We start from the raw sequence: 71,868 nt of genomic DNA on the forward strand, positions 1-71,868 counted from the left end.
CATATTTTGCCTTGTTAGTAAGTTTCTGATAGGTTAATGCATAATTTCTTATGCACCCCAAGAAGTCTGGTTCATCCCAGGGTACAATCCCAGATTCCTGAAGGTGCCACTTTCATCAGTTCAAACATATGCAAGTATCCAGAGTTTGGTAATGTTCAATGATGTTCCAGTTAGGAAAGACACGTGGATCTGTGTCCCAAAGATGGACATATTTTGGTGAAAAAAATTTCAATCAACTACAGAACAAAAGGAAAAGACCTTGGGATGATGCTGGCTGAAGCTGATAAGAAAAAGCATAAACACACAGGTTCTGTACCTTCATGGGAGCAGCATCATGTTCTGGTGGTGTTGCAGTATGAGGGACTGGTGCATTTCACAAAACAAATAAGATCATAGGGAAAAGAACATCATGAGCGAATGTTGAAGCAACATATCAAGACATTAGCCGGGGCTCTAAACGATTCAAAACCTGTCACTACAACCACAAGAGTCTGTTTCTTGGTCAGATGTGTTCAAGTTGGGAGTGCCAAATGAAGCAGATGCCGTGGTCTGAAAAAACATGGAGAATATAATCCTCTTAATGGTATTTTTCTGGGTACTACTTCAGGCAAAATCTGAGAAGTATAACAAATGGATTTTTAGAAGACATCTTAAAAGTTGCATACGGTGTGTGTTTATTAGTTTGTTTAACCCACCGCATTCTAAAAAACAATGTATACCTGGCTATGGGAAGGAATTTGGATCAAGCTTGCAGCTGACAGCTGGTAGCTGTGTCAGATCGAACTGTTCTTGGTATGGTTGTTTTGGTCTGCACCCTAGTGAGATTGCTGTGTTCACATCTACAAAAATGAGCTACACTTATTACCTTCTGAAATCTTCAGAAGAGACTTACTAACTTTGCAGTGTTGCTTTCAATTCTTCTTGTGTGTATAGTATTAGTAATTCTCCTCTAGTGTTCCTCTGAGGGGTTCCTATATGTTGAAGCACAGCTTCAAGTCCAAGCTGCATCTTGCCTTAAAAAGCATTCCTTAGTACTCTTCACATTCTCTCAGTCACCTATAAGCAGGCGGTATAATGAATGAGTTTCTAAAGTTTCACCTTGCAGAGGGAGTATTTTCTCCTCATGACTGCAGACCACATCAGAATTTATTGTTGAAGCTCATGCAACCAAAAGCAATCAGCAGAACATAACTATGGACTGCGGTTATAGTAGATAAGATATTTGCATCTTCTTTTCATTTCAAGGGTTAGAGATTTTTTGTGGTGATATTAAGATATTGTTCCCCGAGACCGCAACCCCACTCTCATTTTTCTTCACAACATGTAGTTCTGCATTAACATAATTAGAGGGGAAGTGCATTCAAACAGAAAAAAAAGAGGGGAGTTTAAACTTCAGACCTCAAAGCATTCTTGTGGTTCAGCTCAGAAAAAAAACTAAGAGCTGGTGAAAACGTCTCGTCTGGCTTCTGTTTGTCCTGCAGCACTCGCATTTAAAGATGCATAAGAAACAGCACTACGAGTCTTTATTTTTCCATGTGAGTGTATGTTGCAAGCAAAAATGTCTTTGCAAGTTTTATGGACATGTTGGGTGTTCTTGAGAAACGTTTTGTCCTGTTTTGATGGAGCTAGACATGAGCTTCAGTCTGGACTTTGACTGGGCCATTCTGACACATCTGCATGCTTTGATCTAAACAGCTACATAGTAGCTCTAGCTGCACGTTTAGGGTCAATGTCATCCCATCAACTCAGACCAGTATCCCAACAACTGGAGCTCATGGCTGTAATGTGACTAAATGTGGAAAGAAAATCAAGGTGTATAAATATATTTTTAAGGCACTGCACAGGAGAACAAATAGTCAAACTAATTATAACTGTGGTAGACCATCTGACCACCCTAGCACAACTTTTGGTTACTCTATAAATGCTTCACTTCACAGGTGTCAAAATTTCATCTTAACTTCAATTCATCAGGCAAAACTCAATATGCAATGATTTTGCACGGATATACCAACTGAATGTGGTCATAGATTGCTTTTTTGTAAACATTCATACTCCGTTTTGTTATTTATTCTGTGGCAGGGGTCTTCTTTGTACAACTATTTAAATCTGTGAAAGTATGGCAATAGTTTAACAGAAAATCCAGATGAAGGGTTAAAACAACTTAGTTTAACAAGTGAACCTGTGATTGTCGGACTGAATAGCATCATTTTTTCTTCCAATTTTAATTAGTATGGTGGAGTATTTTGCAAAAAGGGGAATGATAGAAATGTTGATGAAAAGCAACATCTCAAGTGTTTTTGTACTTACACGGCAAAATATGATTAACTGTCTCTGGGGGTGAGCGGATGTCGCTGGTTGTGACAGGAGCTAAATGTCAAACCACACTAATACATACACTCACTCACACATACACTGCCAGGACCACCTGACAGGACATGTAAACAGACGCTACACACACACAGCTCTCCCACACTCGCTTTCAACACATGCCCATCCCTCAGCCCTCATTCCACAACGACACAGGAAGTCACAGGGTGACCCATTTCCAGTGTAGCCTTTATTTTGCTTGGTCTTTGTACAGATGTCACTGAGAACAGCGGAAACATGCTACGTGTGCAGAAAGGAGGAGTGTCAACATATATATAACTGACCTCAGTGACTTACTAAAAATGACCAGTTGGTTACAGAATCTGCTCCACCTGCCGACCTAAATGTAATGATATGAGAAAGGAACATGCACGGGGCAAACCACTTGATTTTCTCTTAACAGCAGATCATATTGAACGACACCCACTTTGATGCTGAAATGCTTCCTGAAGCAGATGTGTAGATAGCGCAAGTGATAAGACATCCCCACTCTGTCATGACTCAACCCTAGATCAACACTGTAGTCATACCAATATTTGCACAATCGATGCACTTTTAAAAGTGACAGATTTCCTAACAGAAAGAACAAATCAGTTTCTTGCCAAGCATGACATTGTTGAGCTGTTTCAGGATAATACAGTAGACCCCAAAGTGAGCACAACTGTACTGTATTGCACCGACTACGCCAAAACAAATTCCTTGTATGTCCAAAAACGTACTTGGCAATAAAGCTTTTCTGATTCTGATTCTGATTCTGAACCCTGTTAAAATGCCAGGATTTGTTAAATTAAAAAAAAGTGAAACCATGATTTGCAAACTTTCCCATCTTTAATTTAACACTAATCCTGCAGCTGGTTAATGATAATTCAAAACACAGGAAAACTGCGACATAGCAAAAAGTGGATCTTTCTCCAATATTGTTTAAAAAAAAGACCGGAGAGAGGCTGGTCTGGGAGCTTGCCATGAGACCAAAGCAACACTGGGGGAGCTGCAGGAGTATTGCTTGTGTTCTACAACTAATCTACCTGGACTAAGGAGTAGTTTTAGGACATAAGCATTTTTCTCAAAAGAAAACAAGCAGACAAGACTAAAATCTCCAAGAACATTTTGGGGTAATATGCTTTGTTCTAATTAAACTAAACCTGAACCTTTGGGCCACAGTTCCAAAAGGTAGGTTTGCTACAAAAACAACAATGAACATTACCAAAAAACACAAAACACAATATCCACAATAAAACATGGTGGTGGCAGCATCATGCTGACCCCTCAGCATGATGCACTTTTCTTCAGACAGAAATTGAAGTTTTCTCTGAATCCAAGTGCCCAAGTGAAATTACGAATAGTTTCAATACCTACCAGCTCTGGCCCCCAAACCTTCAGCAGCTAATAAGCTGAAGATGAGGACAGTTTTTCAGGATCACAGTGAGCCCAAGCTTACATCCAAGCAAACAACAGAATAGAAGCATCTTTCATTTCTATTCCAAAATCTGACATAAATCTCAGATTTATTAAAACTGAAGAGCCCCTTTAAAACATAGTTTGAAAATAAATAAATAAAGCATAGTTTGAGATTTATGAAACGTTGACTTTTTGATTACCTGTGGACTCTCAACCTGTCCAGAGTGTGCCCCACTTCTTGCCAGATGACCGGGCAACCAGGTAGAGACAATAGAGAGATGGAGGGTTTTTTTTGTGAATACTGGGCATCTTTAAAATCTTTTTGACATCAAGACCAACTTTGATTGGTCAAACCTGGACTGATTTGTTTTACACATGGATCTCAAAGTCCACAAACATAGTTAGGAATGTGTAAAATGTTCACTATATTTATGAAAAATAGCAGGTTTCTGGGGTGTTGGCCCAGAAGAAGTGGTTCACAGAGGGCACCATTTATGCAAGAACTGAGTAATTGAAGACTGCAATAGTTGTATATGTCTTTATTGAGGAAAATCATTGATAAATAATGCCAAATCATAGCAGATTATTTAGCATTTAATTGCAGGTGAAGCTAACTCTTATAACAATATAGTACAGTAAAAATTTGCATTGAAGTTAAAGAAGCACATATTCATCAGCATTTCCCCTTCTCACATCTATGCAGCTTCTAGCAGCTCATTTATTAGGTTTCACCATCTTTTCAACTTTTCATATTATTCGAGAAAACAACAGTTTAGATCACCTCATCTGTATGGTATATTTGAAAAAGCAGCCACAGAAAAAGTTGATGTAATACTGAGGCATGTCTCCATCGGGATTTTCTGTCCCCTCTACTGATCTGAGTCTTTAAAATATGTTTGGCAAAACAGTCCCAGTGTGATACTTCATAAAAATCAAAGCCATGTCTAGGAGTTACAATAATGCATTATGTTTCATCTGTATTACATGGTGTACATTAATAATGTGTCCCACTTCTCTCACTTGCAAATGACACCACAGTGTCTAATATTTGCATTTCTAAACAGCTACAGATATTTTGTTCCAACCAAAGTTTCTGCAGGACATTGTTAATATGCTGCTCCAACATGGGTTAGCTTGGTTAAGAAAGCTAACAACATATCATCTAAAATATGCATAGCCTAATCATTTATAAGCTACCTGATTCAAAATGTACAGCTACAGCCTTCAATAAACTTACGTCTTGTTCCTGAAGACCACGTTTTTAATGCAAAAAAGTTAACTGTAGTGCTAGGCTAACATTAGCATGTTGGGTCTCTGTTTTGATATGACAGTGTGGCTTGTAACATATTCCCAAAACATGGCCGCAGGAGCTGAGTTTCATCAGGAATTCTGACACCACGGGATCAGATTGGGACCTCCCAAGTAAAAAGTTTTATGTCACTTGTGTGTTTTTTTGTTTTTTGCTGTGATTAAGAGACCTGACTTGAACCACACAAACTTTACTTCAGCCTTTTTTCTGGTCCAACCAGCTGTCAGCCAGATGGCTTTAAAATGTCTTTGAGAAACACTCTGACTTGTAATTGCAGCCAAGTTCGCTGTTCCCTGGTCTTGGTCAGTTGCTTAGAAAAGTTCTGGTTAAAGCTAGTTCTCAACTCATTATTTCTTCTCTGCTACCAAGACTTTATAAAGATATTAAAGTATAAAGCCTGCTCCCTTACTTTTATCTTTGAATTTTCTTGCAAGGTTGGCTTTTGCCTGTTTTTTCCTTAGAAACACTTCTTAAATTCCTCCAACTTATCAGTTTTAGCTCCTAGTTTTTAGATGGATTTATTGCTGAATGTTATCTGTAGCTCTTTGAGTGTCAGATAACCGGTTTTGAAGGGTTCCACCAGCATAGAAGAGGACCTGCACATGGCACCAGCAACAAGCTGAGCAGCCGAGCTACTGCTGGTATCTGTCTCAGCCGCATCCATTTGGCTTTCAGAGGGCTGTGTCAAAGCAGAAGGATGAGCTGATGGAGAGGAAGGAAGGTGAGAAGAAAGGTGAAGAGGAAGGAAGAGAAGTGGGGAACTCTGATCATTCAGAACTTCCTCCCCTTCTCTGCAAATGACTCTGTGTGTCTCTTTCATTTCATCTTCCTTCATGATGCCAAAACCAGAGTCAGGGCTCTCTGGCTCCCTCTTCAGACTTTCATATTCAGGAAATGAATTAAGAGGATCATAGAGGCAGAATTGGGGGCCGTTGATTTGGGGAAGGTTTTGGAAATTGTCATGATAGGTGAAGTAAGCCGGATTGGGGTTGGTCCTAGCTGAGCCGCTGCAGGAGCTGGATATGAAATAGCCCACATTAGAGAAGCTAGACAGAGAGGAAGAGTTGTAGATGACGCCGCTGTTGTCTGAGCAAGAAATGGAGTTTCTGTGGAAGTGAAGAAAGGTGCTTGTGGAGCTGGAAGTTGGCGAAGGAGAGGGCATCATCTCATTCCAGTCCTCACACACCGCAACTTGCGCAATTTGGTCGCATGAAGGGACCATGAATGATTGGGTCCCTGAAAGGGGATTGAGCCATTCCTGCAGAAAAAAAAAAAACACAGACAGGTTCGGTTTTGGAAATCAGTGAGCTTTACATGAACTGAGGTAAATGGTTAATGGTTTGCACTTGTATAGTGCTTTATCAAGTCACAACACTACAGTAAGTCATCCACCCATTCATACACACATTCACGCACTCAGTAATAGGCTGCATTGTAGAAGTGAGGCTGCCATACAATCGGCGCCAATGAGCCATCTGACCACCATCAGCAGGCAAGGTGTGTGAAGTGTCTTGCCCAAGGACAAACCGGCTGAGACAGACATAGCGGAGGTTTGAACCAGCAACCCAGGATGAACCCCTACCACCACAGCCACCAATGGTGATGGTGGCGTATCAGGTTCAGGGATGAAAATGGCACGTGAATGACTATAAAAAGACAGCCAGCCAGTCAGTCATTTTCTACCGCTTATTCCATAGTGGGTCACGGGGGAGCTGGTGCCTATCTCCAGCAGTCTATGGGCGAGAGGCGGGGTACACCATGGACAGGTTACCAGTCCATCGCAGGGCAACACACAAACAACCATGCACACACTCATTCATACACCTAAGGTCAATTTAGAGAGACCAATTAACCTTATAAAAAGACAGTTCCCTGAAAAATTACTTTTTAACTTTTTGGTCGTTACAACAACATACCTGCATTTTAGTCAGATTTCATGTGAGCGATAAAAAGTAGTGTATAATTGGTAATTAAAAGGAAATGTATACCTGCTTTTCTAATTAACAAATAAAAATCTGAAAAATGTTGCATTCATTCCCTTTCCGCCCCTTTTACTTCCTTTATAGAAGAGTGGTAAAAAGAAAGGCATTATCTGTTTCAAAGTTTGTCATAAGCCATGTAGAGGACACAGCAAATATTTATTTCCCTGTTATTGACTTACAATCGGCCTGACAACATTTTCTATGCAAAACAGTGTATATATGGGAAATAACCAACACTGCACATCATGCGGAACACACCACTCATGTGTTAAAACACGGTGGTGGTGGCATCATGTTGTGGGGATGCTTTTCTTCTGCAAAGGCAGTAAAGCTGGACAGCATTGATCAGAAGTTAGATAAAGTTAAATACTAGGTGATCCTGGAAGAAAACCTGCTAGGAGTTGAAAAGACTTATTTACCCTTTCTAACTAATTTACATAACTTTGAGTTTGTCAAATAAAATCGGAATAAAAACATTAAGGTTTGTGTTTGTAGCTTTGAATTTTTTTTTAAAAGCCCAAGAGGTATGAAGACGTTCGTAAGCTACACTGAATGGAGACAGTACCATCATAAATTTACAAAAATATAAAAACCTTTGTTACCCAATCTAGTTGTGAAAAGGTAACAGAATGTGAGATTGATGCAACTCTTGCAAGCAAGAGGCCTAACATTACTTCAAGTGATGCATGCTATTCAAAGTGTGTTGAAAGCATGATATTTACTTTCAGATTTCCTTGGTGGACCGAATGGAGAGTTTGGAAGTACTTTGAAGGGTTTGGTAACGGCTTCCCTTTAAGCAGCCTGAAAGAAAACAAACACAGCATTAGCTTGGAGGTGGCATTTGCGAACACAAACTATTGGGATGATTAATTATTTACCCTCGGGCCTTGCAGCTCTTGTAGTAGGCCAGCAAAACAATAACGAGGAGACACAAGCTGAGAAGAAGTAAGATCCACTTCACCGAGTTCTGATCTGGTGACCAGTCTGAAGGACAAGAATAAGCTGGTCAGATGCAGGTATTTTACCAAACCCAAGTTAGAAACTACAGAAAGAAACTTTAAGGTGTGGATGTAGAAAATATGTGGAGGTGAATATCTTTGTAGTGACAAGAGAGGCATTTTGGGGGTTTTGGGGGCAATGAAACAACCTTTCTTATCTGCCAAATCCACCCAGGATGTTGTCGGGCTCCAATCGCTCCAGTGGCTCTTGTCCCTATTAGACGGCTTGACTCGGACTCTGACCTCCAGGTTGCCCTTTAGTTTCCCCACAGGAGATCTCAGCTCTTGCTCTTTTGTGTTAAACTCTTTGGAATCCTAATGAAAGAAATGAGTTTGACAAAGTATCAAAGTCAGAGAGCAGATCTAAAACAAGAATAGCTGAATGAAACTTAATACTACCACTATTCTATCACATGAAACATATACTCAATAATTAAAGCTGGAAGTGGCGTTGGCATTACCCTACAGTGAACTCAGCTGTTGGTAGACCACAAACAATACCATTCTTAAGTAAATCCTGAAATCTCAACTCTAAATGTATATATTTAAATACAGATATTGAGAGCAGGTGTGGAAAATGTGATTCTGTCTTGTTGCTACTTAAATACCTCTTCCATTTGTCCTAAACAACTAAAGACCCATTGGTCTAATACCCAGTTTCAGTAAAGAGTGGAGAGTTTGGTATTGAATTTAATAAGTGAGAATCTTTTAGAACCCACTGGAGTTTTCCTGTATGAGAATGGTATTTCAAAGTAAATTAGAGATCTATGTCAGCAACCACAGATCCACTTGGATCTTGGAACAACACATCTGTATGGTTTATGTTCTTTGATTTCTTAAGTGCTTTTAACAATCAAATTTCTAAATCTTTGTAAAACACAGTTGGATGCCTCACAGAAAGAGCACAGTACGTGAGATTAAAGGAATCTGTCTCTGAGGGCTTGGGAGCACCTCAGGGATGTGTGTTCTGAACCTTTCTCACTACCCTGTGTACCTCACACTTGGAAATACCCAAAGGAGTATGAAAAGACAAACACTGTTTTCTATTCTTAGAGAGGAGGCATAAAGCTCTACTAAGTCTCAGGCCATTGCTTTTAGCTGGAAAAAGGTGGATTGTTTCCTCTGGGTTGGAGTAAGTATTTGCCTCAAGCAAAGAGGGGTCCAGGTATTCTGGTATCTTGTTCACAAGTTATGGGAGGATGGAGTGACATACATCTGTCATAATAAGGGGGGGGTTTGCTTTACTCTGTGGTAGTAAAGAAACGACTGAGCCAGGGCGCAGCAATGGTGGTGTAAGGGTTAAGCACACGGCCATATGCAGAAGCTATAGTCCTCTGGGTTCGAGTCCTGAATCCAGCAACCTTTGCTGAATGTCTCTCCCTCTCTCTGCCCTCTTTTCTGTCTGCCTACTTTTGGAAAATAAAGGCCTCTAGTGCTGAAAAAAATATCTTACCAAAAAAAAAAAGAAACAGCTGAGCCAAAAAGTAAATTTCTCAAATTAAGAATCTGTCTACATTCTGTCTCTCAGCTATGGTGATTAGATATGGATCATGACCAAAAGAGCAAGACTCCAGATACAAATGGGTAAATTGAGCTTCCTCTGTACGGTGGCCAGGCTTTTTCTTAGAGATAGGGTTGGGATCTCTGTCATCTGGGGAGAGCCTGGAGTAGAGCTGCTGCTTCTCTGGATCAAAAGAAGTCAGATGAGTTGGTACGGGTGAAGGTTTTGCTAATGGACCTCTCTTCTTTGCTACCTGATGGATGGATGGATGGATGGATGGATGGATGGAAACGTTAGGGATCAAAACATGTCATCTTATTGACTTACAATCGGCCTGACAATCTTAAAATATGCAAAATCGCAATTGCAAAGGACTGCTTGGATGCAATATTCCTATTCTAAGGGGCAGGAGTTCACACTCAGTAGGCCTAAACCAATAATATCTTCGGCCAGCGGCATGTCATCATAACAACACTCAACAATAGCATCGAAGTTGCATATTTCCCTAATATCTTGCAAGAGGACATTAACAAATAGGACTGGAATAGCAACACGGTGACCAAAGTAAGGTCGGAATAGATACTACTACCCAAGGAAGCTATAAACCTTCATTATTTACAGTAATTTGTTGCGAGCTTTAAATCATTCCGGGGCTCTTTAGGTTTTAAAGACACATGTTCTGCCTGTATGTACGTAGGTGTTCTCCAGGAACTTCTGTGACCTCCCACAGTCCAAAAGCATACATCTTAAGTTAATTAGGCACTCCACGTTGACCTTCTGTGTTAGCGTCATGTGCATGGGTCTTTGTTTTGGCCCTGTGATGGACAAGTTGTACTCTGCCTCTGCTCCTTAACCAGATAGCTTTCTTCTTTCTACTGACGTTTCCCAGATAATCTTTCGTCCAATCAAAGAGAATTTTCACCTGTGGAGGTAGCATCCCAGGATTTACAAAACAACATCAGGATACGACCTTGTAGGCTTGTTACAACAATGATTTACAACAAATGATGTCTCATGGCACTTCACAACGCAAACAGATTCAATTCATGTAAAGAAATATGTGGACAATTCTCTTTGTTTTCTTCTCCTCTTCAGACTTCCCTTAGACCAAAGACAGGTATTTAGAATCCCAAATGATGTGGTAAAACCTTTGAATTCAATCCTTTAAATGTTCACTCTTAGTTACTGTCAGAAGTTGCCTTTAAGAAATTAGATTTAATGTTTTTTATGTTTCTGTTTCTTAGTTTATTTATTGATTCTAATTATGATTAGAACCCATATAACAATTTGTAATTAAAGTGTCAATATTGTGATTATATACACACGGGGACAAAATTGTTGGTACCCCTCGGTTGATGAAAGAAAAACCCATAATGGTCACAGAAAACATGCTTCAACAGAATTATTTTAAAAAATAAGCTCATGAAACAGGCCTGGACAAAAATGATGGTACCCATAGCTTAATATTTTGTTGCACAACTTTTTTAGGCAATCACTGCAATCAAATGATTCCTATAACTGTCAATGAGACTTCTGCACCTCTCAGCAGGTATTTTGGCCCACTCCTCATGAGCAAACTGCTCCAGTTGTCTCAGGTTTGAAGGATGCCTTTTCCAGACGGCATGTTTCAGCTCCTTCCAAAGATGCTCAATAGAATTTAGGTCAGGGGTCATAGAAGGCCACTTCAGAATAGTCCAATGTTTTCCACTTAGCCATTCTTGGGTGTTTTTAGATGTGTGTTTTGGGTCATTATCCCATTGCAAGACCCTTGACCTGTGACTGAGACCAATCTTTCTGACACTGGGCAGCACATTTCTCTCTAGAATACCTTGATAGTCTTGAGATTTCATTATACCTGCACAGATTCAAGACACCCTGTACCAGATGCAGCAAAGCAGCCCCAGAACATAACAGAGCCTCCTCCATGTTTCACAGTAGGGACAATGTTCTTTTCTTCATATGCTTCATTTTTCCGTCTGCGAACATAGAGCTGATGTGGCTTGCCAAAACGTTAAATTTTTGTCTCATCTGTCCATAAGACATTCTCCCAGAAGCTTCGTGGGTTGTCAACATGTAGTTTGGCAAATTCCAGTCTGGCTTTTTTATGATTTGTTTTTAACAATGGTCTTCTTGGTCGTCTCCCATTAAGTCAACATTGCCTCAAACAATGTCAGATGGTGCGATCTGACACTGATGTTCCTTGAACTTGAAGTTCACCTTTAATCTCTTTAGAAGTTTTTCTGGGCTCTTTTGTTACCATCCGTAATAACCGGCTCTTTGTTTTGTCATCAATTTTCCTCCTGCCGCCACGTCCAGGGAGGTTGGCTACAGTCTCATGGATCTTAAATTTCTGGATAATATGTACAACTGTAGTCACAGGAACATGAAGCTTCTTGGAGATGGTCTTATAACCTTTACCTTTAATATGCTTGTCTATAATTTTCTTTCTAATCTCCTGAGACAACTCTTTACTTCGCTTCCTCTGGTCCATGTTGAGTGTGGTACAAACCATGTCACCAAACAGCACAGTGACTACCTGTAGCCCTATATATAGGCCCACTGACGGATTACAAGGATGTAGACACCTGTGATGCTAATTAATGGACACATCTTGATTTAAAATGTCCCTTTGGTCTCATTATTTTCATTATTTTCATCAATAGGTTTTTCCGCTGTTTTTTCTTAATTTTTATTTAAATAAATGAATGTTAAGATGTAAACATGTGTAAACATCTACAAAAATGCTCACCTTCCATTGTTGTTCTCTCTGTTTGACCCGAAGCTCGAAGTTGAAGGAAGCCTCAAAATACATTGAGACAGGACTCCCCAGAGTCCACGATATCAGGGTGAAATTGGCAGTGATGTTGACCTGTGGAGCTCCTGGAGGATGCATTTTAACTGTATGCACATGCACACACACACGCACGCAGACACACACACACACACGCACACACACACAGAAAGGTTTAACGAACCATCATACAAATAACTATACACTAAATATTTGAGGCAAGGAGGGCTAAGAGAGGGGAAGCAACTCACTGTGATCCACTGGCTTGTAGTTTTTAATGTCCTTCACCAGTGTGCCATTACATGTTAAATTGATGAATGGCATCACTTCAGAACCAGAAAAAGCCTGCACAGAAACCATCAAAAGAAGGTTCTAGTCACAAAAAAATTGGAGCTGGTTCAGGCCCGCCGAAAGGTGGGGGAACAAACGTGTCTGTTGCCCTGGGTCCAGAATAAGGGAGGGGCCCACGATGTGTGTGTGTGTATGTGTGTGTGTGTGTGTTGGGGTGAGGGGTGTGTGAAAGCCAGAGTAGAGCAGAGGAAGGCAACGAGGGAGCGCCTGCCAACTCTGTCATCACGCAACCCCCCCCAGACCCCAGTGAGGTGCGATAGACTTCGGAGTTGTCCTGGTCCCCATCAAAGCTGTCACTGGGCTTGGGTTGATTGGATATAAGCAGAAGGAAACAACATTTTGTAATGTTGCAACAACAAACTTTTGTTTGGGATTGTGTTTGATAGACTGAAACAAAGTAGTGCATAAATGTAAAATGGAAATTGGTCTACTTTGTGTTGGTCATAAAATCCAGCAATTAAATTGTAATTAAAGCACTTACTGTCTTTTCAAAGACAAAACTGCAGCCCAGAGAAGAATTTCTGTGTTGTTTCAGTTTGCAGCTTTGGCTGAAAATGAGGACAATATTAAAATTGCAGCTTTACGTTTATTCAGAATTTAAAGAAAATGTTATCACATAAAAAATTGTTCTCTTTTCTATAAAAATGTCTTAATAATAATGTTTCTGCAAATGCAATATGTCATATCTTACTTACGCTATTAATTCAATTGATCTAGATTTCCAATATTTCTTCACTCCCGTAATCCAACAGTTCTCAGCAGAACCAACCCATGATCTGGTCCAACTACAGCTGACATTGTTAACAAAGTCATTTGTGCAGAGGAGTCCTTAAAACAACAGACAAGGAGATTAGAATGGCTTCCGTACATATACATAACCGGACTCCAAGCCAAATACAGAGGTGGACAGTAACTACCAGGCTGGGGAATTAGTTTTAAGAACCAAAAGATAAAATTGATTGTTAGCAGTTCTAGGAGGATATTTATTAGGATAGTTATTATCAAACGCGTTCATACCAGGAGAGCCTGTGTGAGCGTCAGCTGGATCCACTGGAAGCAGAACCAGAAGCATGCACAGGGACCACAGCATCTCCACGGCCGGCGACATGACTGTAGAAAGGCAGAAATCAGGTGAATACAAACTGAACTAAACAAGAAATGTTCACCGTTTCCCTCCGTAGCTTGTTTCTGAAACCTGAAAGTTGAAATTGTGCTTCCCTCCACCAAAATGGCCACAAAGCTGAGCTCTTTTGAGTGAATATTGGATCAGTTGAGAGCAAAAACAGTCATACTGAGAGGGCAACAGTGAACAAGAACTGCTGTATTGTTGAATGAAAACTTTGAATACACAGTCCCAGTAAGAAGTTCGGCATTAGTGTCATATCAGTGTGGGGGCTTTTCATGATGCATATGATCTAGTCTTTTTAAACGGTGGAGCCATTACACAACAAACAACATCAATTAATTTTAAATACAAGAACTTTAATTTATTGGGAATTTTCTGTAATGCACACATGGTTAAAATTATATACCAAAAACTTTAATAAATGTCCCCATTTACCAGTACCACCTCCAGTGCAACGGACCCTCAGCATGATTCTACCAACACCTTGCTTGATAGTTAGTACTATGTTTCCAATTTTGAAATCCTCATCTCATCCGACCATAAAATGTTTTTCAGACAGCATTTGGCTCGTCCATCTTGGCAAGCTGCAAATTTCAGCTGATTTCAGCCTAATCCACTGTGGACATTAATACTGAAGTTCCAGCACTCCAGTTCATGACAGAGTTTTTTTGGTTCTTGAGTTGTACTTAAACCTCCTGATTGATTTCCTTTGACAGGAGATGACAGTTTCTATCAGAGTGAAACTTTGACACAATTAGACAAAGATTAGAAAAACGGTCAAGTCTGAAAAAAATAATTTGTCAATTTATGCTCGCAAAGCCACACCCATGGTGGAAGAACAACACATTAAAACTACCTTTACCATTTCTGACTAGAAGAACGGTCAAATATTACACCAAAAGGCCTTTAAGTGTTACTAAAACATGAAGGGTCAGAACCATATATATATATATATATATATATATATATATTGCATCTGCCTTTGTGCATTAGAGAAACTCTGCATTTAATTTAAAGTTGTACAACCAGTTCTTACCTTTAAATATCATTGAATCTGTAATCGTTAGGCCCTGGACAAAGAGCGGTTCAAATCTAGCAAAAAAATATTTATTCATGTTTAATTAATGCCGACAGTGAGTGTATGTAAACCTTTGACCAGAACTGTTAACACCTTGTATTAGAGAAAGAGCTTCAACTTGACTCTAATATTAACAATAGAAATGACAATTTATGTTTTATTACTACTATAAATGAACTAACATGATGCTTCATAAAAAAAAGACTACATTTAGTGCTGAGTTTGTCTTTAAAGATGAGACAAACTATGCATGAAACATCTACATGTAGGCCAACACTTTAATTCAAGCATACTGAGTAGAGTTATCTCACCAGTTTGACACACAACCACATCATGAAAAGGCTAAAAAGGTTATTAAGTATTTTATGTGTATTTATTTAGAATTTTGTTCATAAAATGTGCTCCTTTTTTATTTATGCATTTTTGTTATTTTTCTGAGCAGAGTAGAGAAAATTACCTTATGTATCCTGACAGCAGGTGGTCAGTAAGAGGACTGACATCCTCACGTCCTCCTGCTCTGGCCTGATGATTAGATTTCCTTTATTTCTCTCTCTGTCCTCTTTCTCTCTACTAAAACACAATTGACTTTCGCCTCAGCTCTGCCCCTCCCTCTCACCTCATTCTCGCCCCTTTTCTGTCATCTTCTAAGTGCCCAGTGACATTTTCCACTTGAAACCACAGCTCGCAGGTCTTACAGGAAGCTTCAACAGCGGTGAGTGATAGTGAAAGGGGACGGGCCGGGTAGGTGGAGGTGCTGCTGAGCATCGCTGGTGGGGCTATCTTGCTTGCAGAGTGCCTCCTACTCCTCAGCAGAAGCCAGTCACCTTACCTGGGCCCCATCACATGCTTTAAGATCAGAATAATTGTACTGAAAGCAAGAAAGGCAAAGCAACACCACATCCTGTTTCAATTGCAACGTTAAACAAGGGGTTATATGCAGAGAAACTTGATGTTCTATGAAGTGGTTTGTATGAGCAAAACCTGGCTTAAAAAAGCAGATTCAAAGGAGTGGAGAGACTAAACCTACCAGATTTAGAATCATGGGGTGTATATAAAAATAAGATCCCTCTCTCTCTCTCTGAAACACACAAACCTGTAAAGACTTAAAACCGCTGCTATTATAGCCACAACCACTGCAGATGCACAGAAACAACTCTGGTTGTCTCTGATAGAAAAAATAGACCGACAGTTAAGGAAGTAGTCTTTTTGTCAACGAGAGGTCACCAAACATTTTAATGCAGCAACAGGCCTTAAGATGTTTCCACTGGATGGAGTATGAACATATGTCATGCCTGACTATGAGAGAGAAATAAATAAAAAAGTGAAAATTTACAGTTTGGGTTTTGCAAAATCAAGGCGCCTTGCAAAAGTACAGAGTATTAATTAGAGAAGCAGCCAAGAGGCCAACAATATCTTTGGAGGTGACATCAAGATCAGGAGAGGTGTTCCCCATGAGTCCCCAGCAGTGAAACATGGTGGTGGCAGTGTCATGCTGTGGGGATTCTTTTCCTCAACAGGGACAGGAATTATGGTCAGAGTTGATGGGAAGATGGATGGGGCCAAATACAGAGCAACTGTGAAACATATACTTCTTGTGCTCCACTTCACAATTCTGCACTACTTTGTTTTGGTCGTTCGTATCTAATTCCAACACAACAGTTTGGGTTTTATAATGTGATAATGTACAGTATGATGTTAGGTGCATGAAAAGTTTTAAAAGGCACCTAAAAATGTTATGGACTTACTTTCTCTGCTTTTTTCATGTCAGGATCTATCTGGGTATATGTGAAAAAAAAACTTCATAAGGGGAAAAATACAAGCTTAACATCTCTGGCTTATCATGGATGAGCTTATCATCTCAAAATGTCATGAGAATGTAGAGGCTCTAACACAGAAATGGTTAGATAAGATTGTAGTGTTTCTCTGACAGAATGTTCAAAGAAAGGCCATTGTGAAACACATCTTCCAATGCCTTATTGTATAGACAGGTACACCACAAGGCATGCATGTAAACAACGTAGAACCTGTTGCAACACTCGCATGTTGCATGTCTGATCTCTGCTGTGAGCAGCTTACTAGTTTGTCTCAGTAGGAGTACAGGGCCAGAGGCTGGTGTGATGCACGAGCCACCAGTTCCTGCAGCTACTTAACTGTCGCGAAGGTTGCTAATTTAAGGTTTGTGAGTGTGTGTGTGTGGGGGGGGGGGGGGTGGCCCAAAACAGAGGAGCTGCAGAAAGGCAGAAAGAAGAAGAATAGCATACAGCACTTCCCGAAAGGTCAGAGTCCGCTGTGCCTAAAGCGGAAAGCCGCTAAGACGACCACAGTGATAAATGTCTGTGTGGGTGGGTGCACAGTGGGCAGAGGTGAGAACAATAACAAGGGAGAGGATGCTCATACTGCATGTCCTGTAGGTCTATGCAAAAACAAGATTCTACTTTCGAATAAACACAATGAATATTTCCAATACACAGTGTAATGAGAAAAGGGTGCTAAACATGTTGCCTCTCTCATACATCATTCAATGACTCATCAAATAGACAGGTAAACTGTAAAATATGTTCAATTCCTGTAAGTGGGACCTTGGGTGACTAAGCTCAATACCCCGTGATGCAGAAGACTGCACATTAAAGGGTCCGTTCTAACATTTGACGCCTGCTAGGTCATGACTTAAAAGAAAACAAAAGCAACCGAATTAGCCTGCAAGCTAGCAGTTGTGCTACAGACACAAGCTTTAAGTGATAGCATATGGAAAAATGTAACTACAAAAAAGCTTTTTTCAGATGATTTCACTTCTTCAGGGAAAAACAGCTATCCAGGGGTGCATGGTGGAGCAGTTGTTAGCACTGTTGCCTTGCAACAAGAAGGCCATGGAGTTTAAATGTTCTTCCCGTGTATGCAGGGGTTCTCTCAGGGTACTCCAGCTTCCTCCCACAAGTCCAAAATCAGGACTGTTAGGTTAATCTAACTTGCCCTTTGGAGTGAGCATTTGTGTGATTGGTTGTATGTTTGTCTTTGTGTGGTCCTGTGATGGATAAGCACCTGCCTCCCCAACCCGATGATGCCTATTCGGAATAAGTGGGTCTAGACAATGGATGGATGGAATAAAAAGCTGTCTAAACCAAATTTGCTCCCCTTGGCAGCAAGAACCAGCATCAAATGTTGGGATTACTCTCAGAGAGTCTTTCACATCACTATGGAGAAATTTTGGCCCTCTTTTCCTTGCTGATTAAATACAGTCACATTTTGGTTTTTCAAAAACACGAACTTTTTTAGGCCATGCCAGAGCATCACAATCAGATTTAGGTGTGGAATACAAAACTTTAATTTTGTTTGGATTTTTAAGTCATCTAGAAGCTGACTGGCTGCTGTCCTTACAACCACGTCCTGCTGGATAACCTAAGTGAGTTTGGGATTCAGCTTGGTGGATGGACATTTTCCTTCAGGATTTTCTGCTACAGAGCAGAATTCATGCTTCCATCATTTACTGCAGTCCAACCAGGTCCTGATACAGCAAAACAACCCCACTGCCACCACAATGTCTGACTGTGGGATGTTTTTCTTAAATGGTGCTTTAGTTTTATGTCAAATGTAATGGAATTTGAAGGGGTGGAAAAAAAATATGGGACAAGTGATTTTGTTAAAACAGTTATTTTTATTTTTTCCCCAACTCAAGAAATTTAGACAAATAAAAATTTGGATAAAAAAAATAAATTGGTGGGATATCCTGCTACTGCAAAGATACATTTAATTTAAGGCTTTAAACATATTTACCAGGAGTGACCAGAATTTTGGATGATGTGTGAAACACAATTTATAACTTTAGTATATGAGCTGATAAGTAAGCGCTCCTGAACTGTTATTGAATAAAGAGGAGCACATCAGCTGTAGCTGATTTTGGCAGTTTGTGCAAGATGGGGAACATAACTTCAAACAGTTCCCTCAACCCTTTTTATCTGTCTGCTAAAGAATAGATCAGTTTCTGTGGTTTTAGTCTAAACCACCTACATTCTGCTGCTTCTACACAATGTACTGAGCAATAAATGTGACTCTCAGTAGACTGAGTTAGAGCTGGGACATCTGATTGGTCAATTTGACCTATTTCAGTATAAAAAGTCTGATCTAGATAATGGTACTGTGCTTGCTGGTCGGCATTATTATATCCAGATTGACTCTCCATCACAGAATGAACTCTTTCATGCAAGCTATATTTATATATTCTTAGGGAGTTCTTCTCAAAGCCATGTAGGAAAATTAAGGTGGTTTTCAGGTCATTTCCCTTTCATATCAAAATCTATAAACAAGTTTTTCAGAATCAGAATCAGAATCAGAATCAGCTTTATTGCCAAGTTCCTACATACAAACAAGGAATTTGACTCCGGTACACTTTGCTCTTTTGTTCTGTTTTTGCATTACAGAATATACAAATTTACAATTTACAATATACACATATATAATAGAAAAGGTGCATTTGCAACATCTGTATGCTGTTGTTTTGTACTCTATTAAATGTTCATCAGAGAAACAGCCTGGGGGAAGAAACTGTCTCTGTGGCGGTTGGTTTTAGTGAACAGTGCTCTGTAGCGGCGGCCTGAAGGTAAAACTCTAAACAGTTTATGTGCAGGGTGTGTGGGGTCTGCAGAGATTTTGGCAGCTCTTTTCTTGACCCTAGACCTGTATAAGTCCTGGATGGAGGGAAGGTCAGCTCTGATGATTCTCTCTGCAGTCCTGATTATTCGTTGCAGTCTGGACCTGTCCTGTTTTGTGGATGATCCAAACCACACTGAGATGGATGAAGACAGGACAGACTGAATGATGGCAGTGTAGAAGATGACCAACAGCTCCTGTGGAAGGTTGAACTTCTTGAGTTGCCTCAGGAAGTACAGTCTCTGCTGGGCCTTCTTTCGAACAGTGTCTATGTGTGAAGACCATCTCAGGTCCTCAGAGATGGTGGTTCCTAAGAACCTGAAGTGGTCCACGGCTGATACAGTGTTGTTGAGGATGGTGAGGGGGGTGTATGGGGGTGGTGTTCTCCGAAAGTCCACCACCATTTCCACAGTCTTGAGTGGGTTCAGTTCCAGGTTGTTCTGACCGCACCAGTGTATCAGCCGATCCACCTGCTGTCTGTATGCAGACTCATCACCATCCTGGATCAGTCCAATGACAGTGGTGTCATCTGCAAACTTAAGGAGTTTCACGGACGAGTCCGATGAGGTGCAGTCATTTGTGTACAGAGAGAAGAGGAGTGGGGATAGAACACACCCCTGGGGGGCACCAGTACTTATTGATCTGGATCGGGAGAAGATGCTCCCCAGTCTCACCTGCTGCTGTCGGTCTGTCAGGAAGCTGTTGATCCACTGACAGGTGTTTTTGTGTTCACTGTTGCTAATTTTGACATACCACAAATGGCTTTTTAATGTCCTTTACTGTACACAGCCTTCACAGAAAATTGTTTTTATTCAGTCATAAGACTATTCATTTCTAATTACTAAATGCATTTCCTGTGTAAAGTTAAGTCTCTTCCACCTGTTCCCTTTCCCTTATGATTTCACCGCAATGTTATTCATACTGGACTCGTCTTTTGTCCTCCAGCTGTCTAGTTTCATCAGACCAGATTGACTATTTATGCCGTTTGGACAGATGGGCTTGATAAATACTTATTTCAGTAACAATTTTAGTGTAAAAATTCCAATACAACAGTGTGAAAAATGTTTCATCTTTGATGTTTTGTTGATTCAATAAAATATTGTTTTTTGCCAAAAAGAAGAAGAACATAATTTATTTAATCGCACAGTTGTGCATTACGGTCATATACTGTTCAAACCTTTAGTTGGCTGCCTTTGTATACTTACAGGTCAGTGTCATTTGGCTTATCACTCAAAGTTTGCATTTCCAACCATCCTGGGACATTGTATTGATTTTATTTTATTGTATTAACTCTATTTGTGCCCGCCCTGACACTATGCCATCCCTCACTCTAACTGTAATGAGTACATTCTTAACCTTAAATGTAACCTAAGCTTAATTTACACCTTAGCCCTAAACCAAAACCCTAACCATAAAAATGACAACATATGAGGACATGGCTTCAGTCCTCATACAAACGATCAGTCTTCAGAAACTAAACAGCAAAGGTCCTAAAGAGGCAACAAAAACAAGTACACAGACACCCCCACGCACAGCACAGTCAGAGGCTCTAAATGCTAGGCAACACCAAAGACTGCATGTCCAAAGTAAGGCAGGGTGTGAATCACACCGTGTTTGTTGTGGTGTTGAGATTGGAAGCCAGACCTCGTTTTGTTGTTCCCCCTTTTTCAGCCTCTGGTAAATACTATATAATATATGATTTTCTCTGTCCCTCACTGGATTTTAGAGGACAAACTGAAAAATTTATTTGTTTCGATTCAAAAAATTAAAATACCACCAATGCATTATAAGTAATCATTACAAACAGTCATATTTTTCAAGCAGTTTGTCTGACTGGTCCGATGAAACAAAAATTTAAGTTTTGGACTATAAGGAACGTCATTACATTTGACGGAAAACGGGGAAGGCTTACAAACCTGATAAATCGATTCTGGCTGTGAAGTACAGGGGTGACAGCATCATAGGATCTGGGGGCAAAAACAGATGGCATCATGATGAAAGAGTGGCCGTTAGTCTTATGGAAAATTTGAGGACAGAGCTAAAAAGGTGTGTGTGTGTGAGTGTGTCTGTGTGTGCAAGTTGACTAACAAACCTGACCAGTTACACCAATTCTGTCAGGAAGAATGGGTCAAAATTCCAGTAAGCTATTATAAGAAGCATGCGGAAGAAGACTCACAATGCTTGACCCAAATCACAAAGTTTAAAATGCAGTTCTACCAAATACTTGGAAAATAGATGCAAATTCCTGAATGTCAAGAAAGTAAAATGTCAAGAAAGTAGAATTTGATTTGTGACCCCGCTTCCTGTTAAGACCGTCACTACCACTGTCAGCGATTCATTACAGATGTGGTGAAAACTGGGAAAAGGGAACACATTTAATTGGCTGAAGTTAAAAGCATTCATGGATAATTGGAAACTATTTTCTGAGATGTATTTGGGAACAAACTGAGCTCAAAAACAAAAGATTAAATTTGTAGTATTAAATTGTAACTGTGTTAACACAATAACACAACACAGATTTTTACTAAATAAACTGGCCAATTCTATTAAATCTTCAAATTTTAATTTTAAACAATTTATAATCGTATCTATGCTGAGACTGTCAAAACAAATGTAACATTATTGTCTTTCTCAATAAACAAATGCCAAAATTTTACATTTATGGTCTATGTTAAAATGGTCTGTGTTAAAATGGTCTGTGTTAAAATTATCGTTCCATACGAGCAACAAATCCAGCCACAGTCCAGGATTTAGATTTGCAGTTTATCAACTTACTTACTTCAAGGATCTAAAAGGTAGTGAAAAAAAGCAAAAAACAGAATGATCATTTCTTTTAATGTCAAGCCTTCCAATAGGATTCCTTCCCATACGGACCACAAAGACGATGGTGTACTTATTAGTTTCTTACGTGAACTAACCTAAAAGGTGAAGATTTGTTAATTTAAATCTAATGTAACTTCATGTAAACCTATAAAAAACAGTCTGTGGTTCATGAGAAGAAAAATGCAGCAACACGTTTTTTGAACTGTTGAGTAACCTTAAAACTCTTAGAATCCAAAAAAAGAGTTTGGAATGTTTTCCTGCAATTAAATAGCAAAGTTCATTTAAAAAGCATTTTTTATTACTAAAACATAACACTTAAGATTTTTTAAATATTTTTTTTTACAATATTTAAGGATATAGTCTGATAAAATATATTTTCTTAACTATAACTGGGACTGTTTTTTCCTCCCTAATAAAAGACACACACACAACAAAGATAGAAGTGTAAACTAAGAAAACACATAAATAACCATTGAATAGCAACTGAGGAGGAAAGAAAAACACAAGAACTTATGTTTCTCACCTTGGTTTTAGCTGGTTTCACTCCTTTTGGTCAACTGAGGTCATACCGAGGTGATAAGTCGCTGGAGAGGTGTAAAAAAACAGAATACGTATTACAGGTGTTGCATTTCTTTAGAATGTCACACAAGCCACCGACATGCATTACGTCAGGTTTCACCTGGAGGAAAAAACTAAATCTGTTGCGTTCACAGCTAGATATGCCTATATCAGCTTCGCACACTTAGAGATGGACATTTCTGTACATTCTTCATTGGAAAATGCCTCATTTCAAACTGGATGGTCTTGCCATAAAATCTCAGTTGGAATTTGGCTTGAACTTTGACTGGGCCACTCTAACACATTGTTTTTTTTATTAAAAGCATTCCCTCACAGATCTGTGTGTTTAGGGTCGTTTTCCTGCTGAAAGACGAACCTTTGTCGTCTCTAGTCTCATTCAGCCTCTAACAGGTTTTCTTCCAGGATTACCCTGAATTTAGCACCATTCATCTTCCAGTGACCTCTGACCAACTGCCCTGTCCCTGCTGAAGAAAAGCATTACCACAACATGATGCTGGCATCACCAATTTTTAAAAGTGGTGCCGTGGAAGGGGGTCCGGCAGGGGGCTGCCCGCCTTCGTGGGGTGTTGTCTATGAGCTGAGCTCTGGTGGGCATCCCTGCCTCTAGACCTCTCAGGGAATGACCCCCCCAGGGTGAAATACAATGTGCCCCTCATACCTTGGTTCCCACGTGTTGTGACTGCTGCGGTGAGCTAATGCCTGCCCGGCGTGTTGGGGGTTCTGGGGGCTCCCCACTGCTTGGTGCATGGCGGTCTTGCTGCTGGGGGTTGGTGTGGGCCCTGGGCCGCCGGGGGGACCTGTTCCCAGGCTGGGCCTGCATGGCCAGGTGGCTTAATGCACTATGTCTTGCTCTGTGCCTGTTTGGCCTGGGGGGCACGGCTCCTGTGCCTTGCTGGTGAACTACTCCTGTGCGGAGCGTACCACTGCCCTGGGGTGATGCTTAATGTCTGGCTGCCTGAGACAACTGCAGTCTTTCCGGAGCCAGTTCTACCTGTCCTTTGCTGCTCCTCGTTGCTGTGGATTGCAGGCCTTCTACCGTTCTTGCCACACTTACAAATGTACACTTCAAGGTGACAAACTCTCACTCACATACACCCACTCAACAGAAAAACACTTATTTCTACACATACACTCAACCACCCACCCCGATACACGCACAAACACACAATTACTCTAAAGGTTTTAAGGTCATACAAACAGGTTACTATAACATCAATGTGGCCTGCCTGGGTCACATTTAGGATGTCTTAGAGATATCTTTTTTGTAGAGCAAAACTGCCCTGACACATGTAGGCAATCATCTGTCCTATAAGGTATGACTGAAACGCCGTGACAAGAAAGAAATTAGAAAAAACAGACAAACAAAAAAAAAAAAAAAACAATTGTGCCATCCTCTTCATTTTGAGATGGTGGAAGAGTTGGACAATGCTGTGTGAAAAGCTTGGAATTTAGTTTTATATCCCAACCCTGCTTTAAACGTCACCATCTGCTGGGTTCCTTGGTCTTCATGATGCTGTTTGTTCACTAATGCTCTCTAACAAACCTCGGAGGCCTTTTATACTGATATTAAATTACACACAGGTGAAGCAGTTAGTTGAACTGAATTGTTTTAGGGGTATTGGTGTACATGGGACTAAATACAAACGTATGCCACATTTATTCCCAACTTTTCAGTACACTGCTTGCACAACTTTGTGTTAGTTTATGGCATAAAATCCCACTAAAATGCTTTGAATTTAGCGGTTGACAAAATGTGAAAATATTCAAGGATAAAGAATACTTGAACAATGCTCTGATGGTCAAGAAATCTTAAAGATCCTTCCATGCATTTTATAGAAAACATCCCATAAGACATTCAGATTCTTTCCTTTTACTTTATTTGACAATTATTGATCATTTATCTCTCTTCTTACAATACCACATACAATGTATATCAACTGGCTAAAATAATATAAAACATTACTTCCACTGTTTGTTATTTATATTATGTACATGCACTCATATTTAGAGGCCAAAAAAAGAGAAACTCAGGCCTTGGTTTATTTACAAGTGCACTTTCTTCAGTTAGTCTTTGCTGCAGAGAGGCTATTCCAATGAGGATCCTTCAGCTCCTAAAAGCCTGCCAGGCTTGATTTGGGATTTGTAGACATGGAAGCATTGTTGGTTTAAAATGACTGAATGAAAAGGCTCAACAATTAACGGTTACCGGTTTGCTTATTATCACAATGGAGCTTATCTACATGAAGCTACAGCATGTTTGGAAGAGGTCAACACAATGAGGATGTATGTTCATGAAGTTCATCAGCGTTACCGACAGTTTCACTTTCAGTTGGATTCACTAAGAGAATCTATACAGTGAGTATCTTAAACTGGAACAAGAGGAGTGTGTGGAACAAAGACTCGACCCTTTATGCTTTATGTTCTTCCTGAACCAAGACGAACTGAGCTACATCACGACAACCACTTCCTTCACAGCCAATGTCATAACAAATGTCAAGATTGTCTTTTACTTTAATTTTTCTTTTGACCCCGACCTGATGGCTGTTTACAATGACAGAATAAGCTTCTACTGTTCAGACTGCCTTACCTCCGGCTGTAGACACACTAATGAACATTTAAGCACGCTAGTTCTGAGCACTCGTGGCTGGATGAAAGTACACTGTGTGAAACATCCTCATTTACTTCAAACTGAGGATTTCACACAGGATTCAGACATGGATTCTTATTTATACAGCTTGTCAACACACTTCTTATCGTATCAGTGAAGGAATAGGTGAGTTTAGCACTCAAGCCAATACTAATGCATTTGCAATACATAGATATTTATTAAACAAATGTACAATCATTATCCTGTTATGTTTTGGGAGTTTGAAAAGGGATAAAGAAAAATATGTTTTGCATTTTACCTATGAAACAGTGTAATAATACTTTAAACAGATTCTTATTGGAGTGGTCCTTCAGGTGCTGCCTGCCTCCCATCACTTCAGGCTGCTCCACTCTTTATGTGGGGGCAAACTTCTTGGCTTGTGCCCTGACCCGCTTCTCATAGTCCATCCGGTTCTGACTGAAACACAAAGACAACTGCTTTACATTCGACTCCAGGCTCAGTTCCAGTCAGAGGATGATAGGCACACATCATGGGTATGATCAACGATGTTGAAGTTTACTTTTAGCTTAAAATGTATTTTACAGGGTTCCTGCACACGTTTTATGGAAAAAATTCCAAAGTATACTGACAAGATGATAAGCTAATAGCTGTTTTAAAATATAAAATCCAAAAATTCCCACAATGAAAAGCCAAATACCTTCTGGTGAAAGATTTCCCCCAATTCCCTTTGTTTTCTATTATAACAATGCAGTGCTCACCACTTTCAGTGAGTTTAAGCACTTCTATGGCTAAAACCTGTTTCAGGAGTGGACATCAAGAGCTATCAAAGTCCAAAAATATTATTTGCCTGCAGAGTGTAGATGTGAATAACTTGCAACCAAAAACTGCCCCCTAATCAGTCCCTTGTGGTTAAGATATTGCACACATGAGCATTAAGATTGTGATTGGATATATTGATCAGCCAGTAGCTAACTTGCGATCCTTGTCTCTGGTTAGAGCGTCTGTCTCACAATTTTCTGTCATAAGGGTCCACATGTTCCACCAGAACTGCCCCAGAAGCTTGATAATGGCTATGGAAAGGATTACTAAGGGTATATTTGAGGATGTATGAATAAATTCAAATGTGTGCACCTAATTCTTGGATTTTAAATTGCAGTAATGTTGTATAAATATTCCAGATCTGTAAAGAGAGCTGTCAAATACAGGAAATGATTAAAAGCCCAAAATCAATTAGATTCATTCCCATAATGAACATTTTTAGCAGCAGACACTCACCAGTAAATCGTGTAAGCCTCTGCTTGAGCTGGGTCCTGAATGTTGGGCTCATTCAGCAGCTCCTGGATACCTAACAGGATCTAAACAAAAAACAATGGAGCGGTATTTTAATTCTGCACTCATTAACCACAAAAACACACAGTTTTATTACGTGATCACACTAAAACAAATGCACTGATGGCAGACCTAGAGTGTTTGTCTTATTTTAACCTAAGGGGATTTCCGTTTTTACACGCTTGTTATTGCAAGTGTAGTCCGTCTCTTGATGGCGGCCCTTTCTCTTAGCTTTCTGTCACAACTACCGATTAATTGATCACAATGTGTGCTTCGACACAAGTCTAAAAGATTATTTCCACTCTGTTTCCTCCTGAACTGTCATTAACTAGTTTATATTTTTATTGCCAATTTCATTTTTGTCAGCTACCATATTTTAAGGTAATTATTTGCTGTTCATCTAAATATCACTGTGGCACAAAGAATTTCCAAGGTTACAATTAACACCTTGCACAACCACAAGTAACTCTCCTAAAATACATATTCTAATCAAGGTTGTGCAATGAATCAAACATTTTAAAAAGGCCTTTACTGTAGCTAGTTGGGAAGAGCACTTCATAATAATAATCAATACAAGCTTGCAGAAAGAATAGCAGCTCCATACTGCCATTTCAGCAAGAGAGGTGGCTGTTTTTTCCACTTAATGTAGCCTTATTTGAACCTTGCTGCTGTAGCACCCAGGCTGATGCAATACACTCTGCTAGATATAGTGAACAGCCTTCTTCTATAAGTGGATAAAGCAATAAGATTGAGAGCATGCAGCCTTGTTTGGGCGGAAAGTTGCGTGAGTCAAGAAAGAATGTTTTCTAGGACAAAAGTCGGACCGTGTTGCATAATTTCTGTTCATCTCTTTTTCTGCACTGCTCCTCATTTTATTTTAATACTGGTAAATATTACTATAAAAAAAGCAGGGAAAGTTTCTGCATCATAAGTGCTACGTTTGCGCAAAATCTGCTGGATTCTTTGGAACTATTGCCGGAAAATACAACAATGACAAAAATAATGGTAAAGGCAGGCTTTCAGACAATATATGCGGCGGTTTAGGCAGTAAGTGGGGACGCCATTATTAAAGCATTTTGACAGGATGGGGAGGAGATTGTTCCCAATAGTGTCAGCTTGATTTGCATTATTTTATGCTCGTGCTGTAACATGTTTTTACTCCAAACCATATGTCAAATGAGTTTGTACATCAATATGTTGCTAGTAAAGAAAGTGCATTTTTTTTGACTTGTCATCCATGATACCCCACAAAGCTTAAGTGAAATGTGTTTTAGTTATTAATAATGTTTATTTAAATTTGTTCTTTCAGTTTGTACCAAAACAGATGCTATCTTAGAAACTGGATTGTGGAGGCGCCGTGTGGCTCAGTGGTAGAACAGGTGCACCAGTTGTTCGATTTCTGCCCCGAGACTATGAATAAAACCATCAGTTCTACGCTGAAATTCAACAGAGGATAACTAAAGGAACTTGAGAAATAATGAGCCTCCAAACCTGTTTGATGGTGATGGCCGGTCGCCAATCTTTGTCCTCCTCCAGGATGGACAGACACACGGTGCCTGATGGGTAGACATTTGGATGGAATATGGGTGGCTCAAACTTGCCTAGAGTAGAAACATAAGATAAAAAAGTCAAAATACTGAAATCCTAAAAGAAGCTCACAAAACCGATGTAACATTGTAGAAATCCAGCATTACCTAAAATGTGAATCACACAATGTGTCTAAAACACAAGAGGATCTGTGAGAATGCATTCGTGTAAACTTGAGAACAGAGCCTTGTAAAAATCCTCATTTCCCTAAACCTTTTAACATTCTGTCACAACCATAAATGTCAATGGTTTTTACTGGGACTTCATGACATGCCAACACAAAGTAGCTCAGAGTTGCGAAGCAGCAGACATGATCTTCCTTCCAGCTATAAATTATGAACAAATTGTTGTTGGTCTACCACATAAAATCTCATTAAAATACATTGAAATTTGCGACTGTAATGTGAGAAAATATAAAAAAGTTTAAGGGACTTAAATTCTTTAGCAAAGCACTGCAATTGTTCAAAATAAAACATTTATCTTCTAACATCAATGATATCAAAATGTACTCGTACTCGTACTCGTCGTCTTCCGCTTTATCCGAGACCGGGTCGCGGGGGCAGCAGACTCAACAGAGACGCCCAGACGTCCCTCTCTCCAGACACCTCCTCCAGTTCCTCCAGGGGGAGCCCAAGGCGTTCCCAGGCCAGCCGAGAGACATAGTCCCTCCAGCGTGTCCTGGGCCGTCCCCTGGGCCTCCTCCCGGCGGGACGTGCCTGGAACACCTCCCGAGGAAGGCGTCCAGGAGGCATCCGGTATAGATGCCCGAGCCACCTCAACTGGCTCCTCTCGATGTGGAGGAGCAGCAGCTCTACTCCGAGCCCCTCCTGGATGGCCGAGCTCCTCACCCTATCTCTAAGGGAGTGCCCGGCCACCCTACGGAGGAAGCTCATTTCAGCCGCTTGTATCCAGGATCTCGTTCTTTCGGTCATGACCCAAAGTTCATGGACCATAGGTGAGGGTAGGAACGTAGACCGACCAGTAAATTGAGAGCTTTGCTTTTCGGCTCAGCTCTCTCTTCACCACAACGGACCAGCACAGCGCCCCCATTACTGTGGCAGCCGCACCGATCCGTCTGTCGATCTCCCACTCCATTCTTCCCTCACTCGTGAACAAGACCCCGAGATACTTAAACTCCTCCACTTGAGGCAGGAACTCCCCTCCAACCTGAAGAGGACAAGCCACCCTTTTCCGGTCGAGTACCATGGCCTCGGACTTGGAGGAGCTGATCCTCATCCCAGCCGCTTCACACTCGGCTGCGAACCGCCACAGCGCATGCTGTAGGTCTTGGCTAGAGGGGGCCAGCAGGACCACGTCATCTGCAAAAAGAAGAGACGAAATCCACTGGTCCCCAAACCAGACCCCCTCCGGCCCTTGGCTGCGTCTAGAAATCCTGTCCATAAAAGTTATGAACAGGACCGGTGACAAAGGGCAGCCCTGCCGGAGTCCAACATGCACTGGGAACAGGTCCGACTTAGTGCTGGCAATGCGGACCAAACTCCTGCTCCGCTCGTACAGGGACCGGATGGCCCCTAGTAAAGGGCCCCCGATTCCATACTCCTGGAGCACCCCCCACAGGGCATCACGAGGGACACAGTCGAATGCCTTCTCCAGGTCCACAAAACACATGTGAACCGACCAGTTGGGCAAACTCCCATGAACCCTCGAGCACCCTGTAGAGGGTATAGAGCTGGTCCAATGTCCCACGGCCGGGATGAAAACCACACTGTTCCTCCTGAAGCCGAGGTTCGACTATCGGTCGGACTCTCCTCTCCAATACCCTGGCGTAGGCCTTACCAGGGAGGCTGAGGAGTGTGATCCCCCTGTAGTTGGAACACACCCTCCGGTCCCCCTTCTTATAAAGGGGGACCACCACCCCAGTCTGCCAGTCCAGAGGCACTGTCCCCGACCGCCACGCAATGTTGAAGAGGCGTGTCAACCATGACAGCCCTACAACATCCAGACACTTGAGGTACTCAGGGCGGATCTCATCCACCCCCGAAGCCTTCCCACCGCGGAGCTTTTTAACCACCTCGGTGACTTCAGCCTGGGTGATGAAAGAGTCCGACCCCGAGTCCCCAGGCTCTGTTTCCACCACGGAATGCGTGATGGCAGGATTGAGGAGATCCTCGAAGTACTCCTTCCACCGCCCGATAATGTCCCCAGTCGAGGTCAGCAGTCTCCCGCCCCCACTATAAACAGTGTTGGCGAAGCACTGCTTCCCCCTCCTGAGGCGACGGACGGTTTGCCAGAATCGCTTCGAGGCCAACCGGTAGTCCTTCTCCGTGGCCTCACCGAACTCCTCCCAGGCCCGTGTTTTTGCCTCTGCCACAGCCCGGGCCGCAGCACGCTTGGCCTCACGGTACCCGTCAGACGCCTCAGGAGTCCCACAAGCCAACCACAGCCGATAGGACTCCTTCTTCAGCTTAACAGCATCCCTTACTGCCGGTGTCCACCACCGGGTTCTGGGATTGCCGCCGCGACAGGCACCGCAGACCTTACGGCCACAGCTACGGGCAGCAGCATCGACAATAGATGCAGAGAACATGGTCCACTCGGACTCTATGTCTCCAACATCCCCCGGGATCTGGTCGAAGCTCTCCCGGAGGTGGGAGTTGAATACATCCCTGTGCGAGGGCTCCGCCAGACGTTCCCAGCAGACCCTCACTATGCGCTTGGACCTGCCAAGTCTGACTGGCTTTCTCCTCCTCCAGCGGATCCAACTCACCACCAGGTGATGATCAGTGGACAGCTCAGCCCCTCTCTTCACCCGAGTGTCCAAAACATGCGGCCGAAGATCTGATGATACGACAACAAAGTCGATCATCGACCTCCTGCCTAGGGTGTCCTGGTGCCAAGTCCACTGATGGACACCCTTATGTTTGAACATGGTGTTCGTTATGGACAATCCGTGACTAGCACAGAAGTCCAATAACAAAACACCACTCGGATTCAGATCGGGGAGGCCATCCCTCCCGATCACGCCTCTCCAGGTGTCACTGTCGTTCCCCACGTGGGCGTTGAAGTCCCCCAGCAGAATAATGGAGTCACCGGGAGGGGCACTATCCAGCACCCCCGACAGGGACGCCAAAAAGGCCGGGTATTCTGCACTACCACTCGGCCCGTAGGCTGAAATGATAGTCAGAGACCTCTCCCCAACCCGAAGGCGCAGGGATACGACCCTCTCATCCACTGGGGTAAACCCCAACACGAGACGGCTGAGCTGGGGGGCAACAAGCAAACCCACACCAGCCCGCCGCCTCTCCCCGTGGGCCACTCCAGAGTAGAAGAGAGTCCAACCCCTCTCAAGGAGATGGGTTCCAGAGCCCACGCTGTGCGTGGAGGCAAGCCCGACTATTTCTAGTCGATATCTCTCGACCTCCCGCTCAAGCTCAGGCTCCTTCCCCCCCAGCGAGGTGACATTCCACGTCCCTAGAGCCAGCTTAAATGTGTTTCATTTAAATGTTTGGTAGTAGAAATTCTCATATACTATCAATTCACCAAACCATGAGTGCAACGTTTTAATGGATGCATTTTGCATGCACACAAAATGGTTTTAGAGAACTAGGGGCAGCATAATACAACTCCGGAAAATGATCCCTTGATATAAATATTTTCTACATTCTCATAAGACAAATGTGACATTTAGACAAAACCTTAAATTGTAGTAATTACATATAAAAACATCAGGTTCATTCAAGGTTTGTGGTTTGTACAAGGTAGTGCAATACACAGGTTTTTGTGGTCAGCACTACTCTTCCTGATTCCCTTTCAAATAGATGGCTGGATGTAAGTCTGTGCTCTTTAACATGAAATTAACTAAGTACAAAGTTGGTAAAAAAAAAAAAAAAAAGGCTACTTACATTTGGGTGGAGAGGACGGGTAGTCATCTTTGAACAGCATTCTGAGCTTGTAAAGTCCTCCCTCCCACAAAGTCTACATGATAAAATAGTAAAAGAGATTTTCTAAAAACAGCCCTTATAGCACAACTGAGAAATTGATCAAATATTACTTTTAAACTCTGAATCTCACTACATGTTCAAAGTTGGAGTCCAGCAAAGAGAAATTGACTTAAATGCAGAATATGCCGGAGTAAACCGAAACAAAAAACTGTGAAGATTTCAACTTTTGGACACAGATGTAAAAAACATGTGTGTTTGCAAAATATTTAAAGGCAGCTACATAACAGTAAGCTTTAAGAAATGCACAGTTTAACATATTGACTGAAATGTTACTTGATATTCAACACCACCAATGGGTTTTCTTGACATAAACCAACACAAAGTAGTGCATAATGTAGAAGGAAAATGAGGCATAGCTTTCAAATTATTTACAAACAAAAATCAGAAATCTGGCATCCATTTGTATTTAACCCTTTAAGTCTTTTCCAACCTCTAAGCCTCCAGCTTCAAGGACCAGTTTCCTTACGGCTCCAGAAGAAAAGCATCCCCACAGCATGAGGCTGCCACCACCAAGTGTCACCATGGGGATAGCATTTTTATCATGATGTGCAGTGCTACTTTTCTGTCACATTTTCCATGCAGGCCAAAAAGCTCAATTTTGATCTCTTCAGACCAAAGGACAATCTTCTACATGGCTTGTGGTTAACTGCACACAAGAAACCTGATGACTTTTTATTTGACAACAGCTCCCTCCCTGCCACTCTCACATACATGCCCAGATTTGTGGAGTGTTACCATTTGTCCCTTCAACAGATTCTCCCAAAAGCATGCATACGTGTTATTTTACTTCACAATTATGTACTACTTTGTGTTGGTATATCACATAAAATGCTTCACTCCCTCCCCACAGACATACATTTTGCCATGTTGGTAGTAAGATGGCAACATCTGAAAAAGTTCAAAGTGTGTGAATACCTTCTCCAGAACACTGATAAATAGATCTGGAAAACTTTGTGTTAAATATCACCTTACCCCTTTCTTCCCAGGTATGGCACACTCCCAGTTCATTAGATTCATGGTTCCATCAGGATTCTTAGTGGGCACAGCAACAAAACCCTGTTGGTTTACAGAAACAAGTCCTCAAAAGCATATAACTTGCCTTATACATGTAGTTCATTTATTAGAAGGCATGGCTATATGGACACAGTATATTTGTGGTTTCTATTAACCAGGGGATAAGGGATTGATAAAGAGGATGATCCAGCATGCTGCTGCTTACAAATGGGTGGTCTTTCCTCCAGGCTTTGCGCTCCTGGGACAGTCTGCTCAGAGCAATGCCAGACATGATTGCACATCAACGCCACCTTGTGGACAAATCTAATCATTAATGTTATTCACTCATTAAATGTCTGTCCGGGATGCTTCTGTACAGTTAGCAACGCAAACTAACCAAATGATTAATTATCAGAAAACAATTGGAAATTAACATAACTGAGCTAACCTCTGTCTTATTTATCACAGAACCGAAACTACAACTTCAGCCGGCGGCAAACAACAAACAGCAGTGTTACTACTAAAGCACATTATTTCAATAAACTTACGTCTTATTTTCTATGAAGAAATATCACAGTAGATGTTAGGCTGGTGGCAGGAACAATTTGTTTGCTGGGATGATGCTAACGTTAGCTCGGCAGTGACAGAAAGATAAACAACACAACGTTCAACGCTTAAAAACACATCTACGGCGCCACTTAGAGCATAGAAAACCGAGCCGAATAAAACTTCTCTTTCGATAATAATACTCGAATAGCTTAAACGACACCTAATGATGAAACTACGGGATACCTTTAAATGGTAATTAAAACAATGTAGCGCTAAAACCCGTTTTAACAGCTAGCCTTCAGCAAGAAAGGACCCCAATTTGTTTATTTCGTAAGGACCTTCAGGCAGTGATTAGGACGGATGGTCCACCATCTTTTTTGTAGTTTTTCTCGCCCTCTATTGAAATATAACATGTACAATGTGACAAATAAAAGTTCCCAACACAATCCTACAAATGATGCACAGTAATTACATTGACAATTTTAAAGTATTCATAACTCTTTGAAAATATGAACTTTTTCACATTTTGTCATGTTACAACCACAAACTACGGTGTATTTTATTTAGCTTTTATGTGATAGACCAACAGAAAGCTGTGCATAATTGTGAAGTGGAAGGAAAAGGAAGGCAATCTTTTGTACAAACAAAATCTAAAAAGTGTGGCATGATTTATATTCAGTCTTCTTCAATCTGAAATACCCAAAATACATCACAAAGCATAGGTCAGTCTATCATCCAAAATCAGAGAGCGCATGGCACAACTGCAAACCTACCAAGACAAACGGGTTGGACAATGAAACTGAAACACCTGGTTTTAGACAACAATAATTTATTAGTATGGTGTAGGGCCTCCTTTTGCGGCCAATACAGCATCAATTCGTCATGGGAATGACATATACAAGTCCTGCACAGTGGTCAGAGGGATTTTAAGCCATTCTTCTTGCAGGATAGTGGCCAGGTCACTACGTGATACTGGTGGAGGAAAACGTTTCCTGACTCGCTCCTCCAAAACACCCCAAAGTGGCTCAATAATATTTAGATCTGGTGACTGTGCAGGCCATGGGAGATGTTCAACTTCACTTTCATGTTCATCAAACCAATCTTTCACCAGTCTTGCTGTGTGTATTGGTGCATTGTCATCCTGATACACGGCACCACCTTCAGGATACAATGTTTGAACCATTGGATGCACATGGTCCTCCAGAATGGTTCGGTAGTCCTTGGCAGTGACGCGCCCATCTAGCACAAGTATTGGGCCAAGGGAATGCCATGATATGGCAGCCCAAATCATCACTGATCCACCCCCATGCTTCACTCTGGGCATGCAACAGTCTGGGTGGTACGCTTCTTTGGGGCTTCTCCACACCGTAACTCTCCCGGATGTGGGGAAAACAGTAAAGGTGGACTCATCAGAGAACAATACATGTTTCACATTGTCCACAGCCCAAGATTTGCGCTCCTTGCACTATTGAAACCGACGTTTGGCATTGGCATGAATGACCAAAGATTTGGCTATAGCAGCCCGCTGTGTATATTGACCCTGTGGAGCTCCCGACGGACAGTTCTGGTGGAAACAGGAGAGTTGAGGTGCACATGTAATTCTGCCGTGATTTGGGCAGCCGTGGTTTTATGTTTTTTGTATACAATCCGGGTTAGCACCCGAACATCCCTTTCAGACAGCTTCCTCTTGCGTCCACAGTTAATCCTGTTGGATGTGGTTCGTCCTTCTTGGTGGTAGACTGACATTACCCTGGATACCGTGGCTCTTGATACATCACAAAGACTTGCTGTCTTGGTCACAGATGCGCCAGCAAGACGTGCACTAACAATTTGTCCTCTTTTGAACTCTGGTATGTCACCCATAATGTTGTGTGCATTTCAATATTTTGAGCAAAACTGTGCTCTTACCCTGCTAATTGAACCTTCACACTCTGCTCTTACTGGTGCAATGTGCAATCAATGAAGACTGGCTACCAGGCTGGTCCAATTTAGCCATGAAACCTCCCGCACTAAAATGACAGGTGTTTCAGTTTCATTGTCCAACCCCTGTAAGTTTCCACCTAAACTGACAGGCTGGACAAGGAGAGCATTAATCAGACAAGTAGCCAAGAGTTCCATGAGAATTCTGGAGGAGCTGTGGAGATCTACAATAAGAAACAACTTCCAAGTGAGGTGTCCAGGGGGCATCCAGAACAGATGCCCAAGCCACCTCAGCTGACTCCACTCGATGTAGAAGAACAGTGGCTCTACTACAAGCTCTTCACGCTATCTCTAAGGGAGGGCCCTACCACCCTGTGGAGAAAGCTAATTTCAGCCGCTTGTATCCAGGATCTCGTTATTTTGGTCATTACTCAAAGTTCCTGCACATAGGTGAGGGTAGGAACATAGACCAACCAGTCCATCGAGAGCTTCGCCACTCAGCTTTCCCTTCACTACAACACACTGGTGCAGTGACGCATTACTGTGACGGCAGCACAAATCCGTTTGTCAATCTCCTTCTGCATTCTCCCTGCCCACATAAACAAGACCCTGAGATACGACACCATTTAAGGCAGGAACTCCCCTCCAACTCAGAGAGGGCAAGCCACCCTTTCTCAGTCGAGAACCATTATCTCTGACATAAAGGAGCTGATCCTCATCCCAGCTGCTTTGCATCGCCCCAATGCATTCTGTAGGTCTTGGCTAAAGGGAGCCAGCAGGACCACATCAGCTGCAAAAAGAAGAGACAAAATACACTGGCTCCAAACCAGACCCCCTCCGGCCCTTGGCTAAACCTAGAAAATCTGCCATGAAAGTTATGAACAGGACCAGTGACAAAGGGCAGCCCTGCCGGAGTCCAACATGCACAGGGAACAGGTCCGACTTAGTGCCAGGAATGTGAACCAAACTCCTGCCTCGCTTGTACAGAGACTGGATGGCCTCTAATATAGGGCCCCGGACTCCATACTCCTGGAGCACCACCCACAGGGCACCCTGAGGGACACAGTTGAATGCTTTTTCCAGGGCCACAAAACACACGTGGACCAGTTGGGCAAACTCCCATGAACCCTCTAGCACTTTGTAGAGGGTGTAGAGCTGGTCCAGTGTTCCAACTATTAACTTCTCTTCCAACTTCAACACCCTGGAATATGCCTTCCCAGGGAGGCTGAGGAGTGTGATGCCCCTGGAGTTAGAACATACCCTCTGCTTATGCCAGTCCAGAGGGACTGTCCTCAACCACCAAGTGACAACAGCCTCACAACATCCAGAGACTTGAGGTACTCAGGGTGGATCTCCTTCACCCCCAAAGCTTTGCCACCGTGGATGTTTTTGAACACCTCATTTACTTTGGCCAGGGTGATGAACGAGTCTTCAGTCTCTTCTTCCACCAGGGAAGACATGACCACAGGATTGAGGAGATCCTCAAAGTACTCCTTCCACAGCCTGATAATGTCCCCTGTCAAGGTCAACAGTCTCCATACCTACTGTAAACAGTGTTGACAAAGCACTGCTTCCCTCTCCTGAGGCAACAGACAGTTTGCCAGAATCGTTTTGAGGCCGACCGATAGTCCTTCTACATGGCCTCACCAAACTCTTTCCAGGCCTGGGTTTTTGCCTCTGCTACCACCCGGGCTGCAGCATGCTTGGCCTTACGGTACCGGTCAGCTGCCTCAGGAGTCCCAAAAGCCAGCCAGGCCTGAAAGGACTTTTTCTTTCCTCGTTTTTTATTTTTTTTATGTGTCCTGTCCAGCAGAGTAGCACTGAGAATTGTTGTCTGAGTACCAAGAAAAAGCCTAACACATTTACTTTCATAAGTGGAGCGTTACGGCTAACACTATAATGCTCCGCTCGATATATACAGTATATATAAAAAAAACGTTGGGATTATTTCAATTGCGATGGACACTGAGACGGAAATAAAAAGGAAAAAAAGAAGCAAGAAAGAGAGAGAGAGACGAAAAAAGGGAGAAAAGGAGAATAGAGGAGAGAAAGAAGAATGAAGAGAATACAACACTCTCGAAACTGATTCTACACCTCCAGAAACGCTTTGAGTGCCTTGTTGCTGAAAATTTCTATATAAATAAACTTGACATGACTATATAACAACAGCAATGGTACCAAAAAGTGCATGGTACTAATGAATGCAAGATGTACAGGTCCTTCTCAAAATATTAGCATATTGTGATAAAGTTAATTATTTTCCATAATGTCATGATGAAAATTTAACATTCATATATTTTAGATTCATTGCACACTAACTGAAATATTTCAGGTCTTTTATTGTCTTAATACGGATGATTTTGGCATACAGCTCATGAAAACCCAAAATTCCTATCTCACAAAATTAGCATATCATTAAAAGGGTCTCTAAATGAGCTATGAACCTAATCATCTGAATCTACGAGTTAACTCTAAACACCTGCAAAAGATTCCTGAGGCCTTTAAAACTCCCAGCCTGGTTCATCACTCAAAACCCCAATCATGGGTAAGACTGCCGACCTGACTGCTGTCCAGAAGGCCACTATTGACACCCTCAAGCAAGAGGGTAAGACACAGAAAGAAATTTCTGAATGAATAGGCTGTTCCCAGAGTGCTGTATCAAGGCACCTCAGTGGGAAGTCTGTGGGAAGGAAAACGTGTGGCAGAAAACGCTGCTCAACGAGAAGAGGTGACCGGACCCTGAGGAAGATTGTGGAGAAGGGCCGATTCCAGACCTTGGGGGACCTGCGGAAGCAGTGGACTGAGTCTGGAGTAGAAACATCCAGAGCCACCGTGCACAGGCGTGTGCAGGAAATGGGCTACAGGTGCCGCATTCCCCAGTCCTGGGCTACAGAGAAGCAGCACTGGACTGTTGCTCAGTGGTCCAAAGTACTTTTTTCGGATGAAAGCAAATTCTGCATGTCATTCGGAAATCAAGGTGCCAGAGTCTGGAGGAAGACTGGGGAGAAGGAAATGCCAAAATGCCAGAAGTCCAGTGTCAAGTACCCACAGTCAGTGATGGTCTGGGGTGCCGTGTCAGCTGCTGGTGTTGGTCCACTGTGTTTTATCAAGGGCAGGGTCAATGCAGCTAGCTATCAGGAGATTTTGGAGCACTTCATGCTTCCATCTGCTGAAAAGCTTTATGGAGATGAAGATTTCATTTTTCAGCACAACCTGGCACCTGCTCACAGTGCCAAAATCACTGGTAAATGGTTTACTGACCATGGTATCACTGTGCTCAATTGGCCTGCCAACTCTCCTGACCTGAACCCCATAGAGAATCTGTGGGATATTGTGAAGAGAACGTTGAGAGACTCAAGACCCAACACTCTGGATGAGCTAAAGGCTGCTATCGAAGCATCCTGGGCCTCCATAAGACCTCAGCAGTGCCACAGGCTGATTGCTTCCATGCCACGCCGCATTGAAGCAGTCATTTCTGCAAAAGGATTCCCAACCAAGTATTGAGTGCATAACTGTACATGATTATTTGAAGGTTGACGTTTTTTGTATTAAAAACACTTTACTTTTATTGGTTGGATGAAATATGCTAATTTTGTGAGATAGGAATTTTGGGTTTTCATGAGCTGTATGCCAAAATCATCTGTATTAAGACAATAAAAGACCTGAAATATTTCAGTTAGTGTGCAATGAATCTAAAATATATGAATGTTAAATTTTCATCATGACATTATGGAAAATAAGGAACTTTATCACAATATGCTAATATTTTGAGAAGGACCTGTATTTAGTGGCAACTGCAGCTCAATATTAACATCTGTGTATCTGTGAGCTGTGTAAGTGTGAGCTTGAGAAGTCACAGACCTGCCCCTCTGGACCCGAGACAGACAAAGAGGAGATCTGAACCACAGACATCCAAAGGTCCCCAGACCAGAGGAACCCCGGGACGACCACCATCGGGACTACTGCACAAGAGCAGAGTAGAGCCCCAGGGGAACCACCCAGCAGCCATAGTGCAGAAGTCCCAGGTGGCTGCAGCGACGAGCCCACAGGCCCCACCGGCAACCGTCTACGCCAGTGCATAACCAGGCATGGAACCAGGGAGGAAATAGCCCCCACATTTGATGGGGGCCTAAGCTGATCCAGAAGAGAGAGCAATCCAAGACCAACCTGACACAAAAACAGGCACACAGTCAAAATCACACATTCCCACCCTCATGCGTACACATACAGTATTAACACTCACACCCTCACACCCAATGTAAAGACAGACAATGTACATTGTACATTCACTCGCACTCCCCATGCATACTCTATACTCTTACGTACATGTACCGATACCCCAGCCCACACAACCAGGAGGTAGTCCCCTTCATTCCAGGGTGGAGACAGGCAGACCACCCCAGACTTCTTCAGTTTGACGTCATCCCTTAATGTCCACCACCGTGTTCAGGGATTGCCGCCGCGACAGGCAATGCAGACCTTACAGCAAGAACTATGAGCGGCCACATTGATTATAAAGGTAGAGAACATGGTCTATGTCCTCATTCTCCCCCAGGATCCAGGAAAAACTCTCCCAGAGGTACGGGGTTAAATACCTCCCTGACCGGGGGCTTCACCATACGTTCACAGCAGGCCCTCACTACAGGCTTGGGCCTGCCAAGTCTGTTTGACTTCCTCCTCTTACAACAGATCCAATTCATCACCAGGTGGTGATCGGTGGACTGCTGAGCCCCTCTTCACCAGTCTCCAAGACATACGGCCAAAGGTCCAAAGACACGACTATTCGACCTCCGGCCTTGGGAGTCCGTCAGCACAGCTTTGCTGCTCCAAAAACTCCAGAGCACATTAGAAAGTAGGCTCACTCTTAAAGATATTTTTCCGGCACTAGCGGCCTTTATTTATTTATTTTTTGACAGTAGGCAGACAGGAAAGAGGGGGAGACATTCGGCAAATGTCGCCAGGTCCAGGACTTGAACACGGGACAGCCGCTTCGAGGACTGTAGCCTCTGCATATAGTCGCACGCTTAACCTCTACACCATCAGCGCCACGACAAGTAGGCTCACTCTTGATAAACTGATTAAGTTTGAGGTCAATTTTCTCACATGAAAACATCTAAAAACTATTGAGTATATGTTCTGTTCAGCGTCGTGACCTATTATCCTGCTGTTGTTTATGTGGGCAGGCGCGCACCAAAAGAAAAGCTTCTCAGTTTGTGTCCATGCTGACCAATAAAGACGTGCTTGCTTGCGCCACACTGACCAGAGAAAGCCAAGTCTTAGAAAGTGTAGAGACAAGAAACATAGAGAATGTAGTGTGTAAAAATGCAATTGGTAAAAATCATTTTTTAATCTGAAAAAACAGCAAACTGCAAAAACGGTCAACTTTTGCACACACGTCGTAAAGTGCTCTCACAACCAGATGTATCAAAAACATTATCACTAGAGATATGTACAAATGTTTGTTGCATACATTTATTGTTTATTTCAAAAGATAGAGAATTAAAAATTTTCCCTTTGTTCTGTCACTTTCCTCACAAAAAAAAAAAAAAAAAAAAACTACCGGTACTCTTTTAAATCAGTGGTATTAGCAGTATGAATCATTGGGCACAGGCATTAGGTAGAACTTGTGTCACACTTGGGTCAGTGACTCAAAAATCCAATTCATTTGGGGGACTGAATCACAATCACTCAGTCAGTAAAAACAGTAGAATTTCCTATGGCTGGTCACCTAAACCCTGTCCATGTGATGGACAGGGTTTAGGCACAAATAAATCCAATAATCATCGTGGATGATTATTGGATTTCAATGGCTATTTTTTCTATTATTTAAATGCATTCGACTATTTAAAAGAGTTCTCCACAGTATGAACCCACCAAGGCTGGATAATTATACTATTTACTTCAAATTGTCTCTAAATCAAGCTGTATTTTTCACCTCTGGATTTATTTGTGAAATTACTTTGAATCTTGGCATGATTGTTTAATTATTGTTTGTATGATCTGTATATGTAGTTTGACATGTTTTGGTTTTTTATTGAATTTATCCTCTATACATAAAGTTTACTTGGCTGGAAGACTGTCAGCCTTCTGAATCCCAACTAAGATGCATCAATGAATTGGTCAGACATCAAGATCAGCACTTTTTCTCAATCAACTTTGATCAGCAAGAGGAAGTTCAAAAAGAGTGAAAAGATTTCAGTCATTTCTCCTATTACTTAAAAGCGTCAAAACACTGCCACCATTTTCCCACTATAAAAGCATCGATTAAGTGCATGTACTTTCATTAAATTTTTATTTTAATAAAAAGTTGAGACCTTTGCTTTGCAACATGAATGGGAATCCTCTTGTATCCATTTTTGTTGGATCAAACACTACAACCCATCTAGTATCCCAGAGAAAGTGAAGCTTATTCTATTAATGAAATAAATCAAGTTTTCATTCATATTCTAATGTATCCAGACATCCCTGGCATGTGGGTTAGTGTTTGAACTAGCCAACTTAAAAACTATAGAGGTTTTGGCAACTGGAGCAAAAATGTCCGGGATCTTTTAGTTGTCTTGCCCCAGTCCAGTGCTGCACATCACTAGTCTTCTAGTTAGTTAATACATTTTTATTTTCATTGTCTGAAAAACATTGTCAGCCAGTGTTTAAAAAAATAGTCTCCATTTTCTAAAGATCCCTTTAAACTAGAACCTAAGTTGCTGTGAAGTTTCAGAGATCAATACTGCAAGACCTCATCAGAATATGGTTGAAACATTCCTCTTCATTCTAAACAACCCAGGATTTCTATTTTGCAAAATAAATTAGCAAGTAAAACATGCCACCAACTTTTTTTTTTAATAAGACTGGTTCTTTTTGCATAATTCCTGCTTCTTTATTCATTAAAAACATACCAGTTTCTCCGTTTCTAAAAGCAAACCTTTCATTTGTTTTAGAGACCATCACCAGTCCCTTTCTTGAGGTGCTCTGTATGGTATCCCTAAAAGATTGAAAACATCCTTCTCTGTCGGTGTGGGAAGCGGGGTGCCACCATGCACCTTCAAGCTGCCTTGCCGTACCACATCTTTGTTTAAAGAGTGCTCTGATAAGCTCATATTTTTTGTCTTTGCCAGTGCTCTCATTGAGCGGTTGAAGTGGGCCGAGCCGGTGAAATACATGAGCGAGCAGGCAAACTCGTTGTAAGGCACGACGATGACGTCCAACCTGCGGTGGCGGCGGCCAGGCCCTGGCAAACAGCACACCCCCATGTATTTCTTCTGCTCTCCGTTCTCCTCGTGGCTCACCAGATCATCTGTTAGAAACCCTTAGGAATACAGATTGAAGTTCTTTTCATTAAAAGAAATACAAACAATAAAGATGATTTTGTCCATTGATAAAGAGCTTACCACTGTCATGGAGAATCTGTAACACTTTACTGAAAACTCCTTTGTGGGACTTGCCGTCAGGGTGAGAGATGAGCACATCCACATCTCCGCATGTAGCTTTCCCACGACGGTAGGAGCCACACGCCATTGCCACCAGGTTGGCATCGACAGCATGTACAGCATCCTTCACCTGCACGGAATAAAACTTGCATGAGTCATGATGAAAAAGTAAGTACACGCTCTTGGTTCTCATTTGCTTTTTGACTAACATCTCTACATGGTTATGTCTGTTGAGATTTTGATAAATTTATTTAAGAGCCAAAGGACAATTCATTTGAAGCTTTTCAGTCTACACATTCACATCTAACATGAACCCTCTAAGCAAAAACCAGCAGTGAATCATCAAGATCATAAATACACAATAAAATACAACAATACACATACATTTCTTTGCTTTTACAGTCATTTCTTCCAAATAGTGCTTAAGTTTCTTTCCATTACAATAAATGGATCGTCCTATGACCTCGTTTTACAAGTACATCTGTGTTTACATGGAGATTTCTTACACACACAATCTGATATATTTTAAGGGTTTAGTTCTGTTAATTCTGATGGTTACAGCTTACAGCAAATGGAAATCCAAAATTCATTTTCTCAGAAGATTTTAATGATGTCGTAACTTACTGAGATCCACCCACAGGTCATGTAATCTTGCCCTTTTAATACAGATGCTTTTGTGTAGTAAATGCAAAATGTTTTGAATTATGTGATTATGCTGATAAAAAGGTAAATTAATACAAGCTGTAGGTTTTTTTTATTACCAGCGTCTCCTCAATTGACGAAACCAAAATGTGTACAGAAGTCTAATTTATGAGCTTTACAAAGTATTCCATTAATGTACAATAATAGGACTGCACATTACAATTGCAAATTTATTCTTATCGCAATATGTATGTCATGGAGAACTGCTTGGACTACAATAAATGTCAGATGTTCAAATACCATGTATGAATCTCCATCCCGGTTGTATATATAGTGACCTTTAGACATTTTATAAGGTAAAGAGGTGATAAGGTGATCAAGTAATTCAGAAACTACAACCAAGTTGTTTCAATCCCACAAAAGCAGTCACTGGCCAGAAGCAACGTTTTCAATAAAACCTTAAGATCAAAAAAACCAAAACATATTTAGCTGGATAAAATACTCATTATCTGGGGTCCATGTTTGCTAAAACACTAAATTAGAAAGAAAAAACACTTTAATTATTTGCTTTTTTTAGTCACTAGTATATATACACACAACTGAAAAGCAATGTTTTCAGTGCTTAGACTCTCCTCCTTTTATTGTTCTGTTTCCTCCAAACAGCAAATGTTTTTCCCTCTTTTTTCCCTCCAAATACTGGAATGTTTACTGCTTAAAGATAACTTCAAGCCTGATCATCTGCAATCAGTTGGTTTTGGATGAAAAACAAAATCCATTTATTAGAATCTGAAAACAAATAAAATCCTTCAGAGGTATTTACTCCTTGTGTGTGTGTGTGTGTTAAGATGTAGCAGGTTTCAGGATTCACTGTTCCCCTCAGGGATCCTCCAAATTTGGGAAGAAGTCTGGTTTTTACTGGTTTAGACATTTCATTACCACTTTCTCTATAGCTGCTGCCTCTTCTCTTGGCATTCGGTCAAGAAAATCATCGTAGTGCTTCAGTCCTATTTTCTGAGTGTTGCTTGGGTGGGCTTTTGTTCGGATGTCCTCCAGCGTGCGAAAACCCTACAAAAAAAACGAGAAGATTAAAAGATTATGCATTTTTCTACAAAGTAACATGTCTTCAAAAGTATAATAAAAAAACAAAGGTATATATAAAATAATTTTAGAGTTGCGCGTTTATCATTGCCAACACCTTCAATGACTTTATACTGTAAAAAGAATATTCAGAATGTGAGTAAAGTGCCTTATAGTTACACACAGTTAGATATAATTAAAACACTAAGTAAAAGTTAAACTCCTCTTGTGAGCAACCAAAGACAAATACTTCTGAAGAGAATATAATAATCAATCTATAAAGGAATAATACAGTCTAATACAGTCAATATGAAGTTATGAATAATTAGCAATCAACATTCCCCTGGTTTCTAAAGACATAACAAATGTAAGTGAGGAAGGTTGTTACAGCCTGCATACAGTATAAAAGTTAACTTTGAGTCAGTTCCTGTTAAAAAATGTCAATCTCTAATGTTTCCGGCATTCTTGCTTGTGAGATTTTACAAAATAGGCCACTTTCAAACAGCTGGACTGATCTGCTGGAAAGTTCCTAAGAGAAATATTTTAACCTGATAAACTTCAAAAATCAAACAAGAATTTGTGAAAGTAGACCTAAAACCAGAAAACCCCCCACCAAAAAATACAACTCGCAAAAAACCTTCAAGAAAGCAGAATTTCTCTTCATAAACTTGTGCAACACTGACACCCTCCCTAAAAACGACATGCGTCTGTCATGGCTGAAGCTAAAAATCACTGCACGAGATAAAGGTTTAAAATGTCAGTAACAAATATGAACAGCATGTATGTATAAGTATGAGATAATAGATGTTACATTTGACTGAGGCATGATAAAGTTGTTTTTTTTTACCTGTTGGTACCAAAGTTGTGCCGTCTTCGCTCCTGCACCCCAGATGTTGGTGAAAAGCTCCAAGACAGGCACGGCCTCTCCAATGTGATCGAGCTTCCGCAGGTGGCCACTCTCCATTATTTCTTCTATTTTGTCCGCCATGCGTTTTCCTATTCCCGGGATCTGACAAGCTTCCTAACACCATTGGTAGGAGGAGAAAACGAAATATTAATTCAATGAACCTTTTCACAGTTTGTCACATTAAAACCACAAGCATCAATGTCATTTATTGAGATTTTATATGATTGATCAACAAAAACGTGTTTGTGGTGTGGGTGTCTATTCAGCCCCTTTAAATACGACACCTCTAAATGAAACAGTGCAACTAATTGCCTTCAGAGGTCACCTGATTAGGAAATAGTGGGTTTCACCCTTGTGTAATTTGACCTCAGGACAAATCCAGCTGTTTTGTGGAGGCCCCTGGTAGAGAACATAACAAACAGCATCATGAAAACCAAGAAACACAGCAGACACCCCAAAGTGAAACATGGTGCTGGCAGCATCATGCTGTGGGGACAGGAAAGACAGATGAAGCTAAAACCTGGAATCCTGGAAGATGCCGTTTTGTAAAAGACTTGAGACTGTTTGGGAAGACAGTAACCCCAAACATACAGCCAGAGATAAAACAGAGTGGTTTAGATCATATTGGTGAGTTAGAATGGACCAGTCAAAGTCCAGACCAAAACCAAAGACTCTGTAGTAGGTCATGAAAACTGATGTTAACAGATGCTCTTCAGTCAATCTGACAAAGAATGGGCAGGATTTCAGGTGGCTCTACACTGTATTGACTCAGAAGGGCTGAAAAGACATGCTCAACACACGTTACAGATTTTTATTTAAAAAATATTTTTTTTAAATAGCCTGTCACATAAAAACCCAACAAATACATTGACGTCTGTGGTTCTCATGACAAAATGGTAAAAGTTTCAAAAGGAACGCATACATTTGCTAAGTACCGTTGACTATCCTTATTTTACAACAGATTAGAAGTGCACTGGTCGAATTATATTAATTATATGTTAAGCCGATCTTATCCTCCTCTGCAGAGGTCTAGAAATCAGCCACTTTTGCTCTGGTGTGAGACAGACTGACAGACCAGCACACCAGGTCACTTCTGAACATGCAGTTAAAGCAAGTTTGTATTGTTTCATGGGTATAGTTCAATGTTTTTCCAATAACATTTGAACATTGAAGGTGTATTGTGAGCTTATAAAACCTGACCGTGTCAGTTATAAAAACAAAATCTGTATTGGCTAACATCTGAGTTGGCAGGTCGGGATTTTTAAAGATCGGTGATCGGCCAGAAAACGGCAATCGGTGCTCCTCTACTACAGAACATAGAAAACCAGCAAATAAAGTTGCCATATATGCATTTTCTGCATGACAAATATTAAGAGTGAAAGCTTTAGAATCAGGCTACCTGATATGATTGAACGGGTTTGTGGTAGCTCTTCAGTGCGTTGACAGCCTTGGAGTAGCCCAGTGCTCTCCACTTGTCTCCTTGATGTGTGTAGGCCTTGGCCAGCACTTCCAGCTTGTCTGTGATATGCTTGTTGAAGTTTTTGCTTTTGGACTGAGAAGACTGAGCACAGACCCACTTTCCTGGCATGGGTTTCCGAGCATCAGCAGCAGCATCCGGACCGGAGTTTGTGTCGGAGCCGGGAGTCTCCTCTTCAGGGTGCTGACCGGTGAGAAGAGCTTCCAGGTCGCCCTGAGAGACGCCATCTTCCTCTCGGTGAGCTTCTTCTTTATCTTCTGGGATTGTCTGGAAGCAGGTGCAACATAAATTTAAAAGATGATACAACACAGACTGCCCTCTTCTGTTCAAAGTATAGATGCAGTGGTTGACAGTAGCAAATATGTAGCTAATGAATGCCAACTTACTGTGTCTATCGTCTCCTCTTGCTTGGTTAGATGACTTTCTGGCTCTGTGGTTGTCTCCGCACAATGTTCAACAGGTCCTGATTGCTTTTGTTTGCCGTCATGCTTTGATTCTGAAAAACTTATTGAAGAACAAATTAAAAATGTTATTAAAGTGATCATTTAGTTGTGTTTCTCATTAATGGAGTGTCAAAGGGATGTGTAAGTGATCATATGGAGTATTTTGTACATCTCAAAATATCATTAAAAAGTTTTTGTCACTCATTTCAGAAAGTAAAACTTGTATAGATTCCTTACACATAAAGTGAAATATTTCAAGCTTTTATTTCTTGACATGTTGATGATTACAGCTTACTGATCATGAAAACCCCAAATTCAGATCAATAAAAAAGGAGATTTTGAACAGAAATGTGAGGTTTTTGAAAAGTATGTTCAGTTCTATGCCCTGAATACTTGGTTTGTCCCTAATGACCCAGACTGGGAGACAGGCTCCGGAAACCTTTGGAGGTGTTTTGAGTCAATCAGCTGATTAGGATGTGACACCATGAGTTTCTAATAATCAAATTTTCCGCAATATTCAATTTTTCTCAGACACTGAATGTTGGGTTTTCATGATCTGTAGACTATAAAAAGCAAAACTACAAGAAATAAAGGCTTGAAATATTTCACTTTGTGTATTAAATCAATATAAAGAGTTTCAGTTTCTGAAATAGGTGAAAAAAACTGTTGGAATTTTTCACAATGTTCACATTTTTGAGACATACCTGCATGTCCTAATATAAGACAGAAATAAAAGTGGCAACACATTCATGTTCTAAAACAAGGAACCATATAATGAACCTTTTGGTTAAAAGAAGGCTGTAGTCTTCATCATCCAGGAGTCTCTTCTCACTAATACACAAGCTTAGCCATGTGCATTTCACAAGATGGACATCAGAGGGCAGTTGATACACTTTCAGCAGGCGCAGAGCCCTGTCACGGTCCATGGTGTCATCAACAACAACGTGAGTAACACAAGGGGACATGGAACTCTCGATTTGCCCTCCGTTCTGTTGGATTTGTCTGTGGAAGATTTGGCATCTGGCGTTTCCGATTCCAGCCGGCAGAAGGTACACTGTGAATCCATTAAAGATGTTTCCTGAGGCAGAAACGGAAACAATAAGCAATAACATAATGTTTTTCAGATCCTGAAGGTTGGTCTTTCTTTTTTTGGATAATTTGCTTCATACAGCACCATGCAAAACTATTCATACCCCTTAAACGTGTTCATATTTTGTCACATGACAACCACAAACTTCTTTGAACTTTAGTATGATTTTATTCTCAAAATATTAGCATATTGTAATAAAGTTCATTATTTTCCATAATGTCATGATGAAAATTTAACATTCATATATTTTAGATTCATTGCACACTAACTGAAATATTTCAGATCTTTTATTGTCTTAACACGGATGATTTTGGCAAACAGCTCATGAAAACCCAAAATTCCTATCTCACAAAATTAGCATATTTCATCCGACCAATAAAAGAAAAGTGTTTTTAATACAAAAAACGTCAACCTTCAAATAATCATGTACAGTTATACACTCAATACTTGGTCGGGAATCCTTTTGCAGAAATGACTGCTTCAGTGCGGCGTGGCATGGAGGCAATCAGCCTGTGGCACTGCTGAGGTCTTATGGAGGCCCAGGATGCTTCGATAGCGGCCTTTAGCTCATCCAGAGTGTTGGGTCTTGAGTCTCTCAACGTTCTCTTCACAATATCCTACAGATTCTCTATGGGGTTCAGGTCAGGAGAGTTGGCAGGCCAATTGAGCACAGTGATACCATGGTCAGTAAACCATTTACCAGTGGTTTTGGCACTGTGAGCAGGTGCCAGGTCATGCTGACAAATGAAATCTTCATCTCCATAAAGCTTTTCAGCAGATGGAAGCATGAAGTGCTCCAAAATCTCCTGATAGCTAGCTGCATTGACCCTGCCCTTGATAAAACACAGTGGACCAACACCAGCAGCTGACACGGCACCCCAGACCATCACTGACTGTGGGTACTTGACACTGGACTTCTGGCATTTTGGCATTTCCTTCTCCCCAGTCTTCCTCCAGACTCTGGCACCATGATTTCCGAATGACATGCAGAATTTGCTTTCATCTGAAAAAAGTACTTTGGACCACTGAGCAACAGTCCAGTGCTGCTTCTCTGTAGCCCAGGTCAGGCGCTTCTGCCACTGTTTCTGGTTCAAAAGTGGCTTGACCTGGGGAATGCGGCACCTGTAGCCCATTTCCTGCACACGCCTGTGCACTGTGGCTCTGGATGTTTCTACTCCAGACTCAGTCCACTGCTTCCGCAGGTCCCCCAAGGTCTGGAATCGGCCCTTCTCCACAATCTTCCTCAGGGTCTGGTCACCTCTTCTCGTTGTGCAGCGTTTTCTGCCACACTTTTTCCTTCCCACAGACTTCCCACTGAGGTGCCTTGATACAGCACTCTGGGAACAGCCTATCCGTTCAGAAATTTCTTTCTGTGTCTTACCCTCTTGCTTGAGGGTGTCAATAGTGGCCTTCTGGACAGCAGTCAGGTCGGCAGTCTTACCCATGATTGGGGTTTTGAGTGATGAACCAGGCTGGGAGTTTTAAAGGCCTCAGGAATCTTTTGCAGGTGTTTAGAGTTAACTCGTTGATTCAGATGATTAGGTTCATAGCTCGTTTAGAGACCCTTTTAATGATATGCTAATTTTGTGAGATAGGAATTTTGGGTTTTCATGAGCTGTATGCCAAAATCATCCGTATTAAGACAATAAAAGACCTGAAATATTTCAGTTAGTGTGCAATGAATCTAAAATATATGAATGTTAAATTTTCATCATGACATTATGGAAAATAATGAACTTTATCACAATATGCTAATATTTTGAGAAGGACCTGTATATATCACTTGATTCAATTTTATGTTTTTAAAAAAAAAAGTGAAAACAATGTCTTTCACTTAAAAACAATGCCCTAATGTTTTGGTTTATAACAATCTATCATTAAAAATCACTGAAGCCTGTGGTTGTGACTTGAAAAGCAGTTGTGGAAAAGGGCCATAAATACTTCTGCAAATATGTGTGATATTTGTTTAAACTGTCATTCTCAGTCTACAGCTCACATAAACAAAAATAACAACCTGTAACATCATGGTCATCTGCTTTCTTCTTGAGTGGAGGCAAATCCTTCCCCTGCAGCACTTTAGCTCGTTTAACTTTGGGGAAGGCTTTCATGATCCCGTGACGAGGATCCATCCTGGTTGTTAAAGTGAGGAGCCACCGGCCTGTTGAATGAAACAGATTAAAACCCTGCAGTGTGGAGCTCTGCAGCATTAACTAATTAACACCATATACTATATACTATTAGAATTGCTGTGTCAATCATCTGTAATCACAGAAGACACCTGAATTTATTATGTCACTGATGACAAACACATCAAGGTTTCTGCAGCGTATTTTTTGTTTTCCCATTAAGGATGACTTTATTTTACTTTACCCCATCATCTTCCTGTAGAATAGCTTCTATAATATTGAAACAGTTGGATTTTAAACATGTATATAATATATATAAACAGAACGTTTCTATTACAGAGTTTCAGGATAAAGCAATACAGTACCTGAGTAAACATAGCTTTGACGATTACATCAACTCTTACACTAAAAGGGAAAACAAATCAATACATCTCCAACATTATCATGTAAAGTTTTCACTATCAAATTTAATGTGACCTTCACATCACCATTATTCGGCCTAGTATTCTAAAGGGGGAACCATCTAACCCACCAGTTATTGCTGCTCGTGTGAAATACCATTCAATTGAGCTGTGCTAGCAAGCTAGTTAAAGTTCAAGCTAACGTTAAACACATATAACGTGTTTAATAATGCTCCGGCGCTTTTTTAGTCCATTTTACCAACATTAAGATTATAGTTCAAAAGTGAAATCTCCAACTTCCAATACCTCAGCTCTTAACCCAGTTCTGCTGGAACCGTGTCACAAGTGTCACTACCCGATCTTTCCAGGAAGCACAATTCCTAGCGTCAGCACATTTGCGCATGCGCAAACAGAATCACTTCCGGATCGCTGTTCTTCTTCTTCTGTGTTATTTTTTGGCAGTTGGCAAATAACTTTATGATGTGCATTACCGCCACCGACTGGTATGGAGTGTGGTTCTTCATGGTTTTAAATCTTATTTACTGTTACAACAATCAAATTCTATTTATTAATTTAGTGTTTTTGAAAAATCTAATTATAATTTGAATATGCTTGCTACCTAAACTTCTTTGCAAAGTATCTCTCAAAATAAAATTTTCTTTAATACCTACAAATTCTCTCCTTAAAATTGTTCTTTCTTGTTCATATTTCTGACACTTCAATATTACATGTTCTGTTGTTTCCTCCTCTCCACAATGATCACATTTTCCTGTATTATGTTTATTTATCTTGAACAATGTAGAATTAAGTCCTGTATGTCCTATTCTTAATCTTGTAATTAACCTTTCCTCTTTTCTACTCCTTCTTCCAGTTCTTACTTCTCCTACTATCTTGTTGATTCTGTAAAACCATCTTCCTTTCTTTTCTTCATCCCACCTTTTTTGCCACTCTTTCCTGATTCTCTGTTTAATTATATTTCTTGCCTCTGACCTACTAATATTAATTATAAAGCTAATGTTGTTTTGTGTTGCCTTCTTTGCCATCCTGTCCGCCATCTCATTCCCTCCAACTCCTACATGTGCTGGTACCCATAAAAACACTAATATTAATCCCATTCTTTGTATTCTTAATAAAGTATGTTTTATTTCCAACAAAATGTCTGGTCTACCCTCTGAATGATTATGTTTTAAACTTAATAATGCTGAACTTGAGTCTGAACAAATTATTGTTTTTAATGGTTTTATATCCTCCACCCACTGCACTGCTAACAATATGGCTAATAATTCTCCTGAATATACTGATAATCCATCTGTAATTCTTTTTCCTACTTTTATTTTAAATTCTGGTATTACAAATGCTACTCCTATTTTTTCATCTGTTTTTGATGCATCTGTGTAAATCTGGACATAATGATAGTAATTGTTTATATATTCTTGTATTATACTTGAATCTAATCTACATTTTGGATCCTTTTTCTTTTCCATCAATGCCATATCCACCACTGCTTCTGGTAATAGCCACGGTGGCACTACTGGCAAAGGCAACATTAAACTTATTTCTTTTTCATATATTTGAAATTCTTCTGCTATATTATTGATAATCCAACCAAAACTCTTAACTTGTTTTTTTTCTTTTTCCCAGCATGGTTTTAAAATATCACGTGTGGGATGATCCGGATTATTGCTTTGTAAATTTATCCAGTAATTTAATGCTAACTGTTTCCTTCTTAAATCTAATGGCATCTCTCCCATCTCTACCTGAAGTGCTGCTATTGGACTGGTTCTGATTGCTCCTGTACTAATTCTTAAAGCTTGATGTTGTATATTGTCTAATTTTATAAGATGAGTGTTTGCTGCTGATCCATAAATTATACTTCCATAATCAATATTTGATCCAATTAATCCTGTATAAATTCTTTTTAATGATGTTCGATCTGCTCCCGAATCAATACCAGCCATACATCTCATAATGTTTAATATTTTTTTGCATTTATCTATGATTTTTTCTATATGTACTTTCCATATAATTTTTTCATCAAACCATATACCTAAAAAATTTATATTTTTTACTTGTTCTAAAACTTGATTGTATAATTTTAGTTTTATATTTTCTCTTTTCCTTTTCTGTGTAAACACCATTACTTTTGTTTTTTCTACTGAGAACTTAAATCCCCATTGATTTGCCCATTGTTCTATTCTAATAATCTCATCCTGTATTTTCTTTTCAATAAGTTTGATATTACGACCCCTTTTCCATATAGCTCCATCATCTGCAAATAGTGAGCAACCGACGTCCTTACCAATATTTTTAAATACATCATTTATCATTATAGAAAACAATAACGGACTTATAATACTTCCTTGAGGAGTACCATTATCTTTTATATATTTATCTGACAATTCTTGACCAATTCTTACTTGTATTGTTCTATTTGATAAAAAATCTTTAATCCAGTTAAACATTTTTCCAGTAATACCCATTTTATGTAATTTAATTAATAATCCTTCAACCCACATCATGTCATATGCTTTTTCTATATCAAAAAATACAGCTACTACATTTTCTTTGTTTATTTGTGCTCTCCTAATTTCATATTCTAAACATAATGCAGAGTCATTTGTGCTTCTCCCTTTTCTAAACCCATTTTGATTTCTAGATATATATCCATTAATATTTAAATAATATGTTAATCTATTATTAATCATTTTTTCCATTATTTTACAAATATTTGATGTTAATGCGATTGGTCTATAATTTTCTGGTTTTGTGTTATCTTTTCCTGGTTTAGCTATTGGAATAATTATTGCTTCCTTCCAGCTCTGTGGCAGCTCTCCCTCCTCCCAGACTTTATTGTATAATTCTAATATTTTGTCTTTTGCTTTGTCATTAAGATGTTCTATCATCGTATAGTACATTTGATCTTTTCCAGGTGATGTATTTTTTGTTTTCCTGGTTACAAAGTTCAATTCTCCTTGTGTAAATGGTTCATTTATTAATTTATTTGTATCTACATTATTTTGCATTAATTCTTTATATTTAATCTTTGTGATTTCCCAACCTTTCTTTCCCTCTTCACTAATATTATTTGAACTATGAATTTTACTAAATGTTTTAGCTAATATTTCTGCTTTTTCTTTATCTTCCGTTATAGTTATATTATCTATTTTTAATGTAGGATATCCATATTCTTTTCTAATACCCTTCATTCTTTTAATCGTTTGATCAGTTTTTGTTTCTCTCCCTACGGTATTACAAAGGTTTCTCCAATATTCTCTTTTTGCATGTTTAATTATCTTTCTTACATTTGCCTGCTTTCTTTTGTACTCAATTAGATTCTGATAAATTGGGTTACTTTTTAACATTTTAAATGCTTTATTTCTTAATTTTATTACTTCACTACAATCTTTTGTCCACCATGGCACAATTTTTTTATCGTTCTTTCTTCCTCCTTTTTTTATTGATTCTTCTGCAGCCTGTAAATTTTTTTATTTATATCAATTGACTCATCTATTTCTTCCAATTTCTTTTGACTTAAATATTTAAATTTTTCCCAATCAGCCTTATTAAAGTTCCATCTTTTATATAATCCTGTATTCCTGTTATTTATTAATATTCCTGTTATGATTTTAATGGGGTAATGATCACTGCCTACTGTTGTATCTTTGTCAATGTCCCACTCACAGTTATTGGCTAAACAATTTGATATAAATGTTAAATCAATCACAGACTCTGTACCTGTTTTTACATTAATTCTTGTTCCTCTTCCATCATTTATACATACCAAATTTTTTATTTCCATTATTTCTTCAATAACTTGTCCATTTTTATCATTACATTTTCCCCATAATGTGCTGTTAGCATTAAAATCTCCACACCAGACTACTTTTCCTTCTAAGTATCCCATTAATTCATCCATCAACTCAAATGATAATATTTTACATGGATTATAAAAATTTATTATTTTACATTTTTCTTTTTTATTGTAAATTTCAACTACTATGTATTCTAACTCTTTGCCTTTTCCTAATATCTGATATTGTATCCCTTCTTTTATAAATATTCCACATCCTCCTCCACTTCCTTCTATTCTATCCCTTCTGATACTATTATACCCTTTAAACACAAAATCTAGGTTTGGTTTTAACCACGTCTCCTGTATACATATAATTTCTGGTTTTTCTTCAATTCCATCTATATACCATTTAAATTCCTGTCCATTAGCGATTAAGCTTCTTTCATTCCATTGTAATATTATCATATATTTCTATCAGCTGGGTTCCTCCTTGCCTCCCATCTGTTTCCAACTTTTTATTAATGTTTTCCCAAGATCCTTCTTTAAACCCTAAGAACTTTTCTGCTCCTCTGACTATTATTTTAATCTTTTCTGTTTTGTGTTTAGCCTGTTCAGTGCAGTTAATGACATAAGCTATGAATAATATCAGTTTTTCCACAGACATTGTAACATTTTCCTCTGATTCTACTATTCTTTGTTGATAATCTGGAATCCTAATTTGACCTTCATCCCTTGATCTTTCTTTCTGTACATTTTTGACTGCTTCGGCATAGCTTATGTTTTTAGTCATTTTAATTTGTTGAATTTCTTTTGCTTTCTTCCTTACCTCACATCCCCTGAATGTAACTCTATGTTTCCCTCCACAATTGCAACATTTTTCCTGCACTTCTTCCCCACAATCTTCAATTCTGTGATCTTCTCCACACTTTGGACATCTTTGTTTTCCTTTACAGACAGCTGCTATATGACCATATCTCTGACATTTAAAACATCTTAGTGGTGGAGGAATGAAAGGCCTCACAGAAAAACTCAAATATCCTATTTTAACATTTTGTGGCAACACCTTTTCTTCAAAGTCTATTAAAAATAGGCTTCCTACTCTTTCTCCATTTACATTTTTTGTCAGTCTTTTGAGATTTTTTATCTTTGCACCAACAATGCTTTTTTTTAACTTGTCTAGATCTTCCTCCAGAGGAATGCCATAAATTACCCCCCAAATGATTTTATCTTCTCCTATAATCTTCCTCTCTGTCACCGTTTTCTTGCAAATGTTTTCAACTTGTAAAGCCTTTCTTCTTTGTTCTTCGGTTTTACACAACACCAGTATATTTCCATCTCTCAAGACCTTCACCATTTCAACATCTCCTATCTTTTTTTTTATTTCTCTAGATGGTGAAATAGGAGTCAGGTTCTCTTTTTCTTCTTCATTTTTTATCTTTAATATTATTTTACATTCTTCCCTTCCAATTTTCCTCCTAACTACTCTCTCTTCTTCAGAACTGTTTTCTTCCAGCTCTCTTTTACTCCTTTGGCTGTCTAACAATTTCCCTTCTTCTGCTTTACCTCTTCCGCGTCCTCTCCCTCTACTTACTGGCGTCCATTCATCAAAGTCCATATTGTCCTCCTGTGTGTCCATTCTGAACCATTCACATACCAGTTTATGCCTTTTACCGCCACTTCCAAAAGTAAATAATTTCTACCACTGTGGGGTTCTAAGTAGACCAGCGTTTTCAGACCGAAGTTTCGCGCTCCGCCGACCGGTTCGAGCAGCCTCAGCCTGTCGTCGTCCTACCCTCCAATCCCAGCCCCGGATCGCTGTTGAATGCACTTTGGTCATTTGTACTGGAAATAAGTATTTCCATCCTTAATTATAACGGTGTGCTATATTATATCCTGTCAACTCTTTTAATATAACGTTATATACATTTTGAAATTAAAATGTAGATATAGATCAAGTAGAACATATTTATGATATTCAATTATTACTTGCTATTAAAAGAACCTACTTTCCTAAACAATACTATAATTTACTCAATAAAAATTGTCATTATTTTGTTCGAGAAATATATTTTAATAGAAATTCTTTATCAGACATATTGATTGAACATTAACGTATTTACGCTGTCAATGCGCCCTCTGATGTCTCCAAAGGAGAGATGTCTCTTTCTTGTGGAGACATTCGTTTTCTTTTCTTTTTTTCCTGGAATAAAAATCCACGTTTTTTGAAAACGTTTACTGTTCCAGAAAAAAATGCAGGTGACGAAATACTGCAAACGGATCCATTCTGTGATCAAAACTGTTGCAGTGTGCAGTACAGAGAGAATGAAATGTTCAAACGAATTTAAATTTTCTCTCCATGACGTAATCATTGTGCATGTTTAGAGCAGTCAGTAAGGCTAAGTATAGGTCCAATGCTTTCTTCATCAAATTCTCCAGTTTTAACTGCACATTCCACTTTGCTATTGCTTTGTGGGTATTTCTGGCTGCTTGTATTATGGGGAAAGCCATATGACTTAGCAAACACAGCAAAAGTGAAACTGGAAAACTGATCACCGTTATCTGTAATTATCATCTTTGAAATGCTGTAACCCGCAAACATAGATTTCAGGTGGTGGATCACATCAGATGATCTTGTGGGTCTACGTTGAGCAATTTCCTCAAATCTTGATGCCTAATCCACAACCAATAAATAGTTCTTGCCTTTCAGAGTAAACAGATAAGTCCCAAGTTTCTGCCATTGTCTTTCTGGATGCTGTGATGGCATCAATGGCTCAGTGTGATTCCCTTTCTGTCTTTTGCAAGTGTGGCATTTGAGAACCAATTATTTTAGCTGCTGGCTCAGTCTAGGTCACCACACTGACTGTCATGCTCGCTCTTTACATTTCACTACTCCCTGGTGTCCTCCTTGTAGTCTCATGAGGACATCATTTCTCATAGTGGAACGAATAACAAATCTATCTCTTTTTAACACAAGACCATAATTCACTGTAAGGAATGCTTTATCTTGAATATAGAATTCACTGTTAAGAAAATGCAAGCTGTGATTGTTAGAATAGAACAATGGGCATTTTAATGAGGATTTAAGTTTTCAATCAAACAAACAAGTTATGGTGTTTACAAAGAAACAAGAGAGGAAATACATTTTTAATTATTTAAATAAATTTCAGAACAAGTAAAATGTTTTAGGAATATGGTTTGATGAGACAATCATATGGAAAATGCATTTACAGAAAGTGAGATATAAATGTAAAAATGTCCTAAATATTAGGTTTGACTGGCAGTGACTGGAAACGTATAGGGGAACTTTAAAACCAATTTAAAGCTCAGCACTGATCAGAGTAAATACGGATTATGTAAGTATATTTTATAGTTCAGCAGCAAAGAGACAAAAATAGACATAATACAACATCAAGCATTAAAGCTTTGTTCAGGAGCATTTAAAACCACACCAACAGCAGCAGGTAGAAATGGGAGAAATGCCATTAGATCTGAGAAGACTACGATAAGCAGAAAATTATTGGTTAAATTTACAAGGTAATAAACTGGATCATCACACACATGATATCTCAAATCCACGAAGTAAAAAAGGAACAAAAGAAACAAGAATTTTTGGATAGATTATTAGAAAGATGACTAGAAAATTCTGAATACATCATTTAGAAATAAGCCCACTGTTCTCTCTATCAGTTATAAGATAAGATGGCAAAAAAGCAACGCAAAATCATATTAATTTTACAGTACACACAAGCAAATCAAAGACAAGGAGTAACATCATACAAACACAGAAGAAGAAATGGCAGAAAAGATGGGATGGGGACAGAGAAGGAAGGTGGTTGTATAGGATCAAAAAGGCAGCAAGATAAATGAGAACTAGAAGAAGGAGAAAGATCAATTACAAGACTAAAATTTGGACACACAGGATTTAATTATAAGCTTTCTAAAATAAAAAAGCATAATACAGGGAAATGTGACCACTGTGGGGAGGTTGTAACAATAGAACAATGTCAGAGAAATGAGCATGAAAGAAAATATGCAAGCAGGGACTTTAAAAAGATGAAGGAAAAGTTCACATAATAAAAGTATTGCAAAGCAACTTGGGGAGCAAAGATATACAAATTATTACTCGATTTAAAGAAAACAAAATTGATTAATAGATTTTGATTATATAGTAAGTATTAAAGGATATACATTCATACCTGATTCTGATACCATTGAATATTAAACCATGATGATCCACACTCCATACCAGTAGGTGGCGGAAATGCACATATTTCGTTGTCAGCCAACCGCCATTTTAAAGACAGAAGAAGAACCAACCGCAGGACACCAAAGAAGAAGACGACGACTTTAACAGAGATTGTTCTTTGTCTTTGGACCAACAGAGTAATCTTCTTTAGCCTCACTGAGTTCGGATGGAAGCTGGGCTCTAATTGCTCATTAAGTGTTAAAGGAACATTTGAAGAGAAGCTAACAACAGAGATGTGGAGACAGCAGCTCAAACGGGGGCAGAGTGCCGCAGCGAGAGAGATTTCCCAAACAGCTAAAAAAGAGGGCCAAGAATATAAGCTGTGTCCGAACATCCTGGAGGCTGGTTTCAACCCCAAGATTTTGCTGCACAGATTGGGTTTGTATGTTTTCATACCAGTTATAGTTTAAGAACATGTTTAGGTTACTAATGGATTAGCTTTTTAAAGCCCACATGTACCCCATAGACAGAAAACGGTCAACGGTTCATTTGTCGGTAGAAACGACCCGTGTCCGACATCTTGTAAGTGGTGAGTTGGGCTTGGAAATTGTTGTGGAATTTTCTTATCAAAGTGGGTAGAAGTTGACTCATAACAAGAGAAAATCCGGACTTTGTCTTTATAAGTTTTATTCAAAGGCATTCAGCGTTTGAATGACTCTGTCACCAAGCAAGTCAGTTGAAACAGAGCCCCGATCAACATTTACACACAGTATTTATACCAGAACATGACAGTGTTATCTCAACTGCAAAGAGTCTGTGTTTTATGACCCAAACCCTTCTTGAGTTCAAAGGTGACAAGGTTATCTAGGAACAGACCTAACTGCCCTTCCTGACATTGTCCTAAAGATGGGTCTGAACCATTAAACTTCTGATAATGGCTTTTACAGCTTCTTCCTCTAACACAGATGTTCTGAGGAGTAAAAAAAGGTTATACACTGTTAAATGCTTACTGCAAGAATTTCCATCATACTCCCTTCTTCTGATTACAAGATAATCACAACTAAAGGAAAAGTCTTCAAAACCATCACCCCTCTCAGCTAACAGATAATCCAAAGCCATTCTATTTTGCAAACTCATAGTTCTTATAGCCTGCTGCTCCGTAGTTAGAACAGTGAAACCTTCCTCAGATAAAGCAGTAAGATTAAAAGTTAACACAAAGGGATCAGGAGCCAAAGATCCTGAAATAGTATAAGGATCAGTTCTGATAGGACATGACTCAAATTTATATCTGTTGATTAAAGCACATAAAACAGATATAATAGGTTCGCAACCTACTGTCTTCCCAAGGAAATAAGGTGTACTTTCCTCCTGTGTAATACAAATATCTGGATCTTTAATCGGATTTCTAATACCTCGAAGTCTATAAAGAGTTCCTGTAGACGCACATGTTAAATTAATCTCACTAGAAAATCTACTAACATTTCTGCTTTCCCTTACACTATAATTCCTCACAGTTTTGATGCATCAGTTGCCACCAAACATTATCAGTATGATCATAGTAGTCAGAAAAGTGATGAATCTCTCTTCGAATCCGCTGATGAGTATTATTAGTCAGATTAACCACACATTGTCTTTGTTGTACCTTTCCCCAAATGAACACAAGAGTTATAAAAATACTTGCAATACCAATCATTAGCATCAGAACAGACCTTCCATATAGCTGCATCGTGACCTTGAAGTGGAATGTCCTTTCTTCTGGTACTGAAAGCAAACAGTTTTTTCTCAAAGAAAACAAATTATAAACAACTTAAAAAAAAACAAAAAATCCTGCTGTCTCTCCTGAATGGCTTCAAGCTGCCCTGTTACCAGTCTGGTACAGGTGGGCGGTCGTAGGAAGCTCCTCTAGAAATATATTTAGAAACAGGAACTCTAACCTGCTGGAAGTTAGGCTTCCATAGTCCAACTAAACAACGGTGGAAATGAACACATTCAAATTTGTAATAATACCATAATGATAAATATCAAGCAATAAACATAAAAGTTAGATAAAAGCATCCGAGATTTCCTCCTCAGAGTCAGTCTCGCTGTCAAAGTGGGAGGAAAGAATCTCTCACTGTGGTGTGTGTGCAGTGAGGCAAATGACCTTATGATTTCTAACTTTCAGGCAATGCGATGGCCTTAAGTAGATTCTGAAATAACGTTGCACTGCCCAAGGGATTATTGTGCCCTTGTAAAAACAGTGTTCTTCAACCACCTGTTCAATCACTCGCCAGTGATCAGCTTACAGTTCTTTGTCTTGTGGTGGTCCGCTGTCCTCACACCTTTCAGCCGTGGATGATCCAGTTGGAAGATGACTTGTCCTGGAAGCCAGATGAGCTTTCCTGCAGCTTTCCTGGGTGTCTAGTAGGATCTGATATGGGCCATTCCAGCACCTGGACTTCCTGTGTTTTCTCCTAGATTCTCTGACCAGAATCCAGTCGCCAGGAATAAAGGACTGGAGGGTGGAAGTGGCTGTTTCTGGTAATGCAGCCTTCACCGTCTGTGAAACTTGAGAAAACACAGTGGACAGGTTTTGACAGTAAAACAACATCCTATCTTCACACAAAGATGTGGAAGAAAATTATCTTGGCAATATCCGCATGTCCAAATTAGGAGACCTGCCACACAGCACTTCAAAAGGACTGAGATTTGCCTGTGTCATTTGTCTCAATCTCATATAAGTGAGAACAGGGCCTTCACAACGCTTGGCTAATTTTCAATTCAAAGTCCCATTCTCAAACCTAAGTGCTTAACTACATGAACTTCATCAAAACATCCAACAAAATCCAAAGAATTGATCTTCTGACTTCACCTGATATACTAGCAGTGACCATCAGCTAAATATTCTGAATATCAAAAATGTGACATGATGTTTGGGGAAGAGAGGTTTTCAGAATGTGGTCTTAGGGAGCTATGCACCATTTATATAAACAAAGTACAACGTCTCTCTCGCATTGTCACTAAGTCCTCACTGGAGGTATGAGCTACCCTTTTTCCCATGAGTGCTAAAACTTTTGGAACCCCATGTTACTTTATTCTGACATTCCCCTCTTCTGGCGCAGGGTCCAACCCATGCGACAATCCAGCAAAAAGTTTGTACAAAAATGTTCTAGTAACCAAGATCACATTACCTAGAACCAAAGAAATGAATTCTGACATAACTATGTGTCACTATGAATTTAATGAAAGCAACATAAAGAAAATCCAGATGTTTTTAACTGCAATTCAGTTCCATTAACAACTAAACACAAACTTTAGTTATTCACGTCATCAATGTCTCACTTAGAAATTAGTCACATATCATCCTGATTTGTCTTGTATGAAGATGAGTATTAGATTAATAGACATCCAATGTAATTCAGATGCATAAACCCTACAAATTCGAATCTAATAAATAATTCCCACCAAGTATAAAGTCATGACTCTGATTCTTTATCAAAAATATATTCCTTACTTTTGGCATATCTTGAACTGTCAGTTAGCTTAATGGTACCAGGGAAACTTTCAATCTAATAAATCACCAATGATTCTGCATGCAAAACTAATTCTTCAAACTAGTTTAAACTGTTTCATTAACCTTTTAATAGTAAAACACATAAATCTAAAAGTCATGCTACATCCTTAATCATTATACAAAAAAAAAAAACATGTTTTTAAGGCAACAATCACTACAAGCATTTTGATTATATTGTCTCTTAAACAATGTTAAAACTCAGGAAGGGAGGTGCTGAGCGTCACCATGACAACAAAGGCATGAACCAACCTGGTAGGTGGGCGGAGTCAGGCAGAACTAACCTCTGATTGGCAGCCTCAGAAACAAGCTGCTTCTTAACTCTCCTGAAAACTCAAAGTTTTAATCAATCTGGGATTTAGAAACATTATTCTAAACATGGATTATTGTTTCATGCAACATACAGGTCCTTCTCAAAATATTAGCATATTGTGATAAAGTTCATTATTTTCCATAATGTCATGATGAAAATTTAACATTCATATATTTTAGATTCATTGCACACTAACTGAAATATTTCAGGTCTTTTATTGTCTTAATATGGATGATTGTGGCATACAGCTCATGAAAACCCAAAATTCCTATCTCACAAAATTAGCATATTTCATCCAACCAATAAAAGAAAAGTGTTTTTAATACAAAAAACGTCAACCTTCAAATAATCATGTACAGTTATGCACTCAATACTTGGTCGGGAATCCTTTTGCAGAAATGACTGCTTCAATGCGGCGTGGCATGGAGGCAATCAGCCTGTGGCACTGCTGAGGTCTTATGGAGGCCCAGGATGCTTTGATAGCGGCCTTTAGCTCATCCAGAGTGTTGGGTCTTGAGTCTCTCAACGTTCTCTTCACAATATCCCACAGATTCTCTATGGGGTTCAGGTCAGGAGAGTTGGCAGGCCAATTGAGCACAGTGATACCATGGTCAGTAAACCATTTACCAGTGGTTTTGGCACTGTGAGCAGGTGCCAGGTCGTGCTGAAAAATGAAATCTTCATCTCCATAAAGCTTTTCAGCAGATGGAAGCATGAAGTGCTCCAAAATCTCCTGATAGCTAGCTGCATTGACCCTGCCCTTGATAAAACACAGTGGACCAACACCAGCAGCTGACACGGCACCCCAGACCATCACTGACTGTGGGTACTTGACACTGGACTTCTGGCATTTTGGCATTTCCTTCTCCCCAGTCTTCCTCCAGACTCTGGCACCTTGATTTCCGAATGACATGCAGAATTTGCTTTCATCCGAAAAAAGTACTTTGGACCACTGAGCAACAGTCCAGTGCTGCTTCTCTGTAGCCCAGGTCAGGCGCTTCTGCCGCTGTTTCTGGTTCAAAAGTGGCTTGACCTGGGGAATGCGGCACCTGTAGCCCATTTCCTGCACACGCCTGTGCACGGTGGCTCTGGATGTTTCTACTCCAGACTCAGTCCACTGCTTCCGCAGGTCCCCCAAGGTCTGGAATCGGCCCTTCTCCACAATCTTCCTCAGTGTCCGGTCACCTCTTCTCGTTGTGCAGCGTTTTCTGCCACACTTTTTCCTTCCCACAGACTTCCCACTGAGGTGCGTTGATACAGCACTCTGGGAACAGCCTATTCGTTCAGAAATTTCTTTCTGTGTCTTATCCTCTTGCTTGAGGGTGTCAATAGTGGCCTTCTGGACAGCAGTCAGGTCGGCAGTCTTACCCATGATTGGGGTTTTGAGTGATGAACCAGGCTGGGAGTTTTAAAGGCCTCAGGAATCTTTTGCAGGTGTTTAGAGTTAACTCGTTGATTCAGATGATTAGGTTCATAGCTCGTTTAGAGACCCTTTTAATGATATGCTAATTTTGTGAGATAGGAATTTTGGGTTTTCATGAGCTGTATGCCAAAATCATCCGTATTAAGACAATAAAAGACCTGAAATATTTCAGTTAGTGTGCAATGAATCTAAAATATATGAATGTTAAATTTTCATCATGACATTATGGAAAATAATGAACTTTATCACAATATGCTAATATTTTGAGAAGGACCTGTATAATCAAACATTCAGTCCAACAAAACAAAGACAAAACATCAAAGACAGACAAATGGCCAAATTTGAAGCTTCAAGAATTAAAAGAAATTTTTTACAATCTCTTTTCAGAATATGTTTTCTCAACCATATCTTTTAATGCTATAATTGATCAATTTTGTTATGACAATCTTCAGGATCCTTTTTAAAAATGAGTGCACATAGTCCAAAAAATCTCAAAGTATTTAGAAGCACAGCAACAGTTTTCTCTTAAATGAATCCAAATTCACTGATGCTGAAACCTTTTGCTAATTCTTTGTACTGTAACTCTGTAATAATAACTACAATCCTGAGAGTTATTGTTATAGTTCTCTTTTTGTTTGGCTCAATTTGATCACAGCTGTATTGCAGAATTTCAGGTTAAATGCAAAGAAGTATTTTAATTCAATTCAATTCAAATTCAAAGATACTTTATTGATCCCCGAGGGGAAATTAGAAAAGTCGGCGTTGACATTTTCATGTTATACCCAAACTAAACAAAACTGCAGTGTTTGACTTAATCAGAAATTAAGATAAGAAACTTGTCTCCAAACTGGACTTTTTCCCACATAGTGTTTAAAAAAGAACAAACATCATTTTCTTTAATTTGGGCTATTTAAATTTTGAGAGTTGGGGAGAACTTATTACTAGAACCCCTCTTTAATAATCCAAATGCTGATAAATGTTCCAATATTTTATCTCTTAGTAATCTGAAATCACCTTGTGTACCTTTCTACTCCTATGTATTCCTTTCATCTTTAAACCCTAAGAAATCAAACAAGGAGACTTGAGTTTGAGCCGACCATCCTCTTACTGTTAAGAGGGCCTTTATTTCTTTTATTTTCCTAAAATGAAGGATTTTACTTGTCTTGATTCTGTTATAGAAATCATAACCTTGGTTCCAAAACTAAACTCTTCAACCCCAATCTGTGTTCCCCAGAGTAGAAATTTTGAGTATTATTGCATTTCAAAGCCACCAAATGACTGGAACTCATCATTGGCTTAGATCTGTTTTAATAAGTAATCGGTCTACCTTTAATTAAATATTATAATTTCATGGACCCAAAATCTATGGCTTACGGGCTTCAGGAGTCCAGGAACCACAAGTTGAGTACTACTGCATTGAACAATGGTGTTAACTTTCTGCAGAGATTGAAGGATTGGCTAAATATATTATTTCTGCTTGGACAATAATCAGATTTAAAATCACTAGTTCATAGCTCCTAATTTACCTCAGATCATATTTGCTTCTAACACAGTTCATAAGAAGCGTCAGACAAACATTATGCTAAAAAGCCAAAAACAAAACAAAAACCAGATGTTTTAAAATAAAGAAAAAGCATGCTTAAAAAAACGTGTTACTGTGGTGGAAAATAACTCCACGGTTCTGAAGGCCTTTTCATGCAGAGTCTTTTAGGAAACATGAGATTAGTTTAATTTTTGTGTGGTACCACTGTTCAATCAGATTCTTTCTAAATAATCCCATTTTTCATTCTCATTTTAAAGGTTTGTTTTACCAAGGGAAATGTGTTTAACAAAACCAATTACTCTCAAAGTTTTAAAAGTTTTTAGCTGGTGATATCTTAGAAAACAACAAGTGTTTTAATATTTCTGTGCAGCACAGAACTGATTAGGTTTCCTTTCCTTCTCCAAAGGGAGAAAAAAGAACCTGCAGAACCAAACCTTTCATAGTTTTTGTCAGGACCTAATATAAGGTACAGTGTAAATCAACACGCTGCATGAATCAGAAGAGGGAAGAAAAAACCTAATATAACCTCTTCCCAGCAGCTGCTGTGAAAAACAATGAATTTGTACTTTCCATAAGCGTCAGTTAGCACTTGCGGACAAAAACTGCACCAAACTGTAAGTACTGTGTCAGAAACTGTATGAAGACCATCTGCAGTAGAACTAAGCCTGTTTTAATGAGGTCTCTACCCATTAGATTTATGGGATACAAAATCTGACAACAGAAAATTATACCTGAAGGAGAAACCCATCAGGTTTTACGCATGCGCTGGGTTTTAAAAAAAATGCTCCTTCATGAGATCTGTCCTGAGAATAACATAGAAACACTTGGTTACTGCTGAGTTTTGGAGATGTTGTAACTATCTCTGCTTTTTAATAACTTTTAATAACTATAATAATTGACCCTGAATATTCCACGACTAAAGAGAACTTGTTTCTCTAAAATAATTAACCAGAAAGTATCAAATGAGTTAAGTTATCACCCTTTTAAAGATACTTTTCTAACCCTAAAATAATATTTTAAACCGCTATATCTGTCAACGTCAAGCAAGCGTCACATGAGCAGCGGTTAATAAGCGTTCTTCATTGCAGAAAATAGGAAAAGATTTATGCAAATGTGTGTTTGTACGTTACCCCCATCAGTTTCTAAATCGCTCCAGAGTCAGACTGTCAGGCACACAGTCCTCTATCAGTCCAAAAAACAACCAGGCCCTTCCCAGGTCTGTTGGTGAGACATTCAATCATTCTTTGTCCACTTTAACTTCTCCAGGAGGGAGAAAGAAGAAACTTTGCTCCGGTTTCTCTTCTGCCCGCATAAGATGCTTTCAATATAAATCCAGTGTATCACTCTTCTGGCTCTTGCAAACAGCATGGATCGTTGTCCATCTCAGTGGGTCCAGACTTCTTCTGAGTTTTGTTTTTTTTTCTTGTAGAAAGTCACACTGTGATTTTCAACATGCAGGAAGGCAGATCTCTCTCTTTCAGGCCGTGCTGGAGAAGCGTCTCTGGTGGAGTAGCCATGGAGAAGGGCAGGTTTCTAAAATCCAGACTCAAAAACGCAGATGTTGAACTCAAATCCCATATATGTGTGTATTTGTGTGTGAGAGAGGCAGAAGAAAAGTTTAGTATAGGTTCAGATTTTGCACACAGAAATATTATCAGTCAGTCAGTCAGTTGTCCCCCTGCCTGTCACTTCCTTTCACAACATGCATTATACTCCTTACTAAAACAACTTTCTTTTCGCATCTCTAATGTCCCTTTTCACTTTTACCTTCTTTTCCGACTGATCGCAATATTTAAGACAAACAAAACTTCCTTCAGGAAAGTTTTAACTCTTTAACCCCTTAATTGATGCACTCTGTCCTTTTTAATCTTTTCCTTATGTTTTTTTTAATTTTTCCATCAACTGTTTTACTTGAAACTTTTTAAACTATTTAACTTATTCACACTCGAACTCCCACGCTGTGAAAAACCAAACTTATCTTCCAAATTAAAGCACATTTAACACAATCATCCCCACTTTTTCCTTTCATTATTTTATAAATCAGAGTATGAAGAAGGAGACACCCCTGATGCCTCAAGGTTCCGGAACCATTTTTTTTTACCTGTTCAGCGGCACGTCTGCCCACTGGCTTTTCTCCTTTATGAGGTGTAGAAAATTGCTAAAAACCACCCGCAAAACCCTGTGTTTTGCTTTATCCCATTGTTACCAATGAGAACCTCCCTGCCATTCCTTTTGCAGGGTAACTGGGCCCTCAGCTGATGTCCTCCCTCTCGCAACTCTGGAACCTAATTAATTAGTTAGGAGATGATGGTTAATGTGTAATAAAAAATAATAATATACATTATATCAGAGCAACTTCTCACCCAGATATATTTGACGACAAATAGTTCGGATCCAATCAGCCAGAAGCCGCAGGCGGACACCCGGACTCCACCACCGTAATATGGAGGTGGACTGAGAACAACGTCTCCAGGCTGGCCAGGCGTCCGTGTCCCCCTCCTGCGGTCTCCTCTGGCACGTTAGATCCTGTTCGTGACGCTAAAATTGTTGTGGAATTTCCTTATCAAAGTGGGTAGAAGTTGACTCATAACAAGAGAAAATCCGGACTTTGTCTTTATAAGTTTTATTCAAAGGCATTCAGCGTTTGAATGACTCTGTCACCAAGCAAGTCAGTTGAACAGAGCCCCGAATGCTATTTTCACACAGTATTTATACCAGAACATGACAGTGTTATCTCAACTGCAAAGAGTCTGTGTTTTATGACCCAAACCCTTCTTGAGTTCAACAGTGACAAGGTTATCTAGGAACAGACCTAACTGCCCTTCCTGACATTGTCCTAAAGATGGGTCTGAACCATTAAACTTCTGATAATGGCTTTTACAGCTTCTTCCTCTAACACAGATGTTCTGAGGAGTAAAAAAAGGTTATACACTGTTAAATGCTTACTGCAAGAATTTCCATCACAAAACCATAACAAGTTTGATTAGAAAGACGCGCTAAAATTACCTTCATCTACACGCATTAGGTCAGTGTGAAATTCTCGAGCTTCGTTTCTTTGACAAATATGCATTTCTCCATGGAGGTAGTTCTGGAGCAAAATAATTTTGTATGTATAACTGTGAATTTGAAGCCACAACGATCATATTTTGTTCCTTAATACAAACAAAAATCACTGAATACAGTTTACGACTCTGCTGCTGTGAGTCATAAATGCTGCTTTACAATTCAAACCTTTTTTGTAGTGCGCTTTCACTTAGGCTCTGTACTGCAGACAGTGGAGCAAAAAACTGTGGCTTAAAGGTAATTTTAATGGTTATATGTCACATTTTATGTCTTCTCAAATACAGGGGTTGGACAATAAAACTGAAACACCTGGTTTTAGACCACAATCATTTATTAGTATGGTGTAGGGCCTCCTTTTGCGGCCAATACAGCATCAATTTGTCTTGGGAATGACATATACAAGTCCTGCACAGTGTTCAGAGGGATTTTAAGCCATTCTTCTTGCAGGATAGTGGCCAGGTCACTACGTGATACTGGTGGAGGAAAACGTTTCCTGACTCGCTCCTCCAAAACACCCCAAAGTGGCTCAATAATATTTAGATCTGGTGACTGTGCAGGCCATGGAAGATGTTCAACTTCACTTTTATGTTCATCAAACCAATCTTTCACCAGTCTTGCTGTGTGTATTGGTGCATTGTCATCCTGATACACGGCACCGCCTTCAGGATACAATGTTTGAACCATTGGATGCACATGGTCCTCAAGAATGGTTCGGTAGTCCTTGGCAGTGACGCGCCCATCTAGCACAAGTATTGGGCCAAGGGAATGCCATGATATGGCAGCCCAAACCATCACTGATCCACCCCCATGCTTCACTCTGGGCATGCAACAGTCTGGGTGGTACGCTTCTTTGGGGCTTCTCCACACCGTAACTCTCCCGGATGTGGAGAAAACAGTAAAGGTGGACTCATCAGAGAACAATACATGTTTCACATTGTCCACAGCCCAAGATTTGCGCTCCTTGCACCATTGAAACCGACGTTTGGCATTGGCATAAGTGACCAAAGGTTTTGGCCATAGCAGCCCGGCCGTGTACATTGACCCTGTGGAGCTCCCGGCGGACAGTTCTGGTGGAAACAGGAGAGTTGAGGTGCACATTTAATTCTGCCATGATTTGGGCAGCCGTGGTTTTATGTTTTTTGGATACAATCCGGTTTAGCACCCGAACATCCCTTTCAGACAGCTTCCTCTTGCGTCCACAGTTAATCCTGTTGGATGTGGTTCGTCCTTCTTGGTGGTATGCTGAGATTACCCTGGATACCGTGGATCTTGATACATCACAAAGATTTGCTGTCTTGGTCACAGATGCGCCAGCTAGACGTGCACCAACAATTTGTCCTCTTTTGAACTCTGGTATATCACCCATAATGTTGTGTGCATTTCAATATTTTGAGCAAAACTGTGCTCTTACCCTGCTAATTGAACCTTCACACTCTGCTGTTACTGGTGCAATGTGCAATCAATGAAGACTGGCTACCAGGCTGGTCCAATTTAGCCATGAAACCTCCCACACTAAAATGACAGGTGTTTCAGTTTCATTGTCCAACCCCCGTACATCATATTTGACTTTCAGTTGGATGTAATTTTTAAAAATGTGTTAATTTTGGGTTATACAAAGAAAAACTGCAACTTGGTTGATCCTATTGCTTCTCTATGGGATTCAGATCTGGACAATGTGCAGGCCGTATTATACTATTTAATGAGCTGGAGCAATGTCTTCCACGAAGATGAATTTACGCCTGTGTTTTTCAGACAGGGTCGCAATGACTGGATTATTGATGTTATTCAGGTAGTATGAGTATGTCACTGTACCATTCACCTTTATATGTGCCAAACGTTGAGTGGCATTCATCATCTGGTTCTACAAGACACTGCTCACAATGAGCCAAATATCCAGTAACTTTTTGTTACTGGTGTATCTAACTGGACTTTCCAGAAAGTTTCCCCTTTTCTTATCAGTCCAAAGAATATTTTCCCAGACGTCTTGAGATTGACTAAGATGTGTTTGGACCAATGGGAGATGACCCTGTGTGCTCTTTTTGGACAGCAGGGGTTATTGACTTGGAACTTTTCCATTGTTGCCATTGATACCATTTCTAATATGCATGTGTTTCAATGTTTTCTGCAGATGTTAAGCAGAAGGTGATGGTTAAAGAAGCTCCTGTAGACCACAAACCTTGTGCTGTCATGCATGACCCAATGCCTCTCCACATAAAGGAGGGAGTCTGCACCAGTTTGGGGGTAGAGCAGCCCAATGAGAAGAAAGAGATCGATGCCATCAATTTACCATTCACTGTTTCTTTCATTAAGAGTGTTGATGATAAACAGTCCCCTCTGCTCTCACATCTTTATCCAAACCAAATTAAAGGCAGAGAGCTTCTTCAAGAGAACGATGGAGAAGAATACATCAGGATTCAAGATCCTGGAGATGGCTCCATTTCCTCAGAGACTGAAGGCTTTGAGAAGGATAAAGAGGACGATGATGTACAACAACCCATCTCTGAACTGAAACACT

At 40.0% G+C, this 71,868-nt stretch overlaps 3 protein-coding genes across 7 annotated transcripts; all 3 read right to left on the bottom strand.

Moving 5' to 3' along the window:
• Positions 1-4,289: 4,289 nt before the first annotated feature.
• On the bottom strand, positions 4,290-22,930 carry LOC124863926 (interleukin-2 receptor subunit beta-like). 3 transcript variants are annotated; one of them, XM_047358489.1, is made up of 11 exons: positions 22,892-22,930; positions 21,462-21,512; positions 13,715-13,807; positions 13,393-13,525; positions 13,179-13,245; positions 12,598-12,691; positions 12,305-12,453; positions 8,204-8,369; positions 7,935-8,040; positions 7,779-7,857; positions 4,290-6,332 (listed from the first exon to the last, which is right to left on the bottom strand). In XM_047358489.1, exons 2-11 carry the CDS (start codon positions 21,505-21,507, stop codon positions 5,583-5,585), a joined length of 1,683 nt encoding a protein of 560 aa, XP_047214445.1. In that variant the 5' UTR covers positions 21,508-21,512; positions 22,892-22,930; the 3' UTR covers positions 4,290-5,582. The 3 variants fall into 3 exon arrangements, with proteins under 3 accessions (XP_047214445.1, XP_047214446.1, XP_047214447.1); XM_047358490.1 differs by lacking the exons at positions 21,462-21,512; positions 22,892-22,930 and adding exons at positions 14,860-14,915; positions 15,359-15,522; XM_047358491.1 differs by lacking the exons at positions 21,462-21,512; positions 22,892-22,930 and adding an exon at positions 15,359-15,520.
• Positions 22,931-24,807: 1,877 nt separating this feature from the next.
• Positions 24,808-34,300, bottom strand: LOC124863755 (SUMO-conjugating enzyme UBC9-like). Of its 2 annotated transcripts, none has more exons than XM_047358223.1 (7): positions 33,975-34,300; positions 33,653-33,737; positions 33,406-33,489; positions 32,335-32,407; positions 28,376-28,485; positions 26,831-26,910; positions 24,808-26,011 (listed from the first exon to the last, which is right to left on the bottom strand). In XM_047358223.1, the coding sequence occupies exons 2-7, from the start codon at positions 33,716-33,718 to the stop codon at positions 25,948-25,950; spliced, it is 477 nt and encodes a 158-aa protein (XP_047214179.1). In that variant the 5' UTR covers positions 33,719-33,737; positions 33,975-34,300; the 3' UTR covers positions 24,808-25,947. The 2 variants fall into 2 exon arrangements, with proteins under 2 accessions (XP_047214179.1, XP_047214180.1); XM_047358224.1 differs by having other exon boundaries at positions 33,653-33,750.
• A 6,908-nt stretch (positions 34,301-41,208) lies between these two features.
• Positions 41,209-51,910, bottom strand: LOC124863792 (DNA polymerase lambda-like). Of its 2 annotated transcripts, none has more exons than XM_047358280.1 (9): positions 51,789-51,910; positions 50,970-51,113; positions 48,646-48,943; positions 47,809-47,926; positions 47,345-47,689; positions 45,886-46,059; positions 44,898-45,026; positions 43,281-43,449; positions 41,209-43,198 (listed from the first exon to the last, which is right to left on the bottom strand). In XM_047358280.1, the coding sequence occupies exons 2-9, from the start codon at positions 51,082-51,084 to the stop codon at positions 42,837-42,839; spliced, it is 1,710 nt and encodes a 569-aa protein (XP_047214236.1). In that variant the 5' UTR covers positions 51,085-51,113; positions 51,789-51,910; the 3' UTR covers positions 41,209-42,836. The 2 variants fall into 2 exon arrangements, with proteins under 2 accessions (XP_047214236.1, XP_047214235.1); XM_047358279.1 differs by lacking the exon at positions 51,789-51,910 and adding an exon at positions 51,447-51,465.
• Between the last annotated feature and the right edge of the window lie 19,958 nt (positions 51,911-71,868).

This window comes from Girardinichthys multiradiatus, chromosome Y, assembly GCF_021462225.1.
Source record: "Girardinichthys multiradiatus isolate DD_20200921_A chromosome Y, DD_fGirMul_XY1, whole genome shotgun sequence".
Taxonomy (NCBI): domain Eukaryota; kingdom Metazoa; phylum Chordata; class Actinopteri; order Cyprinodontiformes; family Goodeidae; genus Girardinichthys; species Girardinichthys multiradiatus.

Bases quoted from the DNA above. Each gene is read 5' to 3' on its own strand.
- LOC124863926 (XM_047358489.1), bottom strand. From the start codon at position 21,507: ATGATGCTGTCACCCCTGTACTTCACAGCCAGAATCGATTTATCAG. The intron at 12,692-13,178 runs GTAAGTGCTTTA...GTTTCTGTGCAG, and splicing joins GTTTTGTCTTTGAAAAGACA to GCTTTTTCTGGTTCTGAAGT. The intron at 12,454-12,597 runs GTGAGTTGCTTC...ATGTGCATACAG, and splicing joins CTACAAGCCAGTGGATCACA to TTAAAATGCATCCTCCAGGA.
- LOC124863792 (XM_047358280.1), bottom strand. From the start codon at position 51,084: ATGGATCCTCGTCACGGGATCATGAAAGCCTTCCCCAAAGTTAAACGA. The intron at 47,690-47,808 runs GTAAGTTGGCAT...ACCTGCTTCCAG, and splicing joins AAGAGGAGACGATAGACACA to ACAATCCCAGAAGATAAAGA. The intron at 43,450-44,897 runs GTAATGAAATGT...TATTCCGTGCAG, and splicing joins CAGCAGCTATAGAGAAAGTG to GTGAAGGATGCTGTACATGC.
- LOC124863755 (XM_047358223.1), bottom strand. From the start codon at position 33,718: ATGTCTGGCATTGCTCTGAGCAGACTGTCCCAGGAGCGCAAAGCCTGG. The intron at 28,486-32,334 runs GTAAGTAGCCTT...TTTCTACTCTAG, and splicing joins CCCGTCCTCTCCACCCAAAT to GCAAGTTTGAGCCACCCATA. The intron at 26,911-28,375 runs GTTTGGAGGCTC...TTTTTTGTTTAG, and splicing joins CGGCCATCACCATCAAACAG to ATCCTGTTAGGTATCCAGGA.